Here is a 70,993-nt window from a genome sequence, read left to right on the forward strand (position 1 = left end):
AGCCACGCCCCCTGGAGGTCAAAAGTGTTGTTTTTTGCTCACACACCCATAACTCTGGCTTGGTGGACACCACATGGCCCAAATTCACTCAGGCATCACAAAACATGTTGGTGAAGAGATCTGATAAAGGACGTTGCTCTACGCCGCACGGCGTGCCCGGGACGCCATGGCAAAGTTCCATGCGGCGGCGTGACATTAAAAATCACTATAAAATTGTCAATTTTGATCTGATCACCCTAAAACTTATAGGGATTAATAAGGGATCAGTCCTGAACAGATTCATGTGACCATTGCTGGTGTAGACCTAAGCCCCGCCCACTTACAACAGGAAGTGGTTTTTTCCACGTTTGAGGGTCATGCTTCTAAGCAAATGGTCCCAAACACTTGAGCCTCCTCCAAAACATGTCAAACCCTTTCATGATGCCACAATAAAAACCTCAAGTCGCTACGCTAAACGGGACATGGCGAATGGCGGTCCAACGCCATGAAACAGGAAGTACCTGTGACCAAGCCATGGAACCTTGGACCGCCACCATACTTGCCATGACTGATGACAGTAAGGCCCTGAACTAAGCCCCATTGAAACATTATGGAATACATGGAGCATGTCTCCATAGCGCCCCCTACAAAATTTCAATCAATCAGCCCCGCCCACTACATGGACCGACATGGATAAAATTCAGCACAGTTGGAGAAGCTTCCAGTACCTTCAAAAAAGTCTCTTGGACATATGGGCTAAATCCAACAGGAAGTCGGTCATTTTGAAAAAGGTGCCATATTTGGGGTCATTTCTTTGACATGCATTTTAAACAACTCCTCCTAGGGATATTGTCCAACTGACACCCAACTTGCACAGGATGCTCAGGAGGCATGTGTGATTTAAAGTTGTGTTATTTCTTCTAATAGAAGATTTAGTTTAGGAGGGGCGGGCCCTCAAAGTCTTATGTCTCATTAACAAAGACTTATTGCTAAAACTCCCACATAAAACAACATATCAGCACAGGAATCGACACATTTGATGCCAGTCCCATGATGAACAAAATCTACTATGCAATAATATGACTATGAATTAGCCCCACCCCTTGGCAACAACAAGTGTCTGACATCTTGAACCAGGAAGTACCTGTAACAAAGCCATGAAACCTTTTATCTTCACCATACTTGCCATGAGTCATGACAGTTATGTCCTTAATAGAGTAAAATTACAATATAGTGGAGAAGATAGTAAATGGCTCCATAGCGCCCCCTCCAATATTTCAATCAATCAGCCCCGCCCACTACATTGTCTGACATGGATCAAATTCAGCACACTTGTAGACCCTTCCCGTACCTTCAAAAAAGTCTCTTGGACATATGGGCTAAATCAAACAGGAAGTCGGCCATGTTGAAAAAGGTGCAATTTTTGGGGTCATTTCTGCCATTTTCGTTGCCATGCATTTTGAGGAAGTTCTGCTAAGAATTTTATCTAACTTTAACCCAAATGAGTTAGGATGCTCAAGAGGCATGTGTGATTAAAAGTTGTGCTATTTCTTTTAATAGGGGATATCGTTTAGGAGAGGCGGGGCAGCAAAGCAGATGTGATGCAATGAAAAGGAAAACTGATATAACTCCCACAAAAAACAACCAACCTGCACCAAATTTGCTACAGATGATGCCAGGCATATCCTTCACATTTCTGCATGTCAATAATTAGATTATAAATTAGCCCCGCCCCTTGGTGACAGGAAGTGACCCTTCATAAGGCCTAAATGGCCTGAGGTGCAGTCTGGCTGCACTTTAGGTTGAGAGAGGCATGGGAAGGATGTTGGCAGGGGAGGCGGTGGCATTATGCCGAGCGGCGCCATGGTGCGAGGGCCTATATCACCGCTTGCGGTTTTAATTATTAGGCCCGAGCACCTTGGCGGTGCGAAGGCCTATTGTAATTGCAGCGTTTATTAGGCCCGAGCACCTTGGCGGTGCGAAGGCCTATTGTAATTGCAGCGTTTATTATTATTATTATTATTTTTATTCGGACACTTCGCGTGCTTTTTTGGAGGCCTGAACGTGCTCGAAAACTCACCAAATTTTGCGTACCCCCCCAAGGGAATACGAAAAATTTGATATTTTGAGGTGCTCCAGAATGTTTGAGCGAAACTGAAGGAGAGCGCCACCTATTTTAGGTGCCCCGCCACTGCATGTCGTTAATCTTTATGAAAATTCATACACATGATCTACATGACAGGGCGAACAAAAAATCCTCTTAATGTCATGGTGAAATGTTGACAGGAAGGCGGCCATTTTAGGTCAAAGTCAATATTTTGGCGTTTTAGCACCTCGCATTTTAACGAACTCGTCCTAGGGCTTTTATCCCACTGAGCCACAAATTGCTCAGGATGTTCAGGAGACATGTGTGATGAAATGTTGTGTTATTTCTTCTAATAGGAGACTTAGTTTACGAGGGGTGGGTCCTCAAAGTTTGATGTCTCGCCATGAAAAATTAAACGGATATAACTCCCACATAAAGCAACATTTCTGCACCAAATTTGCTAGATATGATGGCAGTCCCCTCCTACAGAGTTCTATATGTCAATATTTTGATTATGAAATAGCCACGCCCCCTGGAGGTCAAAAGTGTTGTTTTTTGCTCACACACCCATAACTCGGGCTTGGTGGACACCACATGGCCCAAATTCACTCAGGCATCACAAAACATGTTGGTGAAGAGATCTGGTAAAGGACGTTGCTCTGCGCTGCACGGCGTGCCCGTGACGCCATGGCGAAGTTCCATGCGGCGGCGTGACATCATAAATCACTATAAAATTGTCAATTTTGATCTGATCACCCTAAAACTTATAGGGATTAATAAGGGATCAGTCCTGAACAGATTAATGTGACCATTGCTGGTGTAGACCTAAGCCCCGCCCACTTACAACAGGAAGTGGTTTTTTCCACGTTTGAGGGTCATGCTTCTAAGCAAATGGTCCAAAACACTTGAGCCTCCTCCAAAACATGTCAAACCCATTCATGATGCCACAATAAAAACCTCAAGTCGCTACGCTAAACGGGACATGGCGAATGGCGGTCCAACGCCATGAAACAGGAAGTACCTGTGACCAAGCCATGGAACCTTGGACCGCCATCAAACTTGCCATGACTGATGACAGTAAGGCCCTGAACTAAGCCCCATTGAAACATTATGGAATAAATGGAGCATGTCTCCATAGCGCCCCCTACAAAATTTCAATCAATCAGCCCCGCCCACTACATGGACCGACATGAATAAAATTCAGCACAGTTGGAGAACCTTCCAGTACCTTCAAAAAAGTCTCTTGGACATATGGGCTAAATTAAACAGGAAGTCGGCCATGTTGAAAAATGTGCCATTTTTGGGGTCATTTCTTTGCCATGCATTTTAAACAACTCCTCCTAGGGATATTGTCCAACTGACACCCAACTTGCACAGGATGCTCAGGAGGCATACGTGATGTAAAGTTGTGTTATTTCTTCTAATAGAAGATTTAGTTTAGGAGGGGCGGGCCCTCAAAGTTTGATGTCTCATTAATAAAGACTTATTGCTAAAACTCCCACATAAAACAACATATCAGCACAGGAATCGACACATTTGATGCCAGTCCCATGATGAACAAAATATATAATGCAATAATATGACTATGAATTAGCCCCACCCCTTGGCAACAACAACTGTCTGATATCATGAACCAGGAAGTACCTGTAACAAAGCCATGAAATTGTTGATCTTCACCATACTTGCCATGAGTCATGAAAGTTATGCCCTTAATAGAGTAAAATTAAAATATAGTGGAGAAGATAGTAAATGGCTCCATAGCGCCCCCTACAATATTTTAATTAATCAGCCCCGCCCACTACATTGACTGACATGGATATGATTCGGGAAACTTGTAGACCCTCCCAGTACCTTCAAAAAAGTCCCTTGGACATATGGGCTAAATCCAACAGGAAGTCGGCCATTTTGAAAAGGGTGCCATTTTTGGGGTCATTTCTGTCATTTTCTTTGCCATGCATTTTGAGGAACTTCTGCTAAGAATTTTGTCCAACTTTAACCCAAATGAGTCAGGATGCTCAAGAGGCATGTGTGATTAAAAGTTGTGCAATTTCTTTTAATAGGGGATATCATTCAGGAGAGGCGCGGCAGCAAAGCAGATGTGATGCAACGAAAAGGAAAACTGACATAACTCCCACAAAAAACAACCAACATGCACCAAATTTGCTACAGATGATGCCAGTCATATCCTTCACATTTCTGCATGGCAATAATTAGATGATAAGTTAGCCCCGCCCCTTGGTGACAGGAAGTGACCCTTCATAAGGCCTAAATGGCCTGAAGTGCAGTCTGGCTGCACTTTAGGTTGAGAGAGGCATGGGAAGGATGTTGCCAGGGGAGGCGGTGGCATTATGCCGAGCGGCGCCATGGTGCGAGGGCCTATATCACCGCTTGCGGTTTTAATTATTATTATTATTATTCTCCTAATAAATGAATTGCTTTTTTGGAGGCCTGAACATGCTCAAAAACTCACCAAATTTTGCGTACCCCCCCAAGGGAATGCGAAAAATTTGATATTTTGAGGTGCTCCAGAATGTTTGGGCGAAACTGAACGAGAGCGCCACCTATTTTAGGTGCCCCACCACTGCATGTCATTAATCTTTATGAAAATTCATACACATGATCTACATGCTAGGGCGAACTAAAAATCCTCTTAATGTCATGGTGAAATGTCGACAGGAAGGCGGCCATTTTAGGTCAAAGTCAATATTTTGGCGTTTTAGCACCTCGCATTTTAACGAACTCGTCCTAGAGCTTTTATCCCACTGAGCCACAAATTGCTCAGGATGTTCAGGAGGCATGTGTGATTAAATGTTGTGTTATTTCTTCTAATAGGAGACTTAGTTTACGAGGGGCGGGGCCTCAAAATTTGATGTCTCGCCAGGAAAAATTAAACGGATATAACTCCCACATAAAGCAACATTTCTGCCCCAAATTTGCTAGATATGATGGCAGTCCCCTCCTACAGAGTTCTATATGTCAATATTTTGATTATGAAATAGCCACGCCCCCTGGAGGTCAAAAGTGTTGTTTTTTGCTCACACACCCATAACTCTGGCTTGGTGGACACCACATGGCCCAAATTCACTCAGGCATCACAAAACATGTTGGTGAAGAGATCTTATAAAGGACGTTGCTCTACGCTGCACGGCGTGCCCGTGACGCCATGGCGAAGTTCCATGCGGCGGCGTGACATCATAAATCACTATAAAATTGTCAATTTTGATCTGATCACCCTAAAACTTATAGGGATTAATAAGAGATCAGTCCTGAACAGATTACTGTGACCATTGCTGGTGTAGACCTAAACTCAGCCCACTTACAACAGGAAGTGTTTTTTTGCACGTTTGAGGGTCATGCTTCTAAGCAAATGGTCCAAAACACTTGAGCCTCCTCCAAAACATGTCAAACCCTTTCATGATGCCACAATAAAAACCTCAAGTTGCTACGCTAAACGGGACATGGCGAATGGCGGTCCAACGCCATGAAACAGGAAGTACCTGTGACCAAGCCATGGAACCTTGGACCGCAACCATACTTGCCATGACTGATGACAGTAAGGCCCTGAACTAAGCCCCATTGAAACATAATGGAATACATGGAGCATGTCTCTATAGCGCCCCCTACAAAATTTCAATCAATCAGCCCCGCCCACTACATGGACCGACATGGATAAAATTCAGCAAAGTTGGACAACCTTCCAGTACCTTCAAAAAAGTCTCTTGGACATATGGGCTAAATTCAACAGGAAGTCGGCCATTTTGAAAAAGGCGCCATTTTTGGGGTCATTTCTTTGCCATGCATTTTAAACAACTCCTCCTAGGGATATTGTCCAACTGACACCCAACTTGCACATGATGCTCAGGAGGCATGTGTGATTTAAAGTTGTGTTATTTCTTCTAATAGAAGATTTAGTTTAGGAGGGGCGGGCCCTCAAAGTTTGATGTCTTATTAACAAAGACTTATTGCTAAACCTCCCACATAAAACAACATATCAGCACAGGAATCGCCACATTTGATGCCAGTCCCATGATGAACAAAATCTACAATGCAATAATGGGACTATGAATTAGCCCCACCCCTTGGCAACAACAAGTGTCTGATATCGTGAACCAGGAAGTACCTGTAACAAAGCCATGAAACCTTTGATCTTCACCATACTTGCCATGACTTATGACAGTAAAGTCCTTAATAGAGTAAAATTACAATATAGTGGAGAAGATAGTAAATGGCTCCATAGCGCCCCCTACAATATTTTAATTAATTAGCCCCGCCCACTACATTGACTGACATGGTTATGATTCGGGAAACTTGTAGACGCTCCCAGTACCTTCAAAAAAGTCTCTTGGACATATGGGCTAAATCAAACAGGGAGTCGGCCATTTTGAAAAAGGTGCCATTTTTGGGGTCATTTCTGTCATTTTCTTTGCCATGTTTTTTGAGGAACTTCTCCTAAGAATTTTGTCCAACTTTAACCCAAATGAGTCAGGATGCTCAAGAAGCATGTGTGATTAGAAGTTGTGCTATTTCTTTTAATAGGGGATATCGTTTAGGAGAGGCGGGGCAGCAAAGCAGATGTGATGCAACAAAAAGAAAAACTGACATAAATCCCCCAAAAAACAACCAACCTGCACCAAATTTGCTACAGATGATGCCAGTCATATCCTTCACATTTGTGCATGTCAATAATTAGATGATAAGTTAGCCCCGCCCCTTGGTGACAGGAAGTGACCCTTCATAAAACCTAAATGGTCTGAAGTGCAGTCTGGCTGCACTTTAGGTTGAGAGAGGCATGGGAAGGATGTTGCCAGGGGAGGCGGTGGCATGATGCCGAGCGGCGCCATGGTGCGAGGGCCTATATCACCGCCTGCGGTTTTAATTATTATTATTATTATTATTATTATTATTCTCCTAATAAATGAATTGCTTTTTTGGAGGCCTGAACATGCTCAAAAACTCACCAAATTTTGCGTACCCCCCCAAGGGAATGCGAAAAATTTGATATTTTGAGGTGCTCCAGAATGTTTGGGCGAAACTGAATGAGAGCGCCACCTATTTTAGGTGCCCCGCCACTGCATGTCGTTAATCTTTATGAAAATTCATACACATGATCTACATGCTAGGGCGAACAAAAAATCCTCTTAATGTCATGGTGAAATGTCGACAGGAAGGCAGACATTTTAGGTCAAAGTCAATATTTTGGCGTTTTAGCACCTCGCATTTTAACGAACTCGTCCTTGGGCTTTTATCCCACTGAGCCACAAATTGCTCAGGATGTTCAGGAGGCATGTGTGATTAAATGTTGTGTTATTTCTTCTAATAGGAGACTTAGTTTACGAGGGGCGGGGCCTCAAAGTTTGATGTCTCGCCAGGAAAAATTAAACGGATATAACTCCCACATAAAGCAACATTTCTGCACCAAATTTGCTAGATATGATGGCAGTCCCCTCCTACAGAGTTCTATATGTCAATATTTTGATTATGAAATAGCCACGCCCCCTGGAGGTCAAAAGTGTTGTTTTTTGCTCACACACCCATAACTCTGGCTTGGTGGACACCACATGGCCCAAATTCACTCAGGCATCACAAAACATGTTGGTGAAGAGATCTTATAAAGGACGTTGCTCTACGCTGCACGGCGTGCCCGTGACGCCATGGCGAAGTTCCATGCGGCGGCGTGACATCATAAATCACTATAAAATTGTCAATTTTGATCTGATCACCCTAAAACTTATAGGGATTAATAAGGGATCAGTCCTGAACAGATTAATGTGACCATTGCTGGTGTAGACCTAAACTCCGCCCACTTACAACAGGAAGTGTTTTTTTGCACGTTTGAGGGTCATGCTTCTAAGCAAATGGTCCAAAACACTTGAGCCTCCTCCAAAACATGTCAAACCCTTTCATGATGCCACAATAAAAACCTCAAGTTCCTACGCTAAACGGGACATGGCGAATGGCGGTCCAACGCCATGAAACAGGAAGTACCTGTGACCAAGCCATGGAACCTTGGACCGCAACCATACTTGCCATGACTGATGACAGTAAGGCCCTGAACTAAGCCCCATTGAAACATAATGGAATACATGGAGCATGTCTCTATAGCGCCCCCTACAAAATTTCAATCAATCAGCCCCGCCCACTACATGGACCGACATGGATAAAATTCAGCACAGTTGGAGAACCTTCCAGTACCTTCAAAAAAGTCTCTTGGACATATGGGCTAAATTCAACAGGAAGTCGGCCATTTTGAAAAAGGCGCCATTTTTGGGGTCATTTCTTTGCCATGCATTTTAAACAACTCCTCCTAGGGATATTGTCCAACTGACACCCAACTTGCACAGGATGCTCAGGAGGCATGTGTGATGTAAAGTTGTGTTATTTCTTCTAATAGAAGATTTAGTTTAGGAGGGGCAGGCCCTCAAAGTTTGATGTCTTATTAACAAAGACTTATTGCTAAACCTCCCACATAAAACAACATATCAGCACAGGAATCGCCACATTTGATGCCAGTCCCATGATGAACAAAATCTACAATGCAATAATGGGACTATGAATTAGCCCCACCCCTTGGCAACAACAAGTGTCTGATATCGTGAACCAGGAAGTACCTGTAACAAAGCCATGAAACCTTTGATCTTCACCATACTTGCCATGAGTCATGACAGTAAAGTCCTTAATAGAGTAAAATTACAATATAGTGGAGAAGATAGTAAATGGCTCCATAGCGCCCCCTACAATATTTTAATTAATTAGCCCCGCCCACTACATTGACTGACATGGTTATGATTCGGGAAACTTGTAGACGCTCCCAGTACCTTCAAAAAAGTCTCTTGGACATATGGGCTAAATCAAACAGGGAGTTGGCCATTTTGAAAAAGGTGCCATTTTTGGGGTCATTTCTGTCATTTTCTTTGCCATGCATGTTGAGGAACTTCTCCTAAGAATTTTGTCCAACTTTAACCCAAATGAGTCAGGATGCTCAAGAGGCATGTGTGATTAGAAGTTGTACTATTTCTTTTAATAGGGGATATCGTTTAGGAGAGGCGGGGCAGCAAAGCAGATGTGATGCAACAAAAAGAAAAACTGACATAAATCCCCCAAAAAACAACCAACCTGCACCAAATTTGCTACAGATGATGCCAATCATATCCTTCACATTTGTGCATGTCAATAATTAGATGATAAGTTAGCCCCGCCCCTTGGTGACAGGAAGTGACCCTTCATAAAACCTAAATGGTCTGAAGTGCAGTCTGGCTGCACTTTAGGTTGAGAGAGGCATGGGAAGGATGTTGCCAGGGGAGGCGGTGGCATGATGCCGAGCGGCGCCATGGTGCGAGGGCCTATATCACCGCTTGCGGTTTTAATTAGGCCCGAGCACCTTGGCGGTGCGAAGGCCTATTGTAATTGCAGTGTTTATTATTATTATTATTATTATTATTATTATTATTATTATTATTATTATTTTTATTCGGACACTTCGCGTGCTTTTTTGGAGGCCTGAACGTGCTCGAAAACTCACCAAATTTTGTGTACCCCCCCCAAGGGAATACGAAAAATTTGATATTTTGAGGTGCTCCAGAATGTTTGGGCGAAACTGAACGAGAGCGCCACCTATTTTAGGTGCCCCGCCACTGCATGTCATTAATCTTTATGAAAATTCATACACATGATCTACATGACAGGACAAACAAAAAATCCTCTTAATGTCATGGTGAAATGTCGACAGGAAGGCGGCCATTTTAGGTCAAAGTCAATATTTTGGCGTTTTAGCACCTCGCATTTTAACGAACTCGTCCTAGAGCTTTTATCCCACTGAGCCACAAATTGCTCAGGATGTTCAGGAGGCATGTGTGATTAAATGTTGTGTTATTTCTTCTAATAGGAGACTTAGTTTACGAGGGGCGGGGCCTCAAAGTTTGATGTCTCGCCATGAAAAATTAAACGGATATAACTCCCACATAAAGCAACATTTCTGCACCACATTTGCTAGATATGATGGCAGTCCCCTCCTACAGAGTTCTATATGTCAATATTTTGATTATGAAATAGCCACGCCCCCTGGAGGTCAAAAGTGTTGTTTTTTGCTCACACACCCAGAACTCTGGCTTGGTAGACACCACATGGCCCAAATTCACTCAGGCATCACAAAACATGTTGGTGAAGAGATCTGGTAAAGGACCTTGCTCTACGCTGCACGGCGTGCCCGTGACGCCATGGCGAAGTTCCATGCGGCGGCGTGACATCATAAATCACTATAAAATTGTCAATTTTGATCTGATCACCCTAAAACTTATAGGGATTAATAAGGGATCAGTCCTGAACAGATTAATGTGACCATTGCTGGTGTAGACCTAAGCCCCGCCCACTTAAAACAGGAAGTGGTTTTTTCCACGTTTGAGGGTCATGCTTCTAAGCAAATGGTCCCAAACACTTGAGACTCCTCCAAAACATGTCAAACCCTTTCATGATGCCACAATAAAAACCTCAAGTCGCTACGCTAAACGGGACATGGCGAATGGCGGTCCAACGCCATGAAACAGGAAGTACCTGTGACCAAGCCATGGAACCGTGGACCGCAACCATACTTGCCATGACTGATGACAGTAAGGCCCTGAACTAAGCCCCATTGAAACATAATGGAATACACGGAGCATGTCTCCATAGCGCCCCCTACAAAATTTCAATCAATCAGCCCCGCCCACTACATGGACCGACATGGATAAAATTCAGCACAGTTGGAGAACCTTCCAGTACCTTCAAAAAAGTCTCTTGGACATATGGGCTAAATTCAACAGGAAGTCGGCCATTTTGAAAAAGGTGCCATTTTTGGGGTCATTTCTTTGCCATGCATTTTAAACAACTCCTCCTAGGGATATTGTCCAACTGACACCCAACTTGCACAGGATGCTCAGGAGGCATGTGTGATTTAAAGTTGTGTTATTTCTTCTAATAGAAGATTTAGTTTAGGAGGGGCAGGCCCTCAAAGTTTGATGTCTTATTAACAAAGACTTATTGCTAAAACTCCCACATAAAACAACATATCAGCACAGGAATCGCCACATTTGATGCCAGTCCCATGATGAACAAAATCTGCAATGCAATAATGGGACTATGAATTAGCCCCACCCCTTGGCAACAACATGTGTCTGATATCATGAACCAGGAAGTACCTGTAACAAAGCCATGAAATTGTTGATCTTCACCATACTTGCCATGACTTATGACAGTTATGTCCTTAATAGAGTAAAATTAAAATATAGTGGAGAAGATAGTAAATGGCTCCATAGCGCCCCCTACAATATTTTAATTAATTAGCCCCGCCCACTACATTGACTGACATGGATATGATTCGGAAAACTTGTAGACCCTCCCAGTACCTTCAAAAAAGTCTCTTGGACATATGGGCTAAATCCAACAGGAAGTCGGCCATTTTGAAAAGAGTGCCATTTTTGGGGTCATTTCTGTCATTTTCTTTGCCATGCATTTTGAGGAACTTCTCCTAAGAATTTTGTCCAACTTTAACCCAAATGAGTCAGGATGCTCAAGCTGCATATCTGATTAAAAGTTGTGTTATTTCTTTTAATAGGGGATATCATTTAGGAGAGGCGGGGCAGCAAAGCAGATGTGATGCAATGAAAAGGAAAACTGACATAACTCCCACAAAAAACAACCAACCATATTTATAGACGTGTATGTACAGATGAACATGCAGGTCCATCTGAAGGAATTATTAATTATGTGAATCAGTTTCATATGTGTTTTCTTGTTTAGAAGCAGACTGATTGCTCTTTGATTTATAGACATTTGTTCGGATTCTTGGATAGAGTGGTATTGGATCAGCTCTGTTGATGGATTGATTAAAACATCCAGTGCGGCTAATACAACAATAAGTTACTGAAAACTATATTTATGTAAATGATGTTAACAGTTTTTAACAAATGTCACAGGCATGTTAATAAGCATAATGAATTAAAACTAAACTTGAAGCATTTATGTATTATTCCTCCCTGTTGCTCTTTGTCTGTACTGTGGGGGATTACATGAAAAAGAAAAAATCTGAGGCTTTGGTTCTGAGAATGAGCAGCTAATTCTTGTTTTGAATAAAGTAAAAATAATGTAACATCCATTTATGGAAAACTGGTGGGATTTTTTTTTCAAATTCATTAAACACTGTGGCATATTTGATCCACTTTTAGATTATTTTTTTCAATTTATTGAAGCCAGAGTATGTAAGATTTCAAAGCGATTCTTTCCAACACTAGGTGGCAAACACCATGTAGTGAGCAAAACCACACAACTGCTACCTCTACAAACCACCACAGGGCGGAAGTAGTGAGCTAAACTTGCTCCTCACCCCTCCCATCCTCTAAATACAGCGGAACCGTCACCGTCCACAAGACTCAAAGTTTATTTACAAACTGTGTGATGACATCCAGTATTTCAGCTCGACATGAACCGGTAAGTAACTGTTAACACAACAGGCTCTTCGTCATGCTGAAAATGATACTCTCTTATGGTGTTTTTTTTGCAAAGTAGTACGTAAAAATGACAATATCGCGTATGGAATAAACGGTGGTACTAAGAAGAGGCTAAGCTACGTGCTAAGCTAGCTATAGTTGTTAGGCTAATTCTAACTTTATTAATATTTCTGCATATATTCAGCTGATGTTAGACTGAATCAGCCTAACACAGGCAGTCAGACACTGACATAATGCAGAATTTACATGTTTGAATGTTGTTACAGCGATGATCCGTGTACACACTTGTTTTCAGTGATGAATATGACATGTTAAGGTTGCCAGGAAGGCCGAGGCAGGGCTGGTGGACGGTCCGAGGACAAGCGGGTCAGTCTGAGGAAGACGAGCTGCAGCTTCCAGAGATGTGACTGGCTAGCTGTAGTACAGGTAAAATGCAGTTTCATGTTCACTGTTTTGTCTCAAGATATTACTGATAAAAAACATTTATTACAGGAATTCCACAGTATTCCAATAACCAACAATGGTAAACGAGGCTGAAGTTAGCTTCCGATTCGCAATATGTGTAAAGGGCAATTCCACTGAATTTTTCGGAAACACCACATTAGACCAGGTCCTGACAAAAAACTACAACACTTGGACTCTTAAAACCTGGGTTAAAATATTCCACATACTATGCAGATTCAATAAAACATAGTGTCTGATTTGTGAAATCTTTATTCTATTTGTGAAAATGCAAATAAGGGTCATTTCATGACTTTTTTGGCATCTGGACCACATTACATCAGGTCCTGACAAAAAACTAAAACACTTAGACTCTTCAAATGTGGGCTAAAATATTCCACATACTATACCAGTTTTTTGTCAGTACCTGGTCTAATGTGGTGGTGTTTCCAAAAAATTCAGTGTAATTGCCCTTTACACATATTGCAGCCATAAGCTGCGGATCGGAAGCTAACTTCAGCCTCGTCAATGGTAACTGTTTTATGTATTATTTGTTGTTGTAACATAAATGTAATTTTATATTTGAGCTTGTTACCTACTGCTCTGTCTTCCATATGTTACTTGTTGCTTTGGCATCCAGACATTAGTTTTAGATATTACAGTAATATATTAACTTAGTCTCTGAACAAAGTTGGTAGACACAGACCTTCACTAAAAAATCTGATCTTTCACTTTTCACTTTGTTTTCCATCAGTTAGTAAAATGTGGCTCTATTTATCTAACCAATCTTTTGTATAATTTTGCAGAGACGTCTTGATGACATAAATGTGAAGGACCTAAGAAGACTCACATCCCAGCTCCTCAGAAGGAAACAAGGCTTGATTCCCAGTTGCTGTGTGGCTACTGAAGAGCAGTTTCCTGATCTGCACAGACACAACATTGCTTTTGTTTTTGGTGTTTGATTCTTTTTTTTTTTTTTCTAGTAAACCACAATTTAATAGCATTTCTGTGGAATCTATTGTTTACATGTTCGTTGATTGTATTGTTTCTTACTTATAACTTTGTGTTACTAATTAAGTAATTTGAGCTACTTTGTACACTTTGAAGCGTTTTTAAAATAAAGAAATTTAAATGCTTTTCCCCATTTATTCAATACATTCAAGTCATCTAAATAACTGCAGTAGGATGTGATCATACAGGAACAAGATAAAAGTTTATTACAATTTATGACTGTAATAAATACAGATCTAACAGTGTATAAACACAGCACAAATCCCACAGAGAAAAGTCTATGATCCACAAACAGAAGACACAACTATATACAAAAGATGTGAAGTTTAGATTCCACAATAGAAGGTCAATAATTCCTGTTCATGTTTTATGTGTTGCACCCTCGCTGCTGACTTCATACACATTTGTAAACTTTTTTGTTCATTACACTTATGGAAATAATTATAAGATGCAGTGGCCCAAATTCACTCAGGCATCACAAAACATGTTGGTGAAGAGATCTTATAAAGGACGTTGCTCTACGCTGCACGGCGTGCCCGTGACGCCATGGCAAAGTTCCATGCGGCGGCGTGACATCATAAATCACTATAAAATTGTCAATTTTGATCTGATCACCCTAAAACTTATAGGGATTAATAAGGGATCAGTCCTGAACAGATTAATGTGACCATTGCTGGTCTAGACCTAAGCCCCGCCCACTTACAACAGGAAGTGGTTTTTTCCACGTTTGAGGGTCATGCTTCTAAGCAAATGGTCCAAAACACTTGAGCCTCCTCCAAAACATGTCAAACCCTTTCATGATGCCACAATAAAAACCTCAAGTCGCTACGCTAAACGGGACATGGCGAATAGCGGTCCAACGCCATGAAACAGGAAGTACCTGTGACCAAGCCATGGAACCTTGGACCACCACCAAACTTGTCATGACTGATGACAGTAAGGCCCTGAACTAAGCCCCATTGAAACATTATGGAATAAATGGAGCATGTCTCCATAGCGCCCCCTACAAAATTTCAATCAATCAGCCCCGCCCACTACATTGACTGACATGGATATGATTCGGGAAACTTGTAGACCCTCCCAGTACCTTCAAAAAAGTCTCTTGGACATATGGGCTAAATCAAACAGGAAGTCGGCCATTTTGAAAAAGGTGCCATTTTTGGGGTCATTTCTTTGCCATGCATTTTAAACAACTCCTCCTAGGGATATTGTCCAACTGACACCCAACTTGCACAGGATGCTCAGGAGGCATGTGTGATGTAAAGTTGTGTTATTTCTTCTAATAGAAGATTTAGTTTAGGAGGGGCGGGCCCTCAAAGTTTTATGTCTCATTAACAATGACTTATTGCTAAAACTCCCACATAAAACAACATATCAGCACAGGAATCGACACATTTGATGCCAGTCCCATGATGAACAAAATCTACAATGCAATAATGGGACTATGAATTAGCCCCACCCCTTGGCAACAAGAAGTGTCTGATATCATGAACCAGGAAGTACCTGTAACAAAGCCATGAAACCTTTGATCTTCACCATACTTGCCATGAGTCATGAAAGTTATGCCCTTAATAGAGTAAAATTAAAATATAGTGGAGAAGATAGTAAATGGCTCCATAGCGCCCCCTACAATATTTCAATCAATCAGCCCCGCCCACTACATTGACTGACATGGATAAAATTCAGCACACTTATAGACCATTCCAGCACCTTCAAAAAAGTCTCTTGGACACATGGGCTAAATCAAACAGGAAGTCGGCCATTTTGAAAAAGGTGTCATTTTTGGGGTCATTTCTGTCATTTTCTTTGTCATGCATTTTGAGAAGTTCCTTCTAAGAATTTTGTCCAACTTTAACCCAAATGAGTTAGGATGCTCAGGAGGCATGTGTGATTAAAAGTTGTGTTATTTCTTTTAATAGGGGATATCATTTAGGAGAGGCGGGGCAGCAAAGCAGATGTGATGCAACGAAAAGGAAAACTGACATAACTCCCACAAAAAACAACCAACCTGCACCAAATTCACTACAGATGATGCCAGTCATATTCTTCACATTTGTGCATGTCAATAATTAGATTATAAATTAGCCCCGCCCCTTGGTGACAGGAAGTGACCGTTCATAAGGCCTAAATGGCCTGAAGTGCAGTCTGGCTGCACTTTAGGTTGAGAGAGGCATGGGAAGGATGTTGGCAGGGGAGGCGGTGGCATTATGCCGAGCGGCGCCATGGTGCGAGGGCCTATATCACCGCTTGCGGTTTTAATTATTATTATTATTTTTATTCGGACACTTCGCGTGCTTTTTTGGAGGCCTGAACGTGCTCGAAAACTCACCAAATTTTGCGTACCCCCCCAAGGGAATACGAAAAATTTGATATTTTGAGGTGCTCCAGAATGTTTGGGCAAAACTGAATGAGAGCGCCACCTATTTTAGGTGCCCCGCCACTGCATGTCGTTAATCTTTATGAAAATTCATACACATGATCTACATGCTAGGGCGAACAAAAAATCCTCTTAATGTCATGGTGAAATGTCGACAGGAAGGCGGCCATTTAAGGTCAAAATCAATATTTTGGCGTTTTAGCACCTCGCATTTTAACGAACTCGTCCTAGAGCTTTTATCCCACTGAGCCACAAATTGCTGAGGATGTTCAGGAGGCATGTGTGATTAAATGTTGTGTTATTTCTTCTAATAGGAGACTTAGTTTACGAGGGGTGGGGCCTCAAAGTTTGATGTCTCGCCATGAAAAATTAAACGGATATAACTCCCACATAAAGCAACATTTCCGCACCAAATTTGCTAGATATGATGGCAGTCCCCTCCTACAGAGTTCTATATGTCAATATTTTGATTATGAAATAGCCACGCCCCCTGGAGGTCAAAAGTGTTGTTTTTTGCTCACACACCCATAACTCTGGCTTGGTGGACACCATATGGCCCAAATTCACTCAGGCATCACAAAACATGTTGGTGAAGAGATCTGGTAAAGGACGTTGCTCTACGCTGCACGGCGTGCCCGTGACGCCATGGCGAAGTTCCATGCGGCGGCGTGACATCATAAATCACTATAAAATTGTCAATTTTGATCTGATCACCCTAAAACTTATAGGGATTAATAAGGGATCAGTCCTGAACAGATTAATGTGACCATTGCTGGTGTAGACCTAAGCCCCGCCCACTTACAACAGGAAGTGGTTTTTTCCACGTTTGAGGGTCATGCTTCTAAGCAAATGGTCCAAAACACTTGAGCCTCCTCCAAAACATGTCAAACCCATTCATGATGCCACAATAAAAACCTCAAGTCGCTACGCTAAACGGGACATGGCGAATGGCGGTCCAACGCCATGAAACAGGAAGTACCTGTGACCAAGCCATGGAACCTTGGACCGCCATCAAACTTGCCATGACTGATGATAGTAAGGCCCTGAACTAAGCCCCATTGAAACATTATGGAATAAATGGAGCATGTCTCCATAGCGCCCCCTACAATATTTCAATCAATCAGCCCCGCCCACTACATTGATCGACATGGATAAAATTCAGCACAGTTGGAGAACCTGCCAGTACCTTCAAAAAAGTCTCTTGGACATATGGGCTAAATTCAACAGGAAGTCGGCCATTTTGAAAAAGGTGCCATTTTTGGGGTCATTTCTTTGCCATGCATTTTAAACAACTCCTCCTAGGGATATTGTCCAACTGACACCCAACTTGCACAGGATGCTCAGGAGGCATGTGTGATGTAAAGTTGTGTTATTTCTTCTAATAGAAGATTTAGTTTAGGAGGGGCGGGCCCTCAAAGTTTTATGTCTCATTAACAATGACTTATTGCTAAAACTCCCACATAAAACAACATATCAGCACAGGAATCGACCCATTTGATGCCAGTCCCATGATGAACAAAATCTGCAATGCAATAATGGGACTATGAATTAACCCCACCCCTTGGCAACAAGAAGTGTCTGATATCATGAACCAGGAAGTACCTGTAACAAAGCCATGAAACCTTTGATCTTCACCATACTTGCCATGAGTCATGAAAGTTATGCCCTTAATAGAGTAAAATTACAATATAGTGGAAAAGATAGTAAATGGCTACATAGCGCCCCCTACAATATTTTAATTAATCAGCCCCGCCCACTACATTGACTGACATGGATATGATTCTTTACAGTTGTAGACCCTCCCAGTACCTTCAAAAAAGTCTCTTGGACATATGGGCTAAATCCAACAGGAAGTCGGCCATTTTGAAAAGGGTGCCATTTTTGGGGTCATTTCTGTCATTTTCTTTGTCATGCATTTGGAGGAACTTCTCCTAAGAATTTTGTCCAACTTTAACCCAAATGAGTCAGGATGCTCAAGAGGCATGTGTGATTAAAAGTTGTGCTATTTCTTTTAATAGGGGATATCGTTTAGGAGAGGCGGGGCAGCAAAGCAGATGTGATGCAATGAAAAGGAAAACTGACATAACTCCCACAAAAAACAACCAACCTGCACCAAATTTGCTACAGATGATGCCAGTCATATCCTTCACATTTGTGCATGTCAATAATTAGATGATAAGTTAGCCCCGCCCTTGGTGACAGGAAGTGACCCTTCATAAGGCCTAAATGGCCTGAAGTGCAGTCTGGCTGCACTTTAGGTTGAGAGAGGCATGGGAAGGATGTTGGCAGGGGAGGCGGTGGCATTATGCCGAGCGGCGCCATGGTGCGAGGGCCTATATCACCGCTTGCGGTTTTAATTATTATTATTATTTTTATTCGGACACTTCGCGTGCTTTTTTGGAGGCCTGAACGTGCTCGAAAACTCACCAAATTTTGCGTACCCCCCCAAGGGAATACGAAAAATTTGATATTTTGAGGTGCTCCAGAATGTTTGGGCGAAACTGAACGAGAGCGCCACCTATTTTAGGTGCCCCGCCACTGCATGTCGTTAATCTTTATGAAAATTCATACACATGATCTACATGACAGGGCGAACAAAAAATCCTCTTAATGTCATGGTGAAATGTCGACAGGAAGGCGGCCATTTTAGGTCAAAGTCAATATTTTGGCGTTTTAGCACCTCGCATTTTAACGAACTCGTCCTAGAGCTTTTATCCCACTGAGCCACAAATTGCTCAGGATGTTCAGGAGGCATGTGTGATTCAATGTTGTGTTATTTCTTCTAATAGGAGACTTAGTTTACGAGGGGCGGGGCCTCAAAGTTTGATGTCTCGCCATGAAAAATTAAACGGATATAACTCCCCCATAAAGCAACATTTCTGCAACAAATTTGCTAGATATGATGGCAGTCCCCTCCTACAGAGTTCTATATGTCAATATTTTGATTATGAAATAGCCACGCCCCCTGGAGGTCAAAAGTGTTGTTTTTTGCTCACACACCCATAACTCTGGCTTGGTGGACACCACATGGCCCAAATTCACTCAGGCATCACAAAACATGTTGGTGAAGAGATCTGGTAAAGGACATTGCTCTGCGCTGCACGGCGTGCCCGTGACGCCATGGCAAAGTTCCATGCGGCGGCGTGACATCATAAATCACTATAAAATTGTCAATTTTGATCTGATCACCCTAAAACTTATAGGGAAATAATAAGGGATCAGTCCTGAACAGATTAATGTGAACATTGCTGGTGTAGACCTAATCTCCGCCCACTTACAACAGGAAGTGGTTTTTTCCACGTTTGAGGGTCATGCTTCTAAGCAAATGGTCCCAAACACTTGAGACACCTCCAAAACATGTCAAACCCTTTCATGATGCCACAATAAAAACCTCAAGTCGCTACGCTAAACGGGACATGGCGAATGGCGGTCCAACGCCATGAAACAGGAAGTACCTGTGACCAAGCCATGGAACCTTGGACCGCCACCAAACTTGCCATGACTGATGACAGTCAGGCCCTGAACTTAGCCCCATTGAAACATAATGGAATAAATGCAGCATGCCTCCATAGCGCCCTCTACAAAATTTCAATCAATCAGCCCCGCCCACTACATTGACCGACATGGATAAAATTCAGCACAGTTGTAGAAGCTTCCAGTACCTTCAAAAAAGTCTCTTGGACATATGGGCTAAATTCAACAGGAAGTCGGCCATTTTGAAAAAGGTGCCATATTTGGGGTCATTTCTTTGCCATACATTTTAAACAACTCCTCCTAGGGACATTGTCCAACTGACACCCAACTTGCACAAGACGCTCAGGAGGCATGTGTGATTTAAAGTTGTGTTATTTCTTCTAATAGAAGATTTAGTTTAGGAGGGGCGGGCCCTCAAAGTTTTATGTCTCATTAACAAAGACTTATTGCTAAAACTCCCACATAAAACAACATATCAGCACAGGAATCGACCCTTTTGATGCCAGTCCCATGATGAACAAAATATACAATGCAATAATGGGACTATGAATTAGCCCCACCCCTTGGCAACAACAAGTGTCTGATATCATGAACCAGGAAGTACCTGTAACAAAGCCATGAAACCTTTGATCTTCACCATACTTGCCATGAGTCATGACAGTTATGTCCTTAATAGAGTAAAATTACAATATAGTGGAGAAGATAGTAAATGGCTCTATAGCGCCCCCTCCAATATTTCAATCAATCAGCCCCGCCCACTTTATTGACTGACATGGATCAAGTTCAGCACACTTGTAGATCCTTCCAGCACCTTCAAAAAAGCCTCTTGGACATATGGGCTAAATCCAACAGGAAGTCGGCCATTTTGAAAAAGGTGCCAATTTTGGGGTCATTTCTGTCATTATCTTTGTCATGCATTTTGAGGAACTCTTCTCCTGAGAATTTTATCCAACTTTAACCCAAATGAGTTAGGATGCTCAAGAGGCATGTGTGATTAAAAGTTGTGTTAGTTCTTTTAATAGGGGATATCATTTAGGAGAGGCGGGGCAGCAAAGCAGATGTGATGCAACGAAAAGGACAACTGACATAACTCCCACAAAAAGGAACCAACCTGCACCAAAATTGCTACAGATGATGCCAGTCATATCCTTCACATTTGTGCATGTCAATAATTAGATGATAAGTTAGCCCCGCCCCTTGGTGACAGGAAGTGACCCTTCATAAGGCCTAAAAGGCCTGAAGTGCAGTCTGGCTGCACTTTAGGTTGAGAGAGGCATGGGAAGGATGTTGCCAGGGGAGGCGGTGGCATTATGCCGAGCGGCGCCATGGTGCGAGGGCCTATATCACCGCTTGCGGTTTTAATTATTATTATAACCAGAGTTGTGTCGTCACATGCCAGACAAGTTAGTAAACATAACCTTGACCAAGGAGGTTTAGTTTTTACCAGTGTTTATCTTTTTGTTTTTTGTTCAAGACAAATCAAAAAGTTCTGGACGGATCTTCATGAAATTTTCAGGACTTGTTTGAAATGTGAAAATGAAGAACTGATTTAATGTTGGTGGTGATCCGAACCACCATTTGGATTGAGGAATTGTTTCAGAATGGGGAGCCCATGGCGGAGGTTTGTGCTCTCCAACTGCTTTTCTAGTGTGTGAATGTTTTCCTGCTCCAACATACCTTACTTAAATTAATCAGTCATTGTGGAAGCCTTCATAGGCTGTTGGATCCACTTAATGAAAGCCAAACTCCTTGAAAATTGACAATATTATGCACATGATTTACACATACAGTACTAACACGGAGCTAATAATTCTTAGGCAGGTTAGAATAATCTTTGGAAATAATTCTCTTTTCTTAGGTTTGTTCAAATCTGCTGCTATGTGAGATATTTAACTGGAGTTTAAAATAAATGTATTACAATGCAGATAAGTCCTCTGAATGACTGACAGTTACGAGCATGTGCAAAAATACGGAAGCGTAGAGCTGTCATCCTCATAAAAAAAAGTTTAGGCCTTATTATGTTATAACGTGATAGTTTATTGTAAAAACGTATAACCACTTGAACGCTGGAGGGATTACATCTCTCAGCTGGCCCGGGAGCGCCTTGGGACCCCTGGCAGAGTTGGCGAATGTGGCTGGGGAGGGGGGCTTCCCTGGTTATGCTGCTGCCCCCGCGATCAGACCCCCGATAAGCGGTAGAAGAGGGATGGATAGATGGCACCGATGATGTTTGCATTCATAGCGATTCTCGTGCCGCTCAAGTTTCAATGAGAAATGATGCCACGTCATGGGGATTTGACTCATTTTTCCTTCTGTACAGACCCATGCCTTTTAAAACTGTCCTTAGACTACGCATATTTATTATAATGGATCGAAAGTGTTCCAAAGCACCATAATTTCACAATGTCTCAACCCAAGTATGAAGAAAAACTCTATCAAGTCCTGTAACCCGCACACAATTTCCTCATCTAAAGTCGAAAATTACCAAGTTCACGTTTTCAGATACATTATATGTTTCACGTTTTTACAATAAACTTATCACGTTATAACGTGATATGTTTCACGTTTTTACAATAAACTTATCACGTTATAACGTGATATGTTTCACGTTTTTACAATAAACTTATCACGTTATAACGTGATATGTTTCACGTTTTTACAATAAAATTATCACGTTATAACGTAATAAGGCCCAAACTTTTTTTTTTATGAGGATGACAGCTCTACGCTTCCATACAAAAAGGATCTGTCTACTGTCGACACTAAACTCTGCACTGTCCTCTGGTGGAGGTAATATGTTACAAGTATGCAAATGTGTAAGTATGAGACAGAGAGCAGCAACGCGTAGAAGGAGCATAAATGGGCCCAGCATCCTTCTTCATCCTGAGTCCCTTCAGTCCACAAGGCAAGTCCTGTCTGTCCAGTCAGTAAAAGTCAGTCTTATCTTGAATCTTGTATTATCTCATGTTCTGTAAGCATTTCTAGTAAGGAAATACAGTTTTTGGCTCTGAGCCGTGAAACAAAACATATTTGCAACGTGACGGAACACAAATAGTGAAATGTGTCCTCTCAGCATCAGGATGCTGCAGGAATGTAAGAAATAAATCTCCCTGTTCCATCAAAATCAGGCCTTTGAGGACTGGAGCTGGACATACCTGGTTTTTATTCCTGTCGACAATGAATATACATATATATATATATATATATATATATATATATATATATATATATATATATATATACATATATATATATATATATATATATATATATATATATATATATATATATATATATATATATATATATATACATATATATATATATATATATATATATATATATATATATATATATATATATATATGTATATTGTGTACACAATGCTCAATTAAAAAAAAGAAAAACGTTTTAGTTTATATATATATATATATATATATATATATATATATATATATATATATATATATATATATATATAAATATAAACTAAAACGTTATATATATATATATATATATATATATATATATATATATATATATATATATATATATATATATATATATATACATATAAACTAAAACGTTTTTCTTTTTTGTTTTTTTATTGAACATTGTGTACACAAATACAGGGCATTTGCAGGCAATCGAAAGTATTTTCACATGAAGGCACACATTCATAGACATCAGAACGGGTGTCATATAATATTAACAGAAAGTCCAAAATTAAGCTTAAAGTTCTTTTTTTGTTTTTTTAAAAAAAGTGATTAAATAAAAAGGAAAATGACTAAATCACTTAATAAATTAGATTCCAGTCAGTTCCATGCTGAGGGTCGTTGAACATATTTAGTTCCTCATAGGTTGTAAGAAGATAATATGCAGGTTTCCTTTTCATCAGCTTCAAGGCACTAAGGTGGTCCCATAGACTGTAGGGTGGTCCATAAGGTCTTTTTTAAATGCAGGGACCACAGGTAGGAAAGATGGGTTTCGTTTTCCTCCATTTGACAAAAATAAAACTGGCCTTATATGGACTGTTTCCGGTGTGAGGAAGTCTCGTGTGATTTCATCATGTCGCGGTGATTCGGCGGTAGCAGAACGGCTAGCAGCTAGCGAACCGCAGCGACCAGAAAACCGGAAGAAAAGGCGGTGAAATGAGCTCCTCCACGGGTCTCCGCTGACTTCACGGCCCGCTGACAGCTGCTGTCATCGCGACATGGATTCAGACACTCCGACTCGATCGCCAGCGGAGGACGGCGAGCTGGAAGACGGAGAGATCTGCGATGATGAAACTGAGGTCAGTGCGCCGCTACGGCGGGGGGAAGGGTTCAGGCCCCGCGGCCGAAAGCAGCACCATCACCCGCTTCACATGCGGGGTCCTCAGCCCCACCATCTGCCGGACTTCCACCTCCTGATGCCCTACAACCCCGGACCGCACCTTCACGGTCCTTTCCCAGCGAGCCACAGGCAGCAGTGCGGGCCCAGCGGACCCGACCGGCCTCCTGCTCCGTCAGCTCCGCCAGCGATGCCCCCGCCAGGACTCGGTCTGCACGGAGAACCGACGCCCCGGTCCAACTTCTGGGAGCGGAGCCATGGGGCTCTGGGCCGGTTCAGGCACCGGTCCGTGTCGAACGGGGGACGTGGGGGCTGGAACAGAGGCGGTTTGGGGGTGAACAGCAGGGTCGCCCCTGGTCGGTACGGGCCCGCGGAGAATCACGGATCCCCGTCCAGGAAACGTATCCTTTCCTGTCACAGTACCAGCCGCTCCCGACCAGTACCCGCTGGTCCCGACCAGTAACAGAAACTGCAGCTTGAGTATTTTATTACACAACTCAGAGGAACCAGGACCGACCCAGCACCAGCAATGATTCAGCAGCAGGTGAGAGAAGTGACCAGAAACAGCACGTATAAGGAAAAACAGAAGACTGGAACCAAACTGGTTCGCGTTGCGGCCGCCAGTCTCTGAACAACTGGTTCGGTTTGGTTCGATTGTTGACGAGACAATGTGGTTCCGGTAGAAACCAAACCAAGCTTCCTGTCAGCAGGCAGAAATGGGTTCTCCCTGTTCCCTTTCATTCGCTGCAACAGTCACAGTTATAGTTGGATTCCAGTCCGACGGATTCTCCACAGTCTCTGAAATATCCAGGGTAACGCCTGGGTAACACCTGGGTAACGTCAGGGTAACGCCTGGGTAACGTCAGGGTAACGCCTGGGTAACGTCAGGGTAACGCCTGGGTAACGTCAGGGTAACACCTGGGTAATGTCAGGGTAACACCTGGGTAATGTCAGGGTAACACCTGGGTAACGTCAGGGTAACGTCAGGGTAACGCCTGGGTAACGTCAGGGTAACGTCAGGGTAACACCTGGGTAATGTCAGGGTGACGTCAGGGTAACACCTGGGTAACGTCAGGGTAACACCTGGGTAATGTCAGGGTAACGTCAGGGTAACACCTGTGTAACGCCAGGGTGACGCCAGGGTAACGCCTGGGTGACGCCAGGGTAACGTCAGGGTAACACCTGGGTAACGTCAGGGTAACACCTGGGTAACGTCAGGGTAACACCTGGGTAACGTCAGGGTAACGCCTGGGTAACGCCTGGGTAACACCTGGGTAATGTCAGGGTAACACCTGGATAACACCTGGGTAACACCTGGGTAACACCTGGGTAACGTCAGGGTGACGCCAGGGTAACGCCAGGGTAACGCCTGGGTAACGCCTGGGTGACGCCTGGGTGACACCAGGGTAACGTCAGGGTAACGCCTGGGTAACACCTGGGTAACGTCAGGGTAACACCTGGGTAACACCTGGGTAACGTCAGGGTAACACCTGGGTAACGTCAGGGTAACGTCAGGGTAACACCTGGGTAATGTCAGGGTAACGTCAGGGTAACACCTGTGTAACGTCAGGGTAACGTCAGGGTAACGTCAGGGTAACACCTGGGTAATGTCAGGGTAACACCTGGGTAACGTCAGGGTAACACCTGTGTAACGTCAGGGTAACGTCAGGGTAACACCTGGGTAACGTCAGGGTAACGTCAGGGTAACGTCAGGGTAACACCTGGGTAATGTCAGGGTAACGCCTGGGTAACGTCAGGGTAACACCTGGGTAACGTCAGGGTAACACCTGGGTAACGTCAGGGTAACGTCAGGGTAACGTCAGGGTAACACCTGGGTAATGTCAGGGTAACGTCAGGGTAACACCTGGGTAGCGCCAGGGTAACGTCAGGGTGACGCCAGGGTGACGCCAGGGTGACGCCAGGGTAACGCCAGGGTGACGTCAGGGTGACGCCTGGGTGACGTCAGGGTGACGTCAGGGTAACGCCTGGGTAACGTCAGGGTAAGGCCTGGGTAACGTCAGGATAACACCAAGGCAACACCGTGGTACTACTAGGGTAACTTGTCCAAAGGTGGAACTGCACTGCTTTACTGATGGTTGTCATGCTTGGAGAAGAGAAGACCAGGTATATCCAGGCTAAACATTCTCAGGGAAGGACAAAATAAAACCGTGTCATTTATCAGTGGAAACATGTAAACATGTTGTCAGAGCGGGGGGGGTAGTCTCTTGTGGACCTCACCTCCTGGTTCCTCAGCCAGATGAAGTCCTTGCTGGTCGGGTTCTTGACATGGATTATTTTTAGCTCCTCTTAGCAAACTTAAACAACAAAGAGCCATGCATTAGATGGTTATAATGCTGCGTTGTGCATTATAACCGTCTAATGCACGGCTCCTCGTTGTTTAGTCCTTAGACATATACACACACTAATGAATATAGCCAGCAGTAGCAGTGGGCTTAACGGGCAGTGTTGTCTGTTGGATCTGTCTCTACCAGAAAGGAGTTAGTTAACTCGCCGTCACTGGTTAAAGGTCAATCTGATCAAAACAGATTTGCGTTGATAAGTGATGCTGTGCCTTTCCCCTAGAATGGATCTCTTCTGCCAGGATTAAACTTCCCACAACTTGCCACCCATAGTACTCATGTTTAGGGTGTTGACAGGATGTTTTATACACATGTCGACCATCAGAATCAGCCTTCTTAGCTTATCGGCGTTGCCAGCCAGTTTTCCATCAGAATGACCTCATTTGGCTGTTTTTAGAGGAGTTCCTCTGCAGAAACCATGTAGAATAAAACTGCACCAGGTTCCAGCGAGTACAACATAGTAACAGTGTATTTGACAGGAATCGTTGATTTTCTGACTAATTAGAGAAAAGTAAAGAAGTTGTCGTTCTTCAGGAATTCTACTGTAAAATAAAAGTTGAATAGAATCCATTTTGTGAATGGAAAACCCTGAAATTAAAACGTGTGTTCTACTTCAGGTAGATCTGAAAAACTAAAGCCTTTCCTGAGGACCTGCTGCTTGACTAATAAATGGATCATGTTGCTGGATTATTGACACATGATAGATTATTGACGGATCATTGACAGATTATTGAAAGTTAATGATTACAGATGGAGTAATGACAGATTGACACAATCTGTTGATATTTTGATGGATTACTGAGGTATTTTTAGATTATTGAAAGACAGAATTATTCACAGATTAGACAATTATTAAGAGAATATTGGCACATTGACTTAATTTGGACAGATTGACAAATTGGAAGATAATCAATTGACAGATTATTAATGTGTTTAGATATTATTGACTTACTGTTGATTGATAATCAAATGAACCATAAATTAAATTTGTATTTGATTTTTTTTCCCCTCAAATTTGTATTCTTCAAATTCCAAAATCAAGTTTGATTGGCTTTTTTATTTATTTATTTATTTATTTATTTTTATTAAACTGGTGAATAATTAGTGGTTTAATAATAAACAGAAGATTAGCAGTTGTTCTGTGATCAGGTTGACTTGTCCCTGATCGATCAGTTATGATTATTGATCAGTAACAGTTTTCCTGATCCTGAGACCTCAGAGAAGCAGATGGGAAGAATCCGGGTCAGAAAAGTGGTTCCGGGCGTTCCCAGACCGGACAGCGCTGTCGACGAAAGCTTCGAAGACCTGCTGTCCAAGTACAAGCAGATCCAGCTGGAGCTGGAATGCATCCGCAAAGAGGAGACCATGGCCCTGGATCCGGGAGCGACTCCCATCAGGGACGATGTCTTGGACAGCACCCCGGGTCCTACAGAAGTCAAACCGGGTCCAGAACCGGTTCTTGATCCGGTACCAGCAGATGAGTTGTTGGCGCAGGAGGAGGAAAAGAAAGTTTTCCAGGCGTTTAACATCAAACCACTGCGTCAGAAACTTCCTACACCGGCTGACCTGGATGAGCTGCACCGGAAGGGGGTCGGACCGGACACGGAAGGCTGGCCCAATGGTGAGTCTGGTTCTTGCCCACACATTCTGGGTCTCTATGGTGCCCCAATGGTGAGTCTGGTTCTTGCCCACACATTCTGGGTCTCTATGGTGCACAGGTTACTAGTTCTGTCTTTCAGGTTTCACGGCTAAGAAGGTTCTCTCGTTCTGAGATGAAAGTTTCAAATAAGGTTCGGTTGTAGGATAAACTAAATGTTCTGTTGTCGGTTAAACTAAATTTCTGTTGTCGGTGAAGCTAAAAGTTCTGTGGCAGGTGAAGCTAAAGGTTCTGTTGCAGGTGAAGCTAAAGGTTCTGTTGCAGGTGAAGCTAAAGGTTCTGTTGCAGGTGAAGCTAAAAGTTCTGTGGTAGGTGAAGGTAAAGGTTCTGTTGTCAGTGAAGCTAAAGGTTCTGTGGCAGGTGAAGGTAAAGGTTCTGTGGCAGGTGAAGGTAAAGGTTCTGTGGCAGGTGAAAGTAAAGGTTCTGTGGCAGGTGAAGGTAAAGGTTCTTTGGCAGGTGAAGGTAAAGGTTCTGTGGCAGGCGAAGGTAAAGGTTCTTTGGTAGGTGAAGCTAAAGGTTCTGTGGCAGGCGACGGTAAAGGTTCTGTGGCAGGCGACGGTAAAGGTTCTGTGGCAGGCGACGGTAAAGGTTCTGTGGCAGGCGACGGTAAAGGTTCTGTGGCAGGCGACGGTAAAGGTTCTGTGGCAGGTGAAGGTAAAGGTTCTGTGGCAGGCGAAGGTAAAGGTTCTTTGTTAGGTGAAGCTAAAGGTTCTGTGGCAGGTGAAGCTAAAGGTTCTGTGGCAGGCGACGGTAAAGGTTCTGTGGCAGGTGAAGGTAAAGGTTCTGTTGCAGGTGAAGGTAAAGGTTCTGTGGCAGGTGAAGCTAAAAGTTCTGTGGCAGGTGAAGCTAAAAGTTCTGTGGTAGGTGAAGCTAAAAGTTCTGTGGTAGGTGAAGGTAAAGGTTCTGTGGCAGGTGAAGGTAAAGGTTCTGTGGCAGGTGAAGGTAAAGGTTCTGTGGCAGGTGAAGGTAAAGGTTCTGTGGCAGGTGAAGGTAAAGGTTCTGTGGCAGGTGAAGGTAAAGGTTCTGTTGCAGGTGAAGGTAAAGGTTCTGTTGCAGGTGAAGGTAAAGGTTCTGTTGCAGGTGAAGGTAAAGGTTCTGTGGCAGGTGAAGGTAAAGGTTCTGTTGTCGGTGAAGCTAAAAGTTCTGTTGGCGGTGAAGCTAAAAGTTCTGTTGCAGGTGAAGGTAAAGGTTCTGTGGCAGGTGAAGGTAAAGGTTCTGTTGTCAGTGAAGGTAAAGGTTCTGTTGCAGGTGAAGGTAAAGGTTCTGTGGCAGGTGAAGGTAAAGGTTCTGTGGCAGGTGAAGGTAAAAGTTCTGTGGCAGGTGAAGGTAAAGGTTCTGTGGCAGGTGAAGGTAAAGGTTCTGTGGCAGGGGAAGGTAAAGGTTCTGTGGCAGGTGAAGGTAAAGGTTCTGTTGCAGGTGAAGGTAAAGGTTCTGTGGTAGGTGAAGGTAAAGGTTCTGTGGTAGGTGAAGGTAAAGGTTCTGTGGCAGGTGGAGCTAAAGGTTCTGTGGCAGGTGAAGCTAAAGGTTCTGTTGCAGGTGAAGGTAAAGGTTCTGTGGTAGGTGAAGCTAAAGGTTCTGTTGCAGGTGGAGCTAAAGGTTCTGTTGCAGGTGGAGCTAAAGGTTCTGTTGCAGGTGGAGCTAAAGGTTCTGTGGCAGGTGAAGGTAAAGGTTCTGTTGCAAGTGAAGCTAAAAGTTCTGTGGCAGGTGAAGGTAAAGGTTCTGTGGCAGGTGAAGGTAAAGGTTCTGTTGCAGGTGAAGGTAAAGGTTCTGTGGCAGGTGAAGGTAAAAGTTCTATTGCAAGTGAAGCTAAAGGTTCTGTTGCAAGTAAAGCTAAAAGTTCTGTGGCAGGTGAAGGTAAAAGTTCTGTGGCAGGTGAAGGTAAAGGTTCTGTTGCAGGTGAAGGTAAAGGTTCTGTTGCAAGTAAAGCTAAAAGTTCTGTGGCAGGTGAAGGTAAAAGTTCTGTGGCAGGTGAAGGTAAAAGTTCTGTGGCAGGTGAAGGTAAAAGTTCTGTGGCAGGTGAAGGTAAAAGTTCTGTGGCAGGTGAAGGTAAAGGTTCTGTGGTAGGTGAAGCTAAAGGTTCTGTTGCAGGTGAAGCTAAAGGTTCTGTTGCAGGTGAAGCTAAAGGTTCTGTTGCAGGTGGAGCTAAAGGTTCTGTGGCAGGTGAAGGTAAAAGTTCTATTGCAAGTGAAGCTAAAGGTTCTGTTGCAAGTAAAGCTAAAAGTTCTGTGGCAGGTGAAGGTAAAAGTTCTGTGGCAGGTGAAGGTAAAGGTTCTGTTGCAGGTGAAGGTAAAGGTTCTGTTGCAAGTAAAGCTAAAAGTTCTGTGGCAGGTGAAGGTAAAAGTTCTATTGCAAGTGAAGCTAAAGGTTCTGTTGCAAGTAAAGCTAAAAGTTCTGTGGCAGGTGAAGGTAAAAGTTCTGTGGCAGGTGAAGGTAAAAGTTCTGTGGCAGGTGAAGCTAAAGGTTCTGTTGTCAGTGAAGCTAAAGGTTCTGTGGCAGGTGAAGGTAAAAGTTCTATTGCAAGTGAAGCTAAAAGTTCTGTGGCAGGTGAAGGTAAAAGTTCTGTGGCAGGTGAAGGTAAAGGTTCTGTTGTCAGTGAAGCTAAAGGTTCTGTGGCAGGTGAAGGTAAAGGTTCTGTTGCAAGTAAAGCTAAAAGTTCTGTGGCAGGTGAAGGTAAAAGTTCTGTGGCAGGTGAAGGTAAAGGTTCTGTTGCAGGTGAAGGTAAAGGTTCTGTTGCAAGTAAAGCTAAAAGTTCTGTGGCAGGTGAAGGTAAAAGTTCTGTGGCAGGTGAAGGTAAAAGTTCTGTGGCAGGTGAAGGTAAAAGTTCTGTGGCAGGTGAAGGTAAAGGTTCTGTGGTAGGTGAAGCTAAAGGTTCTGTTGCAGGTGAAGCTAAAGGTTCTGTTGCAGGTGGAGCTAAAGGTTCTGTGGCAGGTGAAGGTAAAGGTTCTGTTGCAAGTAAAGCTAAAAGTTCTGTGGCAGGTGAAGGTAAAAGTTCTGTGGCAGGTGAAGGTAAAGGTTCTGTGGCAGGTGAAGCTAAAGGTTCTGTTGTCAGTGAAGCTAAAGGTTCTGTGGCAGGTGAAGGTAAAGGTTCTGTGGCAGGTGAAGGTAAAAGTTCTGTGGCAGGTGAAGGTAAAGGTTCTGTGGCAGGTGAAGGTAAAGGTTCTGTGGCAGGTGAAGGTAAAAGTTCTGTGGCAGGTGAAGGTAAAAGTTCTGTGGCAGGTGAAGGTAAAGGTTCTGTGGCAGGTGAAGGTAAAAGTTCTGTGGCAGGTGAAGGTAAAGGTTCTGTGGCAGGTGAAGGTAAAGGTTCTGTTGTCAGTGAAGCTAAAGGTTCTGTTGTCAGTGAAGCTAAAGGTTCTGTGGCAGGTGAAGGTAAAGGTTCTGTGGCAGGTGAAGGTAAAGGTTCTGTGGCAGGTGAAGGTAAAGGTTCTGTGGCAGGTGAAGGTAAAAGTTCTGTGGCAGGTGAAGGTAAAAGTTCTGTGGCAGGTGAAGGTAAAGGTTCTGTGGCAGGTGAAGGTAAAAGTTCTGTGGCAGGTGAAGGTAAAGGTTCTGTGGCAGGTGAAGGTAAAGGTTCTGTGGCAGGTGAAGGTAAAGGTTCTGTGGCAGGTGAAGGTAAAAGTTCTGTGGCAGGTGAAGGTAAAAGTTCTGTGGCAGGTGAAGGTAAAGGTTCTGTGGCAGGTGAAGGTAAAGGTTCTGTGGCAGGTGAAGGTAAAAGTTCTGTGGCAGGTGAAGGTAAAGGTTCTGTGGCAGGTGAAGCTAAAGGTTCTGTGGCAGGTGAAGCTAAAGGTTCTGTGGCAGGTGAAGCTAAAAGTTCTGTGGCAGGTGAAGGTAAAGGTTCTGTGGCAGGTGAAGGTAAAAGTTCTGTGGCAGGTGAAGGTAAAAGTTCTGTGGCAGGTGAAGGTAAAGGTTCTGTGGCAGGTGAAGGTAAAGGTTCTGTGGCAGGTGAAGGTAAAGGTTCTGTGGCAGGTGAAGGTAAAAGTTCTGTGGCAGGTGAAGGTAAAAGTTCTGTGGCAGGTGAAGGTAAAGGTTCTGTGGCAGGTGAAGCTAAAGGTTCTGTGGCAGGTGAAGCTAAAGGTTCTGTGGCAGGTGAAGCTAAAGGTTCTGTGGCAGGTGAAGGTAAAGGTTCTGTTGTCGGTGAAAGTCATGGTTCCATTCCGTGTTTAAAGCTCTGTAGAACAGTTCTGTTGGAGGTTCTGTGGATGTTTCAGTCTCCAGAAGATACGATTCAGCAACACTGTTGAACATGTGATGTCATTTCCTGTGTTTTATAGAAACAGGAGGTACAGAGGAAGCACAAGGAGACGCCGCTGCAGACACTCAGGAGACCGCTGCTCCGGAGGACAACCCTCCCAACGCCACTTCCTGTCTCAGTGAATCTTCTGCTTCCAGCGAGGAGTCCAACGTGTCGCCTGACAAGGTGAGCTGATGCTGGTCCGGTTTGTGAGGTCCGGTTCAACACGTTGTGGTTCTGTGTACCGTTCGGCAGTCATAGATCTGAAGTTCTGTTTTTACGGCACGGCGCTGAAATCTTGGTGAATGTCGGGACCATGAGTGGTTCTAGAGACAACCCACCTCCTGGTTCTGAACCAGACTTCTTGGTCCAGTTGTGTTTATTAATGAGCAGGCACTGACCCCACTGCAGCATCATTGTCCAGTAACTAACCCAGCTGTCAGACCAGTTAGTAGCTGGTAACTAACCCATCTGTCAGACCAGTTAGTAGCTGGTAACTAACCCATCTGTCAGACCAGTTAGTAGCTGGTAACTAACCCAGCTGTCAGACCAGTTAGTAGCTGGTAACTAACCCAGCTGTCAGACCAGTTCGTAGCTGGTAACTAACCCATCTGTCAGACCAGTTAGTAGCTGGTAACTAACCCAGCTGTCAGACCAGTTCGTAGCTGGTAACTAACCCATCTGTCAGAGCAGTTAGTAGCTGGTAACTAACAAAGATGTCAGACCAGTTAGTAGCTGGTAACTAACCCAGCTGTCAGAGCAGTTAGTAGCTGGTAACTAACAAAGATGTCAGACCAGTTAGTAGCTGGTAACTAACCCAGCTGTCAGAGCAGTTAGTAGCTGGTAACTAACAAAGATGTCAGACCAGTTAGTAGCTGGTAACTAACCCAGCTGTCAGAGCAGTTAGTAGCTGGTAACTAACCCAGCTGTCAGAGCAGTTAGTAGCTGGTAACTAACAAAGATGTCAGACCAGTTAGTAGCTGGTAACTAACCCAGCTGTCAGAGCAGTTAGTAGCTGGTAACTAACCAAGCTGTCAGAGCAGTTAGTAGCTGGTAACTAACAAAGATGTCAGAGCAGTTAGTAGCTGGTAACTAACCAAGATGTCAGAGCAGTTAGTAGCTGGTAACTAACCCAGCTGTCAGAGCAGTTAGTAGCTGGTAACTAACCAAGCTGTCAGAGCAGTTAGTAGCTGGTAACTAACAAAGATGTCAGACCAGTTAGTAGCTGGTAACTAACCAAGATGTCAGAGCAGTTAGTAGCTGGTAACTAACCAAGCTGTCAGAGCAGTTAGTAGCTGGTAACTAACCAAGCTGTCAGAGCAGTTAGTAGCTGGTAACTAACAAAGATGTCAGACCAGTTAGTAGCTGGTAACTAACCAAGATGTCAGACCAGTTAGTAGCTGGTAACTAACCCAGCTGTCAGAGCAGTTAGTAGCTGGTAACTAACCCAGCTGTCAGAGCAGTTAGTAGCTGGTAACTAACCCTGGTTTCATAGCAGGCAGAGAACAGGTTGATGGTGACCAGTAGGTGGTCTTAACAAACCTGGTTAGTGTTGGTAGTTAACGCGGATGTTACAGCAGTTAGTGTTTTGTTGGTTCTGCATCATGTATGTATCAACCTACATTTGGCTTGTTGAACCGAGTCAGAACCATGTTCCATCTTGTAGTTAGCAGAACCTGAACCAAGATGTTCCAGAATGTTCTTCATTATTCCACTTTTCTGAATGCCATGGTCCGGTGGGAGAACATTAGAACCGGGTCTGTCCCTGCTGGTTCCGACCGAGCCCATCTCTCTGGGTTCTGACCCGGTCATGTGATTTCTGTTACAGCCGGTGGAGAAGGTGGAGGAGGAGGAGCTGTCGGAGCTGCAGCTGCGCCTCCTCGCCCTGCAGTCGGCCAGTAAAAAATGGCAGCAGAAGGAGCAGCAAGTGATGAAGAGGAGCAAAGACCGGATCATCAAGGCCACCCAGGAAAAGAGCTCTGGCTCAGGTTCTGGTTCTGGTTCTGGAGCGGTCCCACTTGGCCGGCAGAGAATCACCACCAGGTCTGCTGCAGCTGCAGAGAGAAGCAGGACCAGGTCCAAGGCCGTGGGCCGAGATCGGGCCAAGACCGGGTCCAGCGAGAGACTGCCAGAGAGAGACAGATCCAAGCAGAGTCCTAAACCCGGTCCAAAGGTGGTTCCGGAGAAGGTCCGGACTCCAGGGAAAGCCCACACCACGAAGAAAGCCTTCAGTCCAGGTGAGATGGAGAATGTTACTGGACCCACCTGGATCGGTTCCAGTAGCTCATCAGTCGTTCTGTCACAGGTGAGCCGCGGTTCTCCGAGGGACGAGCAGAACCCGCCAAGGACTCCGAGGACAGAACCAAGACCGGGTCCAGACCCGAGAGAGACCGACCAGCACCGAGTCCTAAACCTGGTTCCAAAGGCCCGCTGGAGAGGAGCCGGACTCCAGGGAGACCCGCAGCCACGAAGAAGTTCATCAGTCCAGGTGGAAGGTTCACCTCCTCCTCCTCCTCCTCCTCTCTGACTCATCACCTCCTCCTCCTGTCCTCTTCCTCCTCCTCCTCTCTTCCTCCTCCTCTGACTCCTCCTCTCTGACTTCTCACCTCCTCCTCTTCCTCCTCCTCCTCTCTTCCTCCTCCTCTGACTCCTCCTCTCTGACTTCTCACCTCCTCCTTCTCCTCTCTGACTCCTGTCCTCTTCTCACCTCTTCCTCCTCCTCTTGACTCTGACTCCTCCTCTCTGACTTCTCACCTCCTCTCTGACTTCTCCTCCTCCTCTCTGACTTCTCCTCCTCCTCTCAGACTCTGACTCCTCCTCTCTGACTCTTAACCTCCTTCTCCTCCTCCTCTGACTCCACACTTCCTCCTCCTCCCCTCTCACTAATGTTCTCTGACTCCTCCTCCTCCTCTCTGACTCCTCCTCACCTCCTCCTCCCCTCTCACTCGTGTCCTCCTCTCTGACTCATTCCTCCTCCTCTGACTCCTCCTCTCTGACTCCTCACCTCCTCCTTCTCTCTGACTCCTCACCTCACCTCCTCACCCTCTCTGTCTCCTCACCTCCTCCTCCCCTCTCACTCGTGTCCTCTTCCTCTCTGACTCCTCCTCCTCTCTGACTCTGACTCCTGTTCTCTGTCTCCTCACCTCCTTCTCTGACTCCACACCTCCTCTTCCTCTCTGACTCCTCCTCCTCCCCTCTCACTAATGTTCTCCTCCTCCTCCTCTCTGACTTCTCACCTCTTCCTCCTCCTTTTCCTCCTCTCTGATTCCTCACCTCCTCCTCCTCTCTGACTCCTCACCTCCTCCTCCTCTCTGACTCCTCACCTCACCTCCTCCTCTCTGACTCCTCACCTCACTTTCTCACCTCCTCCTCCTCTCTGACTCCTCACCTCCTCCTCCTCTCTGGCTCCTCACCTCCTCCTCTCTGACTCCTCCTCCTCCTCCCCTTTCACTCGTGTCCTCCTCTCTGACTCCTCCTCCTCTCTGGCTCCTCCTCCTCTCTGACTCCTCTGCTCCTCCTCCTCCTCCTCCTGTCCACACTCCAGGCTCGATGTCGAAGCAGGCCTTCCGGAAGCAGCAGCTGCGTACCTGGAAGCTGCAGCAGCAGAGGCAACAGGAGGAGAAACGACGCCAGGAGGAGGAGGAGCGCCGTAAGCGGGAGGAGGAAATCCGGCGCATCCGGGACCTGTCCAACCAGGACGAGCAGTACAACCGCTTCATGAAGCTGGTGGGGGGCAGGAGGACTCGCAGCAAGGTAGGAGCTGCAGGTGTGCTGGGGGGGCGTGTCGGCTTCGGCCAGCGGGACTCAGGGTCGTGTCTTTAGTCCAGGGACCAGGACCACCGGAAGTCTGCTGGTAAACCCAGCCTGGACGTCTCGGGGAACCTGTACCAGTATGACAACTACGATGAGGTTGCCATGGACACGGACAGCGAGACGAGTTCGCCAGGTGAGCAGTTTACAGCCTTTACTTCCTGTTTACCTGTTTATGTTGCTCACATGTCTTGTACCTTTCAGTTCCGTCTCCGGTCCACAACGTGGCGTCAGCCGACGAGTCCGGATGCTTCCCTCCGTACGGCGCCGAGGCAGTGTCCGTAAGAATGGTACGCTCCCTATCTGCCCTTTTCTGTAAATGCTTCAGAATGGTACGCTCCCCATCTGCCCTTTTCTGTAAATGCTTCAGAATGGTACGCTCCCCATCTGTCCTTTACTGTCAATGCTTCAGAATGGGACGCTCCCCATCTGTCCTTTACTGTCAATGCTTCAGAATGGGACGCTCCCCATCTGTCCTTTACTGTCAATGCTTCAGAATGGTACGCTCCCCATCTGTCCTTTACTGTCAATGCTTCAGAATGGTACGCTCCCCATCTTTCCTTTACTGTCAATGCTTCAGAATGGTACGCTCCCCATCTTTCCTTTTAGTGTAAATGCTTCAGAATGGTACGCTCCCCATCTGTCCTTTACTGTCAATGCTTCAGAATGGTACGCTCCCCATCTGTCCTTTACTGTCAATGCTTCAGAATGGTACGCTCCCCATCTGTCCTTTACTGTCAGTGCTTCAGAATGGTATGCTCCCCATCTGTCCTTTACTGTCAATGCTTCAGAATGGTACGCTCCCCATCTGCCCTTTACTGTCAATGCTTCAGAATGGTACGCTCCCCATCTGCCCTTTACTATCAATGCTTCAGAATGGTACGCTCCCCATCTTTCCTTTACTGTCAATGCTTCAGAATGGTACGCTCCCCATCTTTCCTTTACTGTCAATGCTTCAGAATGGTACGCTCCCCATCTTTCCTTTAGTGTAAATGCTTCAGAATGGTACGCTCCCCATCTTTCCTTTACTGTCAATGCTTCAGAATGGTATGCTCCCCATCTTTCCTTTACTGTTAATGCTTCAGAATGGTACGCTCCCCATCTTTCCTTTAGTGTAAATGCTTCAGAATGGTACGCTCCCCATCTGTCCTTTACTGTCAATGCTTCAGAATGGTACGCTCCCCATCTGTCCTTTACTGTCAATGCTTCAGAATGGGACGCTCCCCATCTGTCCTTTACTATTACCATAGTTACTGCAGTTTATGTGCAGCAGCTCATTGACTCCTCTTCATCCAGGACTTCTCAGCGCCATTCCTCTCTCCTGTGCTGTCTGGCATTCCTCCCCCACCTCCCCCTCTCCCCCCTCCGCCTGATGAACTGGAGCCACCCCCAAAACCTCCTTTTGCTGATGAAGAGGAGGAGGAAGAGATGCTGCTCAGGGAGACGTGTCTGATGTCGATGGCCAACAAGAGGGTGGTGACGACCGAGGTCAGTCTCATCAGGGACTGGTTATGTCATGATGATGATGATAGTGGTGATGATGATGATGATGATGATGATGATAATAGTCCTGATGATAGTGGTGATGATGATGATGGTGATGATGATAGTGGTGATGATGATGATGATGATAATAGTCCTGATGATAGTGGTGATGATGATGATGGTGATGATGATAGTGGTGATGATAGTGGTGATGATGATGATGATGATGATGATAGTGGTGATGATGATAGTGGTGATGATGATGATGATGATGATGATAGTGGTGATGATGATGATGATGATAATAGTCATGATGATAGTGGTGATGATGATGATGATGATGATAGTCATGATGATAGTGGTGATGATGATGATGGTGATGATGATAGTGGTGATGATGATGATGGTGATGATAGTGGTGATGATGATGGTCATGATGATAGTGGTGATGATGATGATGGTGATGATGATAGTGGTGATGATGATGATGATGATAGTGGTGATGATGGTGATGATGATGATGATAGTGGTGATGATGATGATGATGATAATAGTCATGATGATAGTGGTGATGATGATGATGGTGATGATGATAGTGGTGATGATGATGATGATAGTGGTGATGATGATGATAGTGGTGATGATGATGATGATGATAATAGTCATGATGATAGTGGTGATGATGATGATGGTGATGATGATAGTCATGATGATAGTGGTGATGATGATGATGGTGATGATGATAGTGGTGATGATGATGATAATAGTCATGATGATAGTGGTGATGATGATGATGGTGATGATGATAGTCATGATGATAGTGGTGATGATGATGGTGATAATTATGATGATAGTGATGATGATGATGATGATGTTGTCCTCCGTATAGAACACCTCCAGCGGTCCTCCATCACCAAGCTGCCCCCCTCTTGCAGACGTTCAGCTGCCGACCCGAGGCAACCTGAGCACCGTCAGCCTGAACTCGGTCCCTCCGTCGCGGAGCAGCCGGTTCACCAGAACAAAGCAGGCGGGCCGGACGCCACTGGTGGTACGACGCGTTCAGCCTCTGTTTCTGGTCCTGGAATCTGTTCCAGGTAGTATTCCTGAACCTGGAACAGACTCCAGGAACTCCAACTTTGTTTTGTCTCCCCAGCTGCCGAGACACAAATCCGTGGTGGTCTCGCTGAAGGACTCGGATGACAGCGACTCGGACCCGGACTCCTGCAGCGCCTCCCAGACTGTGTTCGGAGGTCTGGAGTTCATGATAAAGGAGGCCCGCAGGACAGTGGAGGTGGGTCCTCAACAGAAACCCCGACAGAACCTCACACCGATGTGGATCTGACCCGGTTCTGACCTGGTTCTGCTCTGATGCTCCACAGGCAGCGAAGCCAAAAGCAACGTCGGGATGCGAGAAGGAGAACAACCCGGTCAGAACTGCAGAAGTTCTGCCTGAAGACAAACGGGTCGAGTACCGCCTGCTGAAGGAGGAGATCGCCAGGTAGGAACACAACCAGACCTGGAACCAGAACCAGACCTGGAACCAAAATCAGAACCATGCTTTGTGAAGACTAAAATGTGTCCCCATTGCAGCAGAGAGAAGCAGAAGATGCTGAAAGACCATGTTCTGAATCCTGCTGGACCCGACCCTGTCCAGGATCAGTCACTGAAACCGACCCTAGAACTGAAGCTGAGTGAGGCGGAGAAGAGACTCAACAAGCACAGGTCAGTCTGGACCAGAACCACAAGGCGGAACCGTTCACAGCGCCTGACTGGGTCCCGACCACAGACTGTATATGAAAGATGGACGGAACCTCCGGTGGTAAAAAAGTGAAGCCTGCATAAAACTGCAGTTCCTCCTTCATCCACTGCAAATCAGGGCGAATCCCCATAGACTCCCATGTTAAAAACACCAACTTCACAGCAGGAATAAACATGTTTACAGCAGGAATAAACACGTTTACAGCAGAAAGAAACACGTTTACAGCAGAAAGAAGAACGTTTACAGCAGAAAGAAGAACGTTTACAATAGAAAGAAGAACGTTTACAATAGAAAGAAGAACGTTTACAATAGAAAGAAGAACGTTTACAATAGAAAGAAGAACGTTTACGGCAGGAATAAACAGGTTTACGGCAGGAATAAACAGGTTTACGGCAGGAATAAATACGTTTACGGCAGGAATAAACACGTTTACGGCAGGAATAAACACGTTTACGGCAGGAATAAACAGGTTTACGGCAGGAATAAACAGGTTTACGGCAGGAATAAACAGGTTTACGGCAGGAATAAATACGTTTACGGCAGGAATAAACACGTTTACGGCAGAAAGAAACACGTTTACAGCAAAAAGAAGAACGTTTACGGCAGAAAGAAGAACGTTTACGGCAGAAAGAAGAACGTTTTCGGCAGAAAGAAGAACGTTTACTGTAGAAAGAAACACGTTTACTGTAGAAAGAAACACGTTTACGGCAGGAATAAACACGTTTACGGCAGGAATAAGCACGTTTACGGCAGGAATAAGCACGTTTACGGCAGGGATAAGCACGTTTACGGCAGGGATAAGCACGTTTACGGCAGGGATAAGCACGTTTACGGCAGGGATAAGCACGTTTACGGCAGGAATAAGCACGTTTACGGCAGGGATAAGCACGTTTACGGCAGGGATAAGCACGTTTACGGCAGGGATAAGCACGTTTACGGCAGAAAGAAACACGTTTACTGTAGAAAGAAACACGTTTACTGTAGAAAGAAACACGTTTACAGTAGAAAGAACGTTTACTGTAGAAAGAACAACGTTTACTGTAGAAAGAACAACGTTTACGACAGGAATAAACACGTGTACGGCAGGAATAAACACGTTTACGGCAGTTGTCAACTTCATGACAACTGTGGGGGGAGGAAAGTTTTTTCTAACTCGCCCGTTTAAAAGTAATTTATTCTCTAAGTTCGGCATATTCAGGGGCGTGTCCTTTTGATTGACAGGTACCCGATCTCCCGCTTCAAGTCAGAAGAATGTAGAACAACCGCGGTTTTTAGCCTGTTAACGTGTCTTAGCTTTACCCCGTTTACCTCTGTTAGCTGTTTAGCTCCTGTTATTGTGTTAGGCTCCGTCCATCTTTTTATATACAGTCTATGGTCTCAACCAGCACTTGTGTTGGATGATTCAACCGAGTTGTAACCATGGCAACGGTATTGTCCCACCAGAGAGCTGCTGCAGAGGGACGAGGCCATCCTCAGACACCTGCTGCAGCAGGAACTGAAGAAGACAGAGTCCCTGAAGGCCGCTGAGGGCAAAGTGTCCAAACTCAGGGAGCAGCTGCAGGCGTCGGAGAAGATAGTGGTGGCCAACCGCACGTTGCTGAAGAAGCTGCAGGAGCAGGTGGGTCCTGGAGGACTCGACAAGGTCCGAGCCACCTCCAGTCCACCTGACACCCAACAAAAACATCACTTGTTCTGCATGAGATGGAAAAAGATTAAAGAAGAATAAAATGAGTTCTGGAGGTGTTCTGTTCTGAGGAGGAGATAAGAACTTCTCCTAGTGAGGAAGACGTCAGTAGTGATGATCCTAGGCTGGTACCAGAGACCATCTGGCGCCTTCTGACAAGGTCCAGATTTACAGCAGGTGTAAATGCTTTAGGTTTTTCTGTGACCTGGAAGTCGGTGCAGATACTTCTCGTCAGCAGAACTTTACTCAGGTGATGTGGACTCCGTGTCCTGCAGACACTCGGGTCTAACGGACCCCAAACCTCAGGAAAGTCTTTTTAACATGACAGGTAGGAGCAGTATGACATGAAAGGTCCACTACGGCCTCGTCGTCCTCTGCAGGTGCAGCGGGTGGAGCAGCGGGTGTCCCTGAAGAAGACTGTGGCGGTGCGTCTGCAACAGGAACTGGTCCAGGCCCAGCTGGCTGCTGGCAGAAGACCCAAACGCCCAACAGACTCCAGCCCAACCAAGGTGAGATGCCTGTCTGTCTGTCCTCCAGAGGGGACACGTCCCCCACTCTCTCCACAAGCTACCAAATGCCTCCACACCCCCCAGAACAAGGATAAAAACCATCAGAACCACCACAAACACAACCAGTTCTGGAGCAGGTTCAGCTTCCGTTACCATGGTGATTCACCCCAGTAGTCATCCAGAGATACCTGGATTAGAGGAGGTCCAGTTCCGTCATCCAGGTTTCATAAAAACCACCAAACCCGGAACCCTGCCGGACCGGAGAGGTCTACTGACTTCCAGACGTTTCGCTCAACTCCGTCAGGATGAACCCGAACCTGACGTGTTCTGATCCAGACGCCTGATGTTTCCTCAGTGTCACGCGGGACTCTTCTGGGTCCAGACCGGGGGTCGGTTCAGCAACCATGACTGCAGGTGGTGAGCGCACGCCCACAGAAATCTACATGGACTCCGCTTGGAAATGTTGCTTAGATAATAAGAACAGGAACAGGAAAGAGATTTTATCTGAGCATGCGGTTCTCCACTGGGTCCACGGTTCCATTGGGTCCACGGTTCCCCCGCGGTTCTCCACTGGGTCCACGGTTCCATTGGGTCCACGGTTCCCCCGCGGTTCTCCACTGGGTCCACGGTTCCATTGGGTCCACGGTTCCCCCGCGGTTCTCCACTGGGTCCACGGTTCCCCCGCGGTTCTCTGCTCACTGATCAGCTTATTGATCAGCGGTCTGAACTTCACAGCAGGTGGAACTACTTTGTTCCACAGAACCGGTTTTACTGCTCGATGTAAACGGTTCTGATCCAGATCTGCATTTTCTTCATTTCTGCAAATTATTTTGTGTAAAAGTTTATTTGATTTTTGCACAAATGTCTCGACTTTCACACCATTTCTGTGCTTTTATTCTTCTTCGCTGGTGTCGTTTCGGTTCGTCCAGATGTGCGGAATGCGGGTCAGTCGGCGTGGAGGCGGGTCTTCCTCCCGCCAGGTCCGGTTTTTTTAAATCCCACAAGTTGAACATATTCGGCGGGTTTTGTACGTACGGCAGTGTTGTGCTCGCGGCCCGCTGAAGGTTCTGGATCCAGTTCATTAGGAACCGGGTCAGAACCGGGTGAAGGACCACCGAGGTGGATCAGTTAATGTTTTGTAGTCCAGATACAAACCGGTTCTGATGCACTCCTGCCTTCTCCAGAACCTGATGTAAGACGGTCTTTGGACCAGTTTTCCTGACCTCCTGCTAGGACTGCTTGTCAGTCTGGAACCAGCTCCTAACCAGAACCACAACCGGTTTGGTTCATGTGGACCTGACAGTGCCCTTCCTGTCTCCACAGCCCCACAAGCTGCCCCGTTTGGACCCGGCTCCTCGTGGTTCTGAGCAACACTTTGCCGAGCTGATTGCTCAGAAGCGGCGGCTGCAGCAGCTGGAGTCCGAGTACGCCCTGAAGATCCAGAAGCTGAAGGAGGCTCAGGCCCTGCGCAACAAAGGAGCTCCTCCAGAACCCCCTGCAGAACCGCCGGCGCTGGCCTCCACACCCCCACACAACCCTGGGGTCCAGCAGACCCCCCCCTCCCTGCCCTTCCACCTCCCCCAGCCCTCCCTGCACGACCTGTCCCAGGACAAGCTAACCCTGGACAGCGAGGACATCCCAGAGGCCGACGATGTGGAACCAGAACCGACGGCGCCTGCTGCTGCAGCGAGGAGCGGCCGGCGACCCTCCCTCCGTCAGTCCAGCACCAAACCCCACCTGGACACCCCCGGCTCCACCACCGCAAAGGACGGCGGCAGCGCCAAGCCGGCCAAGTCGGCGGGGGGCTCGGAGCTTCCCGTGGAGATGTTTGCAGGCCTGGATGTGGACGGGCTGAAGCGGCGGTACCAGCAGCAGGCGGGCCTGGGAGACCTGCTGCAGAGGGAGCTGCTCATCCTGGGGGGCGACGTGGAGAACTCCAACCATGTTCAGGTGAGCCCCGTTCCTTTTAAACCGGTCCGATCAGAACCTTTCCAGCTGATCACTCCGGTTCTGCCCACGTCTTCTGGTCCAGGTGGTTCTGCCAGACGTGGAAACGCCGACCCAGTCAGGAGGCTCGGAGTTGAAGCCCCTCCCGTTCCAGACATATCGCAGCCCGCTGCTGGTCTTCAGGTCCTACAGGTGGGAACTGACCTATCACCTCCTCTTCTTCTGTGGTTTCTGGTGTTCCTGCAGCAAGGCTCGCTCTTCATCAGTTCTGCTCCTCTTGGGACAGTCTGTTCACAGTTCCTCTTCATCAGTTCTGTACCATCCTCTTCATCAGTTGTGTTCCTCTTCATCAGTTCTGTACCATCCTCTTCATCAGTTGTGTTCTTCTTCATCAGAGGATGAGGATGAGAGTGACCTCCTCCACCTTGCCTTTGCAGGTTCAGTCCGTACTACCGGACCAAAGAGAAGCTGTCTCTGAGCTCCGTCAGCTACAGTAACGCCGTCCAAGCAAACACGTGTTTCTGTCGCTTCGACCTGACTGGAACCTGCAACGACGACAGCTGCAGATGGTGAGTCCCTTCCCAGTCATCCTGACTGGTTCCTTCCTTCTTCCTGCATCTTCATACCTCCTGCTTCATCCTGCTAGGTTACAGTCTGCTCCCAGTCTGCTCCCAGTCTGCTCCCAGTCCGCTCCCAGTCTGCTCCCAGTCCGCTCCCAGTCTGCTCCCAGTCTTTTCCCAGTCTGTTCCCAGTCTGCTCCCAGTCTGTTCCCAGTCCGCTCCCAGTCTGTTCCCGGTCTGCTCCCAGTCTGCTCCCAGTCTGCTCCCAGTCTGCTCCCGGTCTGTTCCCGGTCTGTTCCCGGTCTGCTCCCGGTCTGCTCCCAGTCCGCTCCCAGTCTGTTCCCAGTCTGTTCCCAGTCCGCTCCCAGTCTGTTCCCGGTCTGCTCCCAGTCTGCTCCCAGTCTGCTCCCAGTCTGTTCCCAGTCTGCTCCCGGTCTGTTCCCGGTCTGCTCCCAGTCTGCTCCCAGTCTGTTCCCAGTCTGTTCCCAGTCTGCTCCCGGTCTGTTCCCAGTCTGCTCCCGGTCTGTTCCCGGTCTGCTCCCGGTCTGCTCCCGGTCTGTTCCCAGTCTGTTCCCAGTCTGTTCCCAGTCTGCTCCCAGTCTGTTCCCAGTCCGCTCCCAGTCCGTTCCCGGTCCGCTCCCAGTCTGCTCCCAGTCTGTTCCCAGTCTGTTCCCAGTCTGTTCCCGGTCTGCTCCCGGTCTGCTCCCAGTCTGTTCCCAGTCTGCTCCCGGTCTGCTCCCGGTCTGCTCCCGGTCTGCTCCCGGTCTGTTCCCGGTCTGCTCCCGGTCTGCTCCCGGTCTGCTCCCAGTCTGCTCCCGGTCTGCTCCCGGTCTGCTCCCGGTCTGCTCCCAGTCTGTTCCCAGTCTGTTCCCAGTCTGTTCCCAGTCTGTTCCCAGTCTGCTCCCAGTCTGTTCCCAGTCTGCTCCCGGTCTGTTCCCGGTCTGCTCCCAGTCCGTTCCCGGTCTGCTCCCAGTCTGCTCCCAGTCTGTTCCCAGTCTGTTCCCAGTCTGTTCCCGGTCTGTTCCCGGTCTGCTCCCGGTCTGTTCCCGGTCTGTTCCCGGTCTGTTCCCAGTCTGCTCCCAGTCTGCTCCCGGTCTGCTCCCGGTCTGTTCCCGGTCTGTTCCCAGTCTGCTCCCAGTCTGCTCCCGGTCTGCTCCCGGTCTGCTCCCAGTCTGCTCCCGGTCTGCTCCCGGTCTGCTCCCGGTCTGCTCCCGGTCTGCTCCCAGTCTGTTCCCGGTCTGTTCCCGGTCTGCTCCCAGTCTGCTCCCAGTCTGTTCCCAGTCTGCTCCCAGTCTGTTCCCAGTCTGTTCCCAGTCTGACGTGTGGTCTCTGCTGCAGGCAGCACATGAGGAACTGCACTCTGACTGGGAACCAGTTGTTCCAGGACATCCTGTCGTACAACCTGTCTCTGATTGGTTGCTGTGAGAGGAGCTCGGATGAGGAAGTCTGCGGCGCTACAGGTCAGTGTCTGATGGCGGTGATGATGTCACCGGAGTCGGGTTTCTGGCGTGTTTGGATGGGGAAAGCGTGACCTGATCCAGATTGCGGTTCTGGGCCCGGTTGCTGGCGGTTCTGACGGTTGTGCTGTCTGGCAGAAAACTACCTGAAGAAGCTGTTCGGTCCGAACTGCGACCGCATGGGCGTCGACCAGAAGGCCGTCCTCCTCGTCAGCAAAGTCAACGAGAGCAAACGACACGGTTGGTAGAGCTTCCTTTCTCGTGGCGGTCTGGTTCTGGTCTGGTCATGTGACCCGTGTTCCGTCGCTGTTCTTCAGTACCTCCGTTCACCACCTGTAAGGACGCGAGAAGGTGGAAGCCGAAGCCATTGGCGGCGAGCGGCAGCGGTCTGCAGGATGACAGTGGAGACGAGGCTGTAGCCGAACACCTGACGCCTGCAGGTGGGACGGTCCAGTCGGACCAGTTAGATCTGCGTGGCCACCTTCAGGCCCCGCCCATCACACCCTGATCCGGTTTGGTTGTGTTACAGACGACTTGTGTGCGATCAGCGCGCCGGCTGTGGACGTGTGCATCACCTCGGAGGACCGCCGCTACTTCGTCAGCGAGACGGACGACATCTCCAACCTGGAAGCGAGCGTCCTGGAGAGTCCGCGGGACACGCAGCTGTGGATCAAACTGGCCTTCAGATACCTGAACCAGAGCGAGACGTAAGCGGCGGAGCGGCACTGATTCTGCTTCTGGTTGGTTCTGGCTGACCCATTCCCTGCTTGGTTCTGCAGCTCTGCAGCAGAGTGTCTGGAAGCGGCTCTCAACACGCTGTCCCGCGCTCTGGAGAGCAACTGCGAAGACCCGGAGGTGTGGAGCCACTACCTGCTGCTGTTCTCCAGGAGAGGCAGCAGGGAGGAGGTGCAGGAGATGTGTGAGATGGCAGTGGAGCACGCCCCCGACTACCGGGTCTGGTGCAACGTAAGTCCTGACCCGATTCAGGCACAGATCCTCTGTCTGACACGATGACTCACTACACGCTGCTTTTGTCCCACTCCTCCTGACTCCAAACAGCTCTAGCTCTGAACCGGTTTAATCCAGTTACTGGTAATAATCCAGCTACTGGTTTTAATCCAGCTACTGGTTTTAATCCAGCTACTGGTTTTAATCCACTTATTGGTTTTAATCCATTTACTGGTTTTAATCCATTTACTGGTTTTAATCCAGCTACTGGTTGTAATCCATTTACTGGTTTTAATCCAGGTACTGGTTGTAATCCATTTACTGGTTTTAATCCAGCTCCTGGTTTTAATCCCAGTTCTGGTTTTAATCCCAGTTTCTGGTTTTAATCCCAGTTTCTGGTTTTAATCCATTTACTGGTTTTAATCCATTTACTGGTTTTAATCCAGCTCCTGGTTTTAATCCCAGTTCTGGTTTTAATCCCAGTTTCTGGTTTTAATCCCAGTTTCTGGTTTTAATCCATTTACTGGTTTTAATCCATTTACTGGTTTTAATCCATTTACTGGTTTTAATCCAGCTACTGGTTTTAATCCGGCTACTGGTTTTAATCCCAGCTACTGGTTTTAATCCATTTACTGGTTTTAATGCAGCTACTGGTTTTAATCCCAGCTACTGGTTTTAATCCCAGCTACTGGTTTTAATCCAGCTACTGGTTTCAATCCAGCTACTGGTTTTAATCCAGCTACTGGTTTTTATCCAGCTACTGGTTGTAATCCAGCTACTGGTTGTAATCCATTTACTGGTTTTAATCCACTTATTGGTTTTAATCCATTTACTGGTTTTAATCCATTTACTGGTTTTAATCCCAGTTTCTGGTTTTAATCCCAGTTTCTGGTTTTAATCCTAGCTTCTGGTTTTAATCCAGCTTCTGGTTTTAATCCAGCTACTGGTTTTAATCCAGCTACTGGTTTTAATCCAGCTACTGGTTTTTATCCAGCTACTGGTTGTAATCCATTTACTGGTTTTAATCCACTTATTGGTTTTAATCCACTTATTGGTTTTAATCCACTTATTGGTTTTAATCCACTTATTGGTTGTAATCCAGCTCCTGGTTGTAATCCAGCTCCTGGTTGTAATCCAGCTCCTGGTTGTAATCCAGCTCCTGGTTTTAATCCCAGTTTCTGGTTTTAATCCAGCTACTGGTTGTAATCCCAGCTACTGGTTGTAATCCCAGCTACTGGTTGTAATCCAGCTACTGGTTGTAATCCAGCTACTGGTTTTAATCCATTTACTGGTTGTAATCCATTTACTGGTTGTAATCCACTTATTGGTTTTAATCCATTTACTGGTTGTAATCCAGCTCCTGGTTGTAATCCAGCTCCTGGTTGTAATCCAGCTCCTGGTTTTAATCCCAGTTTCTGGTTTTAATCCAGCTACTGGTTGTAATCCCAGCTACTGGTTGTAATCCCAGCTACTGGTTGTAATCCCAGCTACTGGTTTTTATCCAGCTACTGGTTTGCACTGAGATGTTGACAGGAGGTGAAGTCTCATGGCTTGTTGTGACGCCGCAGTACCTGAACCTGGAGAGCTCGTTTGAGGGGAAGGATTACGTGTGCGAACGCCTGCTTAACTTCCTGCTGGCCGAGTCATCGCTGGGCGCCACGGAGAAGTTGTCCTTCCAGCTGATGGAGGCTCTGCTCTTCAGAGTTCAGCTCAGTCTGTTCACAGGCCGGATGGAGAGCGCGCTGGCTCTCCTACAGGTACGTTCCCGATCCGTTTCCAGTATCGTTCCCAGTAACATTCCAAATCCATTCCCAGCAACGTTCCCAATTTGTTCCCAGCGACGTTTCCAATGTGTTCCCAGCGACGTTCCCAATACATTTCTAGTAACGTTCCCAAAATGTTCCCAGGAACGTTCCCAATACGTTCCCAGGAACGTTCCCAGATACGTTCCCAGGAACGTTCCCAATATGTTCCCAATAATCTTCCCAATACTTTCTCAGTAACGTTCCCAATACGTTCCCAATATGTTCCCAGTAACATTCCTAATACATTTCTAGTAATGTTCCCAATACATTTCTAGTAATGTTCCCAATACGTTTCTAGTAATGTTCCCAATACGTTTCCAGTAATGTTCCCAGTAACGTTCCCAATACGTTCCCAATACGTTCCCAGGAACTTTCCCAGATACGTTCCCAATATGTTCCCAGTAACGTTCCCAATCTGTTCCCAATATGTTCCCAGTAACATTCCCAATACGTTTCTAGTAATGTTCCCAATACATTTCTAGTAATGTTCCCAATACGTTTCCAGTAATGTTCCCAGTAACGTTCCCAATACGTTCCCAATACGTTCCCAGGAACTTTCCCAGATACGTTCCCAATATGTTCCCAGTAACGTTCCCAATCTGTTCCCAATATGTTCCCAGTAACATTCCCAATACGTTTCTAGTAATGTTCCCAATACGTTTCTAATAACGTTCCCAATACATTCCCAGTAACGTTCCCAGTAACGTTCCCAATCCGTTCCCAGTAACGTCCCCAATCTGTTCTCTGTAACGTCCCCAATCTGTTCCCAGCAACGTCCCCAATCTGTTCCCAGCAACGTCCCCAATCTGTTCCCAGTAACGTCCCCCATCTGTTCCCAGTAACGTTCACAATATGTGCCCAGTAATGTTCCCAGTAATGTTCCCAATACGTTCCCAGTAAGATTCCCAACGCTCCTAGGTAAATGTGTATGTGCCCCTAACGACACGCGCAGTATTCACACGTTTCCAGCAGCCAGTCTGATGGACTGACACAGTTCGTGTCCACATCGCTCTTGTGGTCGTCATTAGCAACAGGGGGATTAAACTTTGCTTTGAGGCTATTTGTGTTCACGTTCTGATGAGCCGACTCACCAGCAGCAGAACCATCACCGCCGTTTTCATGCTCATGACGGATCTGATCCATGATTACAGTTTGATATGAAATAAATACGAGGCCTGGAGGAACCACAATGACGCGCTTCACCGCCATGCCCCGCCTCGCCTCGATGCCCCGCCTCGATGCCCTGCCTCGATGCCCCGCACTGCCTCGATGCCCCGCCTCGATGCCCCGCCTCGCCTCGCCTCAATGCCCCGCCCCGCCTCGATGCCCCGCCTCCCCTCGCCTCAATGCCCCGCCCCGCCTCGATGCCCCGCCTCGCCTCGCCTCAATGCCCCGCCTGCCAGCAGCGTTTGTCTGGTCGGAATCTGCCTGAGGTCCCTAACGTAGTGTGAAAAGCGGCGCCCGCCAATGTCAGCACCTGCACTTTTTCTGCACGCAGCGGGTCTACATGAGACCCCCGGTGGCGGCCAGCAGTCCTCCACCGCCGGGCGGTCAGAACCTGGACACGGAGTTCTGGTCCGAGACTTGAACATGTGTTTGTTTCAGAACGCCCTGAAGTCAACTCAGGACTGGAGCATCGCCGACCACCTGACCACCGCCGACCGGGCTCTGCTGTGGCTCTCCTACATCCACCTGACGGAGTTCGACCGGCTGCCGTCCGGCCTGTACGACCCGGCAGAGTCCGGCCCGGCCCGGCTGGTCAACAAGGACTCCTTCATGCTGCCCTGGAGGACGGCGCAGGACATCAGCACGCCCCCCGACATCCTCATTGCTCTTTTCCAAGGTACCGGTCTCAGAGTGTCTCCTCTTGGACTCTGGGTTCTGGACCCGGGTCCAGGACCAGGTCTTATCCTCCTGGACTCTGGGTTCCAGTAGGACCCACTCCAGGACCAGGTCTTGTCCTCCTGGACTCTGGGTTCCAGTGGGACCCGGTCCAGGACCAGGTCTTGTCCTCCTGGACTCTGGGTTCCAGTGGGACCCGGTCCAGGACCAGGTCTTGTCCTCCTGGACTCTGGGTTCTGGACCCGTTCCAGGACCAGGTCTTGTCCTCCTGGACTCTGGGTTCTGGACCCGTTCCAGGACCAGGTCTTGATGTCCTCTGTGGTCTTCCTGCAGACGCGGTCCATCAGTGCAGCGAGGACGGCATGTCTGAGACGGAGCGGACGCTGGCCTGCCTGCCTCTCAACACCAACCTGGTCCTCCTCTACAGGCTGCTGCAGAGGTGACTCCTCCTGCGCCTCCTTCCTCAGGGTGGAGGAGGACGTAGAACGCCTCCTGTACACGGTGCGCCTCCTTCCTCAGGGTGGAGGAGGACGTAGAACGCCTCCTGTACACGGTGCGCCTCCTTCCTCAGGGTGGAGGAGGACGTAGAACGCCTCCTGTACACGGTGCGCCTCCTTCCTCAGGGTGGAGGAGGACGTAGAACGCCTCCTGTACACGGTGCGCCTCCTTCCTCAGGGTGGAGGAGGACGTAGAACGCCTCCTGTACACGGTGCGCCTCCTTCCTCAGGGTGGAGGAGGACGTAGAACGCCTCCTGTACACGGTGCGCCTCCTTCCTCAGGGTGGAGGAGGACGTAGAACGCCTCCTGTACACGGTGCGCCTCCTTCCTCAGGGTGGAGGAGGACGTAGAACGCCTCCTGTACACGGTGCGCCTCCTTCCTCAGGGTGGAGGAGGACGTAGAACGCCTCCTGTACACGGTGCGCCTCCTTCCTCAGGGTGGAGGAGGACGTAGAACGCCTCCTGTACACGGTGCGCCTCCTTCCTCAGGGTGGAGGAGGACGTAGAACGCCTCCTGTACACGGTGCGCCTCCTTCCTCAGGGTGGAGGAGGACGTAGAACGCCTCCTGTACACGGTGCGCCTCCTTCCTCAGGGTGGAGGAGGACGTAGAACGCCTCCTGTACACGGTGCGCCTCCTTCCTCAGGGTGGAGGAGGACGTAGAACGCCACCTGTACACGGTGCGCCTCCTTCCTCAGGGTGGAGGAGGACGTAGAACGCCTCCTGTACACGGTGCGCCTCCTTCCTCAGGGTGGAGGAGGACGTAGAACTCCTCCTGTACACGGTGCGCCTCCTTCCTCAGGGTGGAGGAGGACGTAGAACTCCTCCTGTACACGGTGCGCCTCCTTCCTCAGGGTGGAGGAGGACGTAGAACGCCTCCTGTACACGGTGCGCCTCCTTCCTCAGGGTGGAGGAGGACGTAGAACGCCTCCTGTACACGGTGCGCCTCCTTCCTCAGGGTGGAGGAGGACGTAGAACGCCTCCTGTACACGGTGCGCCTCCTTCCTCAGGGTGGAGGAGGACGTAGAACGCCTCCTGTACACGGTGCGCCTCCTTCCTCAGGGTGGAGGAGGACGTAGAACGCCTCCTGTACACGGTGCGCCTCCTTCCTCAGGGTGGAGGAGGACGTAGAACGCCACCTGTACACGGTGCGCCTCCTTCCTCAGGGTGGAGGAGGACGTAGAACGCCTCCTGTACACGGTGCGCCTCCTTCCTCAGGGTGGAGGAGGACGTAGAACGCCTCCTGTACACGGTGTGCCTCCTTCCTCAGGGTGGAGGAGGACGTAGAACGCCTCCTGTACACGGTGCGCCTCCTTCCTCAGGGTGGAGGAGGACGTAGAACGCCTCCTGTACACGGTGCGCCTCCTTCCTCAGGGTGGAGGAGGACGTAGAACTCCTCCTGTACACGGTGCGCCTCCTTCCTCAGGGTGGAGGAGGACGTAGAACTCCTCCTGTACACGGTGCGCCTCCTTCCTCAGGGTGGAGGAGGACGTAGAACGCCTCCTGTACACGGTGCGCCTCCTTCCTCAGGGTGGAGGAGGACGTAGAACGCCTCCTGTACACGGTGCGCCTCCTTCCTCAGGGTGGAGGAGGACGTAGAACGCCTCCTGTACACGGTGCGCCTCCTTCCTCAGGGTGGAGGAGGACGTAGAACGCCTCCTGTACACGGTGCGCCTCCTTCCTCAGGGTGGAGGAGGACGTAGAACGCCTCCTGTACACGGTGCGCCTCCTTCCTCAGGGTGGAGGAGGACGTAGAACGCCACCTGTACACGGTGCGCCTCCTTCCTCAGGGTGGAGGAGGACGTAGAACGCCTCCTGTACACGGTGTGCCTCCTTCCTCAGGGTGGAGGAGGACGTAGAACGCCTCCTGTACACGGTGCGCCTCCTTCCTCAGGGTGGAGGAGGACGTAGAACGCCTCCTGTACACGGTGCGCCTCCTTCCTCAGGGTGGAGGAGGACGTAGAACGCCTCCTGTACACGGTGCGCCTCCTTCCTCAGGGTGGAGGAGGACGTAGAACGCCTCCTGTACACGGTGCGCCTCCTTCCTCAGGGTGGAGGAGGACGTAGAACTCCTCCTGTACACGGTGCGCCTCCTTCCTCAGGGTGGAGGAGGACGTAGAACTCCTCCTGTACACGGTGCGCCTCCTTCCTCAGGGTGGAGGAGGACGTAGAACGCCTCCTGTACACGGTGCGCCTCCTTCCTCAGGGTGGAGGAGGACGTAGAACGCCTCCTGTACACGGTGCGCCTCCTTCCTCAGGGTGGAGGAGGACGTAGAACGCCTCCTGTACACGGTGCGCCTCCTTCCTCAGGGTGGAGGAGGACGTAGAACGCCTCCTGTACACGGTGCGCCTTCTTCCTCAGGGTGGAGGAGGACGTAGAACGCCTCCTGTACACGGTGCGCCTCCTTCCTCAGGGTGGAGGAGGACGTAGAACGCCTCCTGTACACGGTGCGCCTCCTTCCTCAGGGTGGAGGAGGACGTAGAACGCCTCCTGTACACGGTGCGCCTCCTTCCTCAGGGTGGAGGAGGACGTAGAACGACTCCTACATACTGTGCCTCCTGATGATGGTGTCTCCTGCAGGTACGAGGAGGCGGTGTCGCTGTGCGGCTCTCTGCTGGACTCCTGCCCCGACTCCTGCGACCTCCGTGACGCGCTGGCGGAGCTCCACCTCAGCAGAGGGGAGGTGGAGGCGGCGGTCGGCATGTGGCTGCAGGCGCTGGCGGAGTGTCCTCACAACGCCCAGGTGTTCTACCGCTGCTGTCGGTTCCTCATGACGCAGGTGAGTCACGCCACTTCGCCGCCCGTAGACCCCGCCCACAAACCACGCCACAAGTCATCAGTCATTTAGAGTCCGTATAGGACCAGAACCGCTATGTGTACGACCAGAACCAGTCCGTTTAGGACCAGAACCGCTATGTGTACGACCAGAACCAGTCCGTTTAGGACCAGAACCGCTATGTGTACGACCAGAACCAGTCCGTATAGGACCAGAACCGCTATGTGTACGACCAGAACCAGTCCGTTTAGGACCAGAACCGCTATGTGTACGACCAGAACCAGTCCGTATAGGACCAGAACCAGTCCGTATAGGACCAGAACCGCTATGTGTACGACCAGAACCAGTCCGTTTAGGACCAGAACCGCTATGTGTACGACCAGAACCAGTCCGTATAGGACCAGAACCGCTATGTGTACGACCAGAACCAGTCCGTATAGGGCCAGAACCAGAAACATGATGTTTTCCCTCTAATTAATGATCACTCAGATTATCTGTTGTGGATTCAGTCTAGCTGGTTCTGGTCCTGGTCCTGGTTCTGGTCCTGGTCCTGGTCCTGGTTCTGGTCCTGGTTCTGATCCTGGTCCTGGTCCTGGTCCTGGTTCTGGTCCTGGTCCTGGTCCTGGTCCTGGTTCTGGTCCTGGTCCTGGTCCTGGTCCTGGTCCTGGTCCTGTTTCTGGTCCTGTTTCTGGTCCTGGTCCTGTTTCTGGTCGTGGTTCTGGTCGTGGTCGTGGTCGTGGTTCTGGTCGTGGTCGTGGTCGTGGTTCTGGTCCTGGTCCTGGTCCTGGTCCTGGTCCTGTTTCTGGTCGTGGTCGTGGTTCTGGTCGTGGTTCTGGTCCTGGTCCTGGTCCTGGTCCTGGTCGTGGTTCTGGTCCTGGTCGTGGTTCTGGTCCTGGTCGTGGTTCTGGTCCTGGTCCTGTTTCTGGTCGTGGTCGTGGTTCTGGTCGTGGTTCTGGTCCTGGTCCTGGTCCTGGTCCTGGTCGTGGTTCTGGTCCTGGTCGTGGTTCTGGTCCTGGTCGTGGTTCTGGTCCTGGTCCTGGTCCTGGTCCTGGTCGTGGTCGTGGTCGTGGTCGTGGTCGTGGTCGTGGTCCTGGTCGTGGTCGTGGTTCTGGTCCTGGTCCTGGTCCTGGTCCTGGTCCTGGTCGTGGTCGTGGTCGTGGTCGTGGTCCTGGTCGTGGTCCTGGTCCTGGTCCTGGTCCTGGTCCTGGTCCTGGTTCTAGTTCTAGTTCTAGTTCTAGTTCTAGTTCTAGTTCTGGCTCTGGTCGTGGTCGTGGTTCTGGTTCTGGTGCTTGTTCAAGCCGACCCAGATGTTTGGTTCAGGCTTTGGGCGTCTCTTCCAGAACCAGTCCAGCGCCATCCCGCCGCTGTTCCGAGGCTTCGTCCTGTCTCTGTGTGAAGACGAGCAGCGGACCAGGACGCCGCTGGACATCCTACGGTGGGTGAAGCTCCGCCTCCAGGCATCACATCCTTCCGGAAGCCGCCGTGTCTGAAATGTTCCGTTTCCTGTCCGTCAGTCACATCCTGGGCTTTCCCAGCGAGACGGTTCTGAGCGGTCCGATCGTCAAGGAGCATCTTCAGGACCAGCTGAGTCAGCAGATGTCCTTCCTGCACCTGCTTCACTGGTGTGTTCTCACCTGAAACTCTCTCACACACACACACACACACACACACACACACACACACACACACACACACACAGCTGCATGTGTGCCAGGGCAGTGATGTCATCGGTCACATGGTTAAGGCCCAGTTCTGCTGGCCCAGTCAAAGTGTTGGTTCTGACTGGCCTGTGTGTGTTTGCAGTCGCTGGATGTGGCTTCACGGCTCGGCGGAGGAGGCGGTGGCGGCGTTCGAGCGAGCACTGGGATCGTCTCTGAAGCTGCCGGAGCTCCACACGCTGTGGACTGAGTGAGTGTGGATCTGCTGCAGGTACGCATACACCTGCCTCTTGCTCACACGTGTCTCTGCTCCCACCTGGCCCAGCTACCTGCTGTTCAGCTGCAGCCCGCAGGCCGGTTCCGTCTCCAGGAAGACGTTCTCCGACCTGCTCCAGAGATGTCTCTGCACGGTTCCCGTCCGTCTGGAGCTTCCCTTCAACCCGGCGGAGTACTGGAGCTGCTACCGCTTCCACAACAAGGTAGCACTTCAGAACCCTGGGTTTTATCATGAAGATGATCAAAATGATGATGATGGTTCTACTTCCAGGTGGTGAGTCTTTACATAAAAGGTGTCCCACAGTCCCAACGTGCTCTGGTTTTGGAGAGACTGAGAAACCTCATGCCGAACAACACAGAGCTGAGCCTCAGGTACACGCTGGTGCAGGTCCACACACACACACACACACACACACACACACACACACACACACACACATGCACACACACATGCACACACATGCACACAACCTCAGGCAGTTTAAAGTGAAGCCTACGCAGAAGTGCATAAAACTGCAATTCCCCCTTCATCCACTAGGGGCTGCAAAACAGAGCAAATCCCCATAGACTCCCATGTTAAAAAGACCAACTTCACAGCAGAAATAAACATGTTTACAGCAGAAATAAAGACGTTTACAGCAGGAATAAAGACGTTTACAGCAGGAATAAAGACGTTTACAGCAGGAATAAAGACGTTTACAGCAGGAATAAACACGTTTACAGCAGAAATAAACACGTTTACAGCAGAAATAAAGACGTTTACAGCAGGAATAAACACGTTTACAGCAGGAAAAAACACGTTTACAGCAGGAACAAACACGTTTACAGCAGAAATAAAGACGTTTACAGCAGGAATAAAGACGTTTACAGCAGGAATAAACACGTTTACAGCAGAAATAAACACGTTTACAGCAGAAATAAACACGTTTACAGCAGGAATAAAGACGTTTACAGCAGGAATAAAGACGTTTACAGCAGGAATAAAGACGTTTACAGCAGAAATAAACACGTTTACAGCAGAAATAAACACGTTTACCACCTGGTTAAAAAAACATTAGGTTTAATAGGTCAGGTTTACCTTCATGAAAACTGTGGAGGGAGTGCATTCCTTTTAAAACGCCATCGATTAGAAAGAATTTCATATAAAAAATATTTTGGGGCGTGTCCTTTTGCTTGACAGGTACCCGATCTCCCGCTTCAAGTCAGAAGAATGTAGAACAACCGTGGTTTTTAGCGGGTTAACAACGTGACTTAGCTTTAGCCTGCGTACCTCCGTTAGCTGGTTAGCTCCTGTTATCTCCAGGTTAGCTCGGTTAGCTCTTAGCTACAGAAAGCTTGGAGTTCGCTCGATGTCAATCATCCACCATGACGCTCACAGCCCCCCTCTCAGCTCCACCTCTTTTCCAAAATTAGTATTTTCCGGGTGAGACAATACGCATGACCCTGCCAAGATGGTGATGGTAGGAACCGCCCACCGAGCTTCACTTCAGCTCTTCAGAAACCTACGGGTGACGTCACGGAGGCTCCGCCCATCTTTTTATATACAGTTCATGGTTTAAAACACACAGCATGAGGGAGGAACGGCTGATGCTAGTGCTACATGCTAACATTGGTTCAGAATGGCTGCCTGAGTCACCGCCATCAGCGAATGCGTCTGGATCATGTGACTCCGGTCCTTGTTAAACTGTGATGTAATCGCTGACCTTGTCATTTGACATGATGTGGTTGCCGTGCAGGTTGCTGTATCAGGACTGGCAGGATGGAAACATGGAGCAGCTGAAGTACCAGGCCCGGATGCTGACCAGCAGCGCTCCAAAGTGCGTGTCCAGCTGGAGGATGTGAGTGAAGAGACCATCGGCACGTCGCATAACGCCACTGGAACAAGATGCCGTTCTTCATCCGACTCTAACGCTGTGTTTTTCCTGCAGAGCCGTGTCCGTGGCGAGGGAGCTGAAGGAGCGAGGTGAGGTGAGTCTGTCCCGCTGAGAGTCAGCAGGCCGTTGTCATGGTGAGAATGATGAGGCTGCATGACAGCGCGGTGGAAGAACCGCAGCAGAACGTTGGTTCTGATCCGGTTCCTGAAGCTGCTTTCTCCTGCAGGCGTCGCCGGCTTGCTTGTTTGTTGACGCTCTGCCGTCTTCGTCCGTCCTTCTCCTTTCATTCTGTCTGTGTTGCTTTCTAGATGAGACTTCTGTATCAGCAAGCCCTCCAGTCCCTCCCTCTGTGTGCCGCCCTGTGGAAAGATGTAATACACACGCACACACACACACACACACACACACACACACACACACGGTTATCACACTTCATCACTGGAGATGTTTCCTGTCAGAGCAACTTCTCTGATGTAGATCCGCTACTTGAACGCCCCCTCTAACGCTTAAAGTCCGCCAGATCTTCTGTCATCAGGACCATCAGTGTGTAACGCTGCGACACCTTTGGTCGTACGCTGCTTGCACGTGTGTGTAACTGCGTGAAAAGGTCGTAAAGCTGCGACGTCCGTGTGAACGAGTCGTCTTTAGCGGGATAGTGAGAACTGCTTCTCTAGTAGAAGTCATGTAACGGGAAAAACGTGTTTTCTCCGCAGTGTCGACGTAGAAATGAGGTTTTTAAAGATGCTTCTGATGCAGAACAAGTCAGCTGATGTGGATGATGTCATCACCGTACTGGCAGCACACCTGATAGCGACTCTGCTGTTTTTACTCACCTGTATGCAGCATGCTCACCTGCCCCTCCTCGTCCCCCGTCCCCTCCCTGTGTCTCCCCCGCCCCCTCCCTGTGTCTCCCCCGTGTCTCCCCCGTCCCCTCCCCGTGTCTCCCCCGTCCCCTCCCCGTGTCTCCCCCGTCCCCTCCCCGTGTCTCCCCTGCCCCCCCAACAACCCCCACCCCTCCCGTTCCACAGCGGCTGCTGTTTGAGGCGGCGGAGGGCGGAGCCTCTGAGCGCCTGCAGCGACTAGTTGAAGCCTGTCAGCAGGCAGGCGTCAACGTGAGCCTCGGGGGAGCCGACTTGTCTATCGATCTATGATCAAACTGATAATTGAACTGATCAGAGATGGAGGTGACGAGGTAAGGCATACGCCCCCACCTCCTCCAGCCCCCCTCCCTCCTGCGGAGTGGGCGGAGCTGCTGGTATCCGTAAGTATCGACTGCTGAGTGCCGCCTTTACTCTTCATCACCTTTCTTTAGTTCACCTTTCAGTTGGATTCATTTCCCTCCCTTTTTGTTTCTTTCACCTGAGGGAGGTGGGGGCGGGGTAACCAGACATATTGATGTTGTTTGACCCCCCACCGTCTGTTTTTAAAGGATAACCCCCACCCACCCACCCCACCGCACACACACATTCACACACACATTTTCTGTTTGTGTCTAAAGGCATCAGGACTTCTTAGTTAAACTGATCAGAAAGCAGCCATCAAGGTATTGATTGGATACTAGTGAAATTTTCTGATTGGCTGAATGAGTGTGAGAGACAATGCTACAGAAACTGCGACGCCGCGGGACGCTGCCGGACTGTTGTCATGACGATGAGCGAGTATTGACCCAGAGGACACTGTTGTCCTGCTCCTGTTGTTTTTCTACATGTTAATTCAGGTGTTATTAAATTATTTTCTATAAACATGAATATGTCTGCTGAGTCGTCAATGTGTCCGTTTCCTGACTAATTGACACCTGATTGGCTCAAACCAATCAATCATGACACAGTGGCAGCAATGGAAACTGCAAGTCATCTCATGTCGGTTTTACTCAAACCTGGAGTGAAATAATAAAGACTAGAAATGTGCTGTAAGCAGCGAGTGTGAATAATGTGTAATCAATCAATGACAATGAATGCAGAAAAGCTGAAAATGTCGCTGCAGTTGGTGAAAAATGCAGATTTAGAAGTGGTGAAAACAGATGAATTTATGGATCAGTGGGAGGCAGGATGTAGTGACAGTTTTAGGGTACGGACCATATTTGGTAACGTGCCTCATTGGGTTTTAAGTCCTGGCAAAGCAGCTTTCGATTGCCAATAAGATGGCTGGATTTGGCTTGTACAAAATGCTAAATAACTCAAAAAGTAACAACAATTCTGCCTTTGGCCTGAAGGGGCTTTGCTCCAATCAAACGGCAGGATTTGGACTTCAATATCTCAAAAAAAAACACTGGATACTGCATACTGGTAGACCCTGCTTAAGCAGTTTGCAGCTCATTGTGCAAAAAATTCTCCAATCATTGACCTGAATTCTTCACCATTGTGTGGTAAATAAACCACCCTATACATAAAGGGTGAGTCTCCTTCCGACAGGATTCCGCAGCAGCTTGCAGAGCTCTTGACTGTTCCTCACCAAGCATAAAAGAAATCCAAAGAAAAAAAAAATTAAAATTATGTAGAAAAAAAAGACATGGGATTTGTACTGTACCGGCATATTAGGTTAAATGTTCTACAGCAGTGTAAGTGAAGAAACGTGAAAAAATTATTTACTATATTGCTGTTAAGAACTGAAGATGGTTAAAAATGGTAAAAACTTTAGCCAGTATTAGAAGTATTATCTTTAAACATTGCACAAAACCATTTTAGAGGCAGAAAATAACTGAATCTTTATGGGATGGTATGTTTTGGAAAAATTGCCATTGTATATGTGCAGCTTCCATCCACTGTGCATCAAGCAGACTTTGCTAGATATAACAATACAGCAAACAGCTGAGAGCAGTAAGTGCAACGGTGTGAATGGAAGCAGCTTCAATAAGTGAAAGCATGAATTTATGTGAAACTTGCTGGTTGTAAACCAGCACAGGGCAGGGTTGCATTTGGTAGCACCTGGCTGCATGGACACAGGGCCACTATCACACACTACCACAGAGGTTACAAACCAAGAGCTGTTGGTATTAATGGGACTGCAATGTGCGTACTGGTGCAGCCAGGTGAAGCAGTTGGGAGCTTGTTGCGCATAAATCGCCCAATCACTGGACTGTCCAATCAACATTTAGTCTGAAGGGCTCTAATCCCAATTGAATGGCTGGATTTAAACTTGTACCAAAAGCTGTCAGTATGACTTGTGTGAGGTGGAGGTATACATAAATATATATATATATATATATATATATATATATATATATATACATATATATATATATATATACATATATATATATATATACACATATATATATATATATATATATATATATATATACACTGCTCAAAATGATAAAGGGAACACTAAACAACACAAAGTAACTCCACGTCAACCACACTTCTGTAAAATCTTAGGAAGCAACACTGATTAGCAAACAATTCCACATGCTGTTGTGCAAATGGAATAGACAGCAGGTGGAAATTATAGGCAATTGGTCAGACACACCCAAGAAAGGAGTGGTTCTGCAGGTGAAGACCACAGACCACTTCTCAGTTCCGGTGCTTTCTGGCTGATGTTTTGGTCTGAATGCTGGCGGTGCTTTCACTCTAGTGGTAGCATGAGACGGAGTCTACAACCCACACAAGTGGCTCAGGTAGTGCAGCTCATCCAGGATGGCACATCAATGCCAGCTGTGGCAAGAAGGTTTGCTGTGTCTGTCAGCGTAGTGTCCAGAGCATGGAGGCGCTACCAGGAGACAGGCCAGTACATCAGGAGACGTGGAGGAGGCCGTGGGAGGGCAACAATCCAGCAGCAGGACTTCTACCACCTCCGTTGTGCAAGGAGGAACAGGAGGAGCACTGCCAGAGCCCTGTAAAATGAGCTCCAGCAGGACACAAATGTGCATGTGTCTGCTCAGACAGTCAGAAACAGACTCCACGAGGGTGTTATGAGGGCCCGACGTCCAGGTGGGGGTTGTGCTTAATTCAATTTTATTTATATAGCTTCAAATCCCGGCAATGCCATCTCAAGACGCTTTACAGACAGGAAAATAAAACATAATGAAAGCCATAATAGCCTATAAAAGGAAACCAACAGATTGAGTTGGAAGCTCCAACTCAATCTCCCATCCTGAGCAAGCACACTGGTGACAGTGGGAAGGAAAAAACTCCGTTTTACAGCCCAACACCGTGCAGGACGTTTGGCGTATGCCAGAGAACACCAAGATTGGCAAATTCACCACTGGCGCCCTGAGCTCTTCACAGATGGAAGCAGGTTCACACTGAGCACATGTGCCAGATGTGACCAAGTCTGGAGACGCCATGGAGAACGTTCTGCTGCCTGCAACATCCTCCAGCATGACCGGTTTGGCAGTGAGTCAGTAATGGTGTATGTGCTCCCCAGAGGTAGCTGACTGCCATTAGGTACTAAGATGGGATCCTCAGACCCCTTGTGGGACCATATAAGTTCCTCCTAATGCAAAACAATGCTAGACCTCATGTGGATGGAGTGTGTCAGCAGTTCATGCAACATGAAGGCAACTGGAAGTGTTGTTGTTGGGCCTCTGCGGCGCTCCTTCAGGCGGGTTGGACCAGGAAAAGGCGAGCTGCCGGTTACCAGAAAAGGTGGACCCCAACAGCTGGGCTGGAGGAGAAGAGCGGGGAGCGCTTGCTGCTTCAACTGCCATTGAGCACCTCTGCTTAAGTCTGTGTTCCCGGCGGTCCCGCCAGTGACCAGAGGTGTGGCTGAGGCATCTCAGGTTGAGGACACACCACATGTTTCCTGAACATGTTCAATTTTTCAATTCAACTTTATTTATATAGCGTCAAATCACGGCAATGCCATCTCAAGACGCTTTACAGACAGAGAAGAAAACATAATGAAGGCCAATTCATAACAGCCTGTAATGAGTTACCCTGAGGATCCTTAATTCAGCCACACACAGGGAGTTCTGGACAAATGACCAGTTTATTGGTGGAGGAGTATGAACAGAAGATCAGTCCGGGGGAATGGTCTGCAGAAGAAACCAGGCAACAGCTGGGAGGTAAACAGGATGGCAAAATACTCATCCAGGCAAAGACAAGGCTCAGAGATCCAAAGACAGGCAGGGTCGGTAACCAGAAGATCCGAAAGGTAGCGGTGTCCGTCGAGGGCAAGGCAAGGAGGGTAATCCAGGGGCATGAAGCAGAAGGTCGGCAACTGAGGAACAATCCGTAGAACACTGGAACAAAACTAGACATAGGTCTGATTATTATCTGGCAGAAAAGGAGGGATTGGAGGGAGCTTAAGTAGGCAGTGAGAGAAAAGGAAACCAGGTGAACTGAATGAGGTAGCAGAGGCAATTAGGAAGCCAGCAGGTGGATCGAGTAATCAATGATGAGCGCCAGGAGATCAGGGTGGCAAAAACATGACAACAGCCTATATAAGGAAACCAACAGATTGAGTTGAGTCCAACTCAATCTCCCATCCTGAGCAAGCACACTGGCAACAGTGGGAAGGAAAAAACTCCCTTTTAACAGGAAGGAAACCTCCGGCAGAACCTGGCTCAAGGACAGGCAGCCATCTGCCTCTGCTGTGTGGGGGGAAGAGGACAGAAAGACAACAGACAACAGGAACTGCTACTCCCGGCCAGGGAGACCTGCTGAGACAGGAGACATACATGTTAATGATGCAACACTGTTATGGGGGGGGATAAAAGAGAGAGATAAAGAGAGAGAAAGAATCTCAGTGTATCAGGAATTCAATTAAATTTAATTCAATTTTATTTATATAGCGTCAAATCCCGGCAATGCCATCTCAAGACGCTTTACAGACAGGAAAATAAAACATAATGAAAGCCATAATAGCCTATAAAAGGAAACCAACAGATTGAGTTGGAAGCTCCAACTCAATCTCCCATCCTGAGCAAGCACACTGGTGACAGTGGGAAGGAAAAATCTCCATTTTACAGCCCAACACCGTGCAGGGCGTTTGGCGTTTGCCAGAGAACACCAAGATTGGCAAATTCACCACTGGCGCCCTGTGCTCTTCACAGATGGAAGCAGGTTCACACTGAGCACATGTGCCAGACGTGACTGAGTCTGGAGACGCCATGGAGAACGTTCTGCTGCCTGCAACATCCTCCAACATGACCGGTTTGGCAGTGAGTCAGTAATGGTGTATGTGCTCCCCAGAGGTAGCCTGACTGCCATTAGGTACTAAGATGAGATCTTCTGCAGGTGTGCCAGAAGAGACTGGAAGTGAGGACAGAACAATCCATCTGGGCTGATTGGGCTTCCAGTAGCTCCTTCCTCACCTCCTCGGGACAGAGGATGACAGGTGCAGCCAAATGTTCCAGTAGATCATATGCTTTCACGTAGCTATGCGAGCAGTGGCAACTGCAGTGGATGCACACAGGTTCAGGATGGCGCTGGCTGCATTGCCGATGTCCTCAGTAAGATGCCCGGGTTCCTCCACCATCTTAGTGATGCCTTGTGGGCACACTGGTGGGAGCAGTCCAATAAGCGGGCTGTCAATTGATCTGTGGTCGTGAGAGGGCAGCTCTCCACCTTGGTGATTGGGGTGTAACTAACATTCATTTCAAAGCCTCTGTGTAAACTGGCACTGCATTTAGTCACATGTTGTATATATTGTAAATTTCTAAATTTCCATATTCTATATTGCCAATTTTATTTGATAGTTTTATTTATCTTTGTAAAAGTGTACATATTCCAGATTGCTTTATGGATAGTACCTATTCTATTTTATTATTATTATTAACTTTTTTTTTTCTCTTACCTACTATTGCTGTTTCTATTTCTTCCTCTATTGCTGTTCTGAGCTACTGTGACAACAGAATTTTCCCTTGTGGATGAATAAAGTCTGTCTAAGTCTAAGTCTAAGTCTAAGGTGGAAGCTGGTGCCCTCAGCTTCCCAGGCTCAGTGGCAGATGCGGACTGATAGGCCCTGAAAGAGAGAAAGTGAGGCCAGACAGGGTCTCGGCGGCCAGCATGCTTGGCAGTAAACCCGAACGCCAAGTCAACTGGGGGAGGCGGAGCCTGGGATGGACGTCCAGGACATCCTCAGACTCTGGCAGCTCAGGCCCTTCTGACAGGAAGGGCGGAGCAGTTGGATACATGGTGGGGCGCAGAGTTACCCTACTCCCACCCAGCATCGAGCAGGTTGAGCTTTCTCTGGCGTATACTCAGCGTCAATGACTCATCCTCTGCTGCGATGGTGAAGTGCTCAACATGGCGCTGCTTCTCCTCCAGGAGGAGCATCTAAGGGACAAGTTGCCTGAGGAGTCATGGCTAGCCTGGCATGGTGAGGGCCATGACAAGCCTTGCACTTGCTGTGAAGGTCAGAGCCAAGGATGTAGCTGTCCTAAGGTCCTACCACACCACTAATGTAGCAGTCATTGTGAGTCATCCACTTCCCTTCTTATCCTCCAATCTGCAGGGTCTTCCAGCAGTGCTGATGCATCCACTGCATCACACACGCTGTCACCACAACGTTTGAATGTTTACAGCGGTCGCCTCACATGTAGCAATTCATGTGCCTATCTATGGTCCACATCACCCTGGTGGTCATCTGGGAGGAACCTGATGATGAGAAAACTGATGAAATGTTCTGCAGACTTTGATTCGAAATTTCATGTTTTAATATGTAAGTTGGTTTATCGCAGTGTTTCTCAAATCCAGTGTCCTCAGGCTGCCCTGCCCTGCATGTTTTAGACAGGTTCCTCCTCCAAAGCACCTGAGTCAGATTACTGAAATTCCTCATCAAGTTCTTTGGGCCTGTTAAGGAGCCTTTATTTAATTCAGGTGTGTTCAGGTAGGGTTGCCTATAAAACATACAGGTCAGGGGGGCCCGAGGATCGGAATTGAGAAACACAGGTTTATAGGCTTGTTTTATATTTATTTGACAGATTCTGATTTATAGTTATGACTCATCAGTGCAGCATAAATATCAGTGCTGTTTTAAAGGCTCACGATGAAGCTGATCTCTGATTAAAGTTTGAAATGGGCTAAAAATAAATGTTTGACTCATCTCACCATCTGCTGCCATTACCCGTCCAGTCTGGGAAAGTGTCTGGGTCAGAGTCTGCGCAAAGGACCGCACATTCTCCCACAAGTTTTTTTTGGTCTGTTTTTTATGAACAAACTTTGTGTGGAAAGTTGCGTACGTCAGTTGAAAGCTGCGTAAGCCAGTTTCTAACCTGCGTACGCCAGTTTGAAAGTTGCGTACGCCAGTTTCAAAGCTGCGTACGCTAGTTTCAGGGCCCGTTTTGCGCAGCGTTTATAAATGAGACCAGTAAACCCAGTTTCTGTTGAACCTCCTTTCTGGAACTGGCCCAGGTGAACAAACACAAAGCATTTTGTTTCATTACTTTAAACATATTCATTAAAAAAGACAGATGACTTTAACTGAATATAATTTATGATTTTACACAGGAAGTGACGTAGACTTTCCGTGCCCGGAAGCTGACCTGTCAGCTTTGTTTTGGTAAATACTGGTCACGTGACGTGCCGTCGTCACGCGCAGTGAGATCAGGAGAGATGGCGGCGGAGTCCGTGTTGAAGGTAAAAACAATTATTCGTTTCTCGGTTCTGCGGTCCAGAGCCGGACTCGACCCGCTATTTGAACTCGGACCAGAACCAGGTCGCAGCGGCGGTCCGGTTACTTCCGGTTCCGCAGCGCTTCTGGGGGGTTAGCAGGTAGCTCTTAGCCCGAACATCCACACCGCTTCACAGAGGCAGAGACTGGAGGTGGAGCTGCGGTTCGGTTCCGTCTGGTCCATCTGCGGTGGACACGTCCCGGGCTACTGGCTGCAGGAAGCCGCTCCACGCGGGGTTCCGGGGCCAAAAGCTAACAGCTAACAGCTACCAGTGACATGTTGTGGTTGTGACGTCAGCAGATTGACCCTCAGCAAGTCACAGCTGTCCGAACCGGGTCGCTTCCTCTAAACACTGTCCGAACCAGGTCGGTTTCTCTCAACACTGTCCAAACCGGGTCGGTTTCTCTAAACACTGTCCGAACCGGGTCGGTTTCTCTAAACACTGTCCGAACCGGGTCGGTTCCTCTAAAGGGTTCTGCCCCAGTTCGGTTGGTTCTGTCAGAAGTTATCGCCAGCTGGCAGCCAACAAAGTTCAGATATTCACATGTAGTTCCGGTTTTTTCCTGTTTAACTTTCGTTTGTTCCTGGTAAATCTCTATTGTCAAACTCCGTTTTGTTCTTGTTAATTTTTTTTGTTCCTGTTAAATCTCTGTTTTGTTTGTGTTAAATCTCTGTTTTGTTTGTGTTAAATCTCTGTTTTGTTCCTGTTAAATCTCTGTTTTGTTTGTGTTAAATCTCTGTTTTGTTCCTGTTAAATCTCTGTTTTGTTCCTGTTAAATCTCTGTTTTGTTCCTGTTAAATCTCTGTTTTGTTTGTGTTAAATCTCTGTTTTGTTCCTGTTAAATCTCTGTTTTGTTCCTGGTAAATCTCTGTTTTGTTCCTGGTAAATCTCTGTTTTGTTCCTGGTAAATCTCTGTTTTGGTCCCTTAAACGAAGTTTTTTCTGTTCAACGTTGTTCCTTTAAAATGAGCTTTTATTTTTATTTTTAATCGTTAAAGTCTGGTCTATTCCCGTTTAATTCCGAATTTTTCTTTCTTGTTAAACTTGGTTTTGGCTTCTTTAAACTTTGTTTTCTGTTAAGTTTTGATTTCTTCCAGTTTAACTTTGGTTTGTTGTTATTATTAACCCCTTTTTTTCCTGATGAAAGTCTGTTCCGGTTTTGTTCGTCCTGGTCCAGGTCTGCGTAGCTTCTGGCTCAGTTGAACTGGGTCGTGTACCGACTCTGATCCTGGGTCTGTGTTTGCTGACAGAACCAGGTCGTACACCAACATGCTGAATGTGCTGTGTGTTCTACTCACAGGTGATCTTTGAACACGAGGGAGTCTTTGTACATCCAAATATCGATGAAGGCGGCGTCGAGCAGGACTTGCTGGTTTCTGGGTCCCTTCGGATTGTCGACAAGGTACGAGACCGCCAGCTGCCATGGCTGCAAATGTCACGATGAGATCAACATTAGTGAACTTGACTGTCCTTCACTTTTCATCTACGGAAAACTGATGAAGAGCTCCGTCTGAGTGGAACACTGCCTGGATTACAGTGTCTTCCGATTAAAATCATTAACGTAATCAGGAATAGAATGAGGTGGATCAATAAAGACCTCTGGAGACACAGCATGTTAAGAAAAACATGATACAGGAAAAGGAAGGAGTCATTCCTCAGACCAACTTGTAAAATTAACAGGAATAATCCATTAATAGGACTGACGTAAAGAGGAATAACCCATGAATTAGACTCACATAGAAATAACTCTTTAATCAGACTAACGTAAACAGTAATAACTCAGTCAGACTAATGTGAACAGGAATAACTCATAAGGCTAACAAACAGGAATAAGTCATTACTCAGACTGTGCAGATTGGTGTAACTCATGTGGACACTGATAAGGAAGGTGATTGTAAGCTCCTGTTTTTCAGGATGCGGACATGTTGGTGGAGTTCAGACCTCTCGAGGACACCGTGGATCCGTCCAACATGCTGTGTGCTGGAAAGGTTTGTCTGAGCTCGTCCACCTGATTTTGTAACTTGGAGTTTAATGGACTGATGGTGTGACTGAGTTCAGAATAGCTCATCAGGGTTTGGTCACGTGACCTGACTGCTCTGATGTCATGCGTTAAATCAGGACTCCAGCTCGGTCATGGAGTGGGCCCAGTGTCCGAGGGAGAAGACCCAGTCCCACCAGCTGCTAGAGACCCAGCAGAGCTACGAGACAGAGTGGGACATGGTGAATGCTGTTTCCTTCAGGAAGAAAGCCTCCACCAACGGAGAGGGTGAGTTTTTACTTCCTACTGTTTTGTTGTCTTTACTGAGCACATGCAACCTTGTACATGGACCCAGCACAGACCAGACCAGGATCTGAACCAACATCAACCCCACAAACATCACTTACACCTGCTGCTCTTGGTTGCACTTGTTCAAGAAAATATGCGGCATTAGTCCAGCATGGGGCGCCAGAACCAAGCTGTAGTAGCAAGGGGGAGACCACTTATTCTAAAAAAAACCAATATAAACCCAACAACACTGGTTCTCTGCTGAGTCCGTCAGACGGTCTCTGCTGAGTCCCAGTTGTTATGTCAGGGTTCATCTTCTCACTCAGTGAATCTTCAGATTTACCAGGAAACGACCATCTGTTAACTGACAGTTTATACAGACTTATTGAGAAACGGTCTGGATGATCGTCCTCCATCTGTAGGAGGGTTGGGTTTCCAGAATGCAGCTCGCTGACTCACCTGTCGAAGACTCGCCTGTTGCTGACTTGCTGCAGGTCGCTGACTTGCTGCAGGTCGCTGACTCACAGCAGCTCGCTGACTCACCTGTCGAAGACTCGCCTGTTGCTGACTCGGTGCATGTCGCTGACTCGGTGCATGTCGCTGACTCGGTGCATGTCGCTGGCTCACAGCAGGTCGCTGACTCACAGCAGGTCGCTGACACACAGCAGGTCGCTGACTCACAGCAGGTCGCTGACTCGCTACAGGTTGCTGACTTGCTGCAGGTCTCTGACTTGCTGCAGGTCTCTGACTTGCTGCAGGTCTCTGACTCGCCGCATGTCGCTGACTCGCATGTCGCTGCAGATCGTTGACTCGCCGCAGGTCGCTGACGTCCCGCAGGTCTCCTACTCGCCGCAGGTCTCCTACTCGCCGCAGGTCTCCTACTCGCCGCAGGTCTCCGACTCGCCGCAGGTCTCCGACTCGCCGCAGGTCTCCGACTCGCCGCAGGTCTCCGACTCGCCGCAGGTCTCCGACTCGCCGCAGGTCGCCGACTCGCCGCAGGTCGCCGACTCGCCGCAGGTCGCTGACTCACAGCAGCTTGCTGACTCACCTGTTGAAGACTCGCCTGTTGCTGACTTGCTGCATGTCGCTGACTCGGTGCATGTCGCTGACTCACAGCAGGTCGCTGACTCGCCGCAGGTCTCTGACTCGCCGCAGGTTGCTGACTCGCATGTCGCTGCAGATCGTTGACTCGCCACAGGTCGCTGACTCGCTACAGGTTGCTGACTTGCTGCAGGTCTCTGACTCGCTGCAGGTCTCTGACTCGCCGCAGGTCGCTGACTCGCCGCAGGTCGCTGACTCGCTTCAGGTCGCTGACTCGCATGTCGCCACATTTCGCTGACTCGCTGCAGGTCTCTGACTCGCTGCAGGTCTCTGACTCGCTGCAGGTCTCTGACTTGCTGCAGGTCGCTGACTCACTGCAGGTCGCTGACTCGCAGGAGGTTGCTGACTGGCCTGTCGAAGATTCGCCTGTTGCGGACTTGCTGCAGGTCGCTGACTTGCTGCATGCCGCTGACTCGCTGCATGTTGCTGACTCGCTGCAGGTTGCTGACTCGCTGCAGGTTGCTGACTCGCTACAGGTTGCTGACTTGCTGCAGGTCTCTGACTTGCTGCAGGTCTCTGACTTGCTGCAGGTCTCTGACTCGCCGCATGTCGCTGACTCGCATGTCGCTGCAGATCGTTGACTCGCCGCAGGTCGCTGACGTCCCGCAGGTCTCCTACTCGCCGCAGGTCTCCTACTCGCCGCAGGTCTCCTACTCGCCGCAGGTCTCCTACTCGCCGCAGGTCTCCGACTCGCCGCAGGTCTCCGACTCGCCGCAGGTCTCCGACTCGCCGCAGGTCGCCGACTCGCCGCAGGTCGCCGACTCGCCACAGGTCGCCGACTCGCCGCAGGTCGCCGACTCACAGCAGCTTGCTGACTCACCTGTTGAAGACTCGCCTGTTGCTGACTTGCTGCATGTCGCTGACTCGGTGCATGTCGCTGACTCACAGCAGGTCGCTGACTCGCCGCAGGTCTCTGACTCGCCGCAGGTTGCTGACTCGCATGTCGCTGCAGATCGTTGACTCGCCACAGGTCGCTGACTCGCTACAGGTTGCTGACTTGCTGCAGGTCTCTGACTCGCTGCAGGTCTCTGACTCGCCGCAGGTCGCTGACTCGCCGCAGGTCGCTGACTCGCTTCAGGTCGCTGACTCGCATGTCGCCACATTTCGCTGACTCGCTGCAGGTCTCTGACTCGCTGCAGGTCTCTGACTCGCTGCAGGTCTCTGACTTGCTGCAGGTCGCTGACTCACTGCAGGTCGCTGACTCGCAGGAGGTTGCTGACTGGCCTGTCGAAGATTCGCCTGTTGCGGACTTGCTGCAGGTCGCTGACTTGCTGCATGCCGCTGACTCGCTGCATGTTGCTGACTCGCTGCAGGTTGCTGACTCGCTGCAGGTTGCTGACTCGCAGCAGGTCGCTGACTCGCATGTCGCCGCAGGTTGCTGACTCGCCGCAGGTCTCTGACTCGCCGGAGGTCGCTGAGTCGACGCAGATCGTTGACTCACATGTCGCTGCAGGTCTCTGACTCGCCGGAGGTCGCTGAGTCGACGCAGATCGTTGACTCACATGTCGCTGCAGGTCTCTGACTCGCCGCAGGTCTCTGACTCGCCGCAGGTCGCTGACTCGCCGCAGGTCGCTGACTCGCCGCAGGTCGCTGACTCGCCGCAGGTCTCTGACTCGCCGCAGGTCCCTGACTCGCCGCAGGTCCCTGACTCGCCGCAGGTCCCTGACTCGCCGCAGGTCCCTGACTCGCCGCAGGTCGCCGACTCGCCGCAGGTCGCCGACACGCCGCAGGTCGCCGACACGCCGCAGGTCGCCGACTCGC

General features: G+C 48.0%; 2 protein-coding genes across 5 annotated transcripts in view; both read left to right on the forward strand.

The window, feature by feature from the left end:
• Positions 1-23,944: 23,944 nt before the first annotated feature.
• On the forward strand, positions 23,945-59,045 carry zfc3h1 (zinc finger C3H1-type containing). 3 transcript variants are annotated; one of them, XM_079247839.1, is made up of 36 exons: positions 23,945-24,579; positions 27,758-28,159; positions 32,461-32,606; positions 34,249-34,657; positions 34,726-34,908; positions 35,965-36,173; positions 36,243-36,366; positions 36,435-36,520; positions 37,527-37,718; positions 38,605-38,763; positions 38,869-39,006; positions 39,095-39,213; positions 39,306-39,437; positions 40,918-41,092; positions 41,539-41,667; positions 42,991-43,617; positions 43,700-43,806; positions 44,052-44,183; positions 45,513-45,634; positions 45,770-45,871; positions 45,949-46,071; positions 46,161-46,338; positions 46,411-46,597; positions 48,148-48,336; positions 49,990-50,227; positions 50,560-50,665; positions 53,305-53,503; positions 54,841-54,935; positions 55,015-55,122; positions 55,304-55,408; positions 55,484-55,637; positions 55,706-55,806; positions 57,171-57,272; positions 57,363-57,402; positions 57,617-57,679; positions 58,337-59,045. In XM_079247839.1, the coding sequence occupies exons 1-36, from the start codon at positions 24,060-24,062 to the stop codon at positions 58,457-58,459; spliced, it is 6,324 nt and encodes a 2,107-aa protein (XP_079103965.1). In that variant the 5' UTR covers positions 23,945-24,059; the 3' UTR covers positions 58,460-59,045. The 3 variants fall into 3 exon arrangements, with proteins under 3 accessions (XP_079103965.1, XP_079103964.1, XP_079103966.1); XM_079247838.1 differs by having other exon boundaries at positions 57,617-58,462; XM_079247840.1 differs by lacking the exon at positions 57,617-57,679 and having other exon boundaries at positions 58,022-58,462.
• Positions 59,046-65,758: 6,713 nt separating this feature from the next.
• tbc1d15 (TBC1 domain family, member 15) overlaps positions 65,759-70,993 on the forward strand; it is a 19,939-nt gene continuing 14,704 nt past the window's right edge. For both annotated transcript variants that reach the window (XM_079246776.1, XM_079246777.1), the window contains exons 1-4: positions 65,759-65,830; positions 67,166-67,267; positions 67,779-67,853; positions 67,984-68,131. In XM_079246776.1, the coding sequence (XP_079102902.1) occupies positions 65,807-65,830; positions 67,166-67,267; positions 67,779-67,853; positions 67,984-68,131 (349 nt within the window). In that variant the 5' untranslated portion in view covers positions 65,759-65,806. The remainder of the gene's footprint in view (positions 65,831-67,165; positions 67,268-67,778; positions 67,854-67,983; positions 68,132-70,993) is intronic.

The sequence above is a fragment of the Telmatherina bonti genome (assembly GCF_933228915.1).
Source record: "Telmatherina bonti genome assembly, chromosome: 2".
Lineage (NCBI taxonomy): Eukaryota > Metazoa > Chordata > Actinopteri > Atheriniformes > Telmatherinidae > Telmatherina > Telmatherina bonti.

What these genes read in the sequence shown, in the direction of transcription:
- zfc3h1 (XM_079247838.1), top strand. Translation starts at nt 24,060, where the DNA reads ATGGATTCAGACACTCCGACTCGATCGCCAGCGGAGGACGGCGAGCTG. An exon ending in CAACGAGAGCAAACGACACG is followed by an intron (nt 45,872 to 45,948) that starts GTTGGTAGAGCT and finishes GCTGTTCTTCAG; the next exon opens with TACCTCCGTTCACCACCTGT. An exon ending in TACCTGAACCAGAGCGAGAC is followed by an intron (nt 46,339 to 46,410) that starts GTAAGCGGCGGA and finishes TTGGTTCTGCAG; the next exon opens with CTCTGCAGCAGAGTGTCTGG.